This window comes from Camelus ferus, chromosome 31 (assembly GCF_009834535.1).
Source record: "Camelus ferus isolate YT-003-E chromosome 31, BCGSAC_Cfer_1.0, whole genome shotgun sequence".
Classification (NCBI taxonomy): Eukaryota; Metazoa; Chordata; class Mammalia; order Artiodactyla; family Camelidae; genus Camelus; species Camelus ferus.
This window is the reverse complement of record NC_045726.1, coordinates 10,305,347-10,377,435: the sequence shown is the minus strand read 5'-3', so window position 1 is coordinate 10,377,435 and position 72,089 is coordinate 10,305,347. Positions and strand designations below refer to the sequence as shown.

At 42.3% G+C, this 72,089-nt stretch overlaps 2 protein-coding genes across 5 annotated transcripts in view; one reads left to right on the top strand and one right to left on the bottom strand.

The window, feature by feature from the left end:
• Positions 1 to 36,181: 36,181 nt before the first annotated feature.
• Positions 36,182 to 70,355, bottom strand: CCDC25 (coiled-coil domain containing 25). 4 transcript variants are annotated; one of them, XR_004316483.1, is made up of 10 exons: positions 70,206 to 70,355; positions 65,394 to 65,441; positions 61,734 to 61,773; positions 58,337 to 58,388; positions 53,352 to 53,427; positions 49,560 to 49,663; positions 49,149 to 49,351; positions 42,485 to 42,629; positions 41,489 to 41,534; positions 36,182 to 37,723 (listed from the first exon to the last, which is right to left on the bottom strand). XR_004316483.1 is itself a non-coding variant. In XM_006194006.3 (9 exons), exons 1-9 carry the CDS (start codon positions 70,231 to 70,233, stop codon positions 37,694 to 37,696), a joined length of 627 nt encoding a protein of 208 aa, XP_006194068.1. In that variant the 5' UTR covers positions 70,234 to 70,354; the 3' UTR covers positions 37,603 to 37,693. The 4 variants fall into 4 exon arrangements, 3 of the variants coding, with proteins under 3 accessions (XP_006194068.1, XP_032327085.1, XP_032327086.1); XM_006194006.3 differs by lacking the exon at positions 42,485 to 42,629 and having other exon boundaries at positions 37,603 to 37,723; positions 70,206 to 70,354; XM_032471194.1 differs by lacking the exons at positions 42,485 to 42,629; positions 70,206 to 70,355 and adding an exon at positions 64,729 to 64,876 and having other exon boundaries at positions 37,628 to 37,723; positions 65,394 to 65,409.
• Positions 70,356 to 71,737: 1,382 nt separating this feature from the next.
• Positions 71,738 to 72,089, top strand: part of ESCO2 (establishment of sister chromatid cohesion N-acetyltransferase 2) — a 22,950-nt gene continuing 22,598 nt past the window's right edge. Inside the window, exon 1 of the mRNA XM_014567062.2 lies at positions 71,738 to 71,917. The gene's annotated coding sequence lies outside the window, so the exon portion shown is untranslated. The remainder of the gene's footprint in view (positions 71,918 to 72,089) is intronic.

Below are 72,089 nucleotides of genomic sequence, written 5' to 3'. Positions count from 1 at the left end.
CTCTTCTCCGAGCTGAGATACCAAGATCAGCTGAGCCAAGCCCCTTCCACATTCATCTGAGTTTCAGCTTCATGGGCCCCTTCGCCAAGTTTCTGAGTTTCAATAATCCGGTCTCAACCCCTTTGTTCCGCCAGCCCTGGGGGTGGTGGCTGCTTCCTGCAGTTGCTACCTCCGTGATACCTTAGGGTTTCTTTCTTGTTTTCCCTCTGATGGACAACTTTATACCAGTCAACGCTTCTCTGAATTAAATCCTCTCTATCTGAATAACTGATGTGCTTACTGCTCCTTTAAAAAAAAAAATTGGTGGGTAAGTAACTAGGTTGATTGATTGATTGATGGAGGTACTGGGACTTGAACCCAGGACCTTGTGCATGTTAAGCATGCATTCTTCCCCACTGACTACTGCTTCTGAGTGGACCCCAAATGACACAGCAACTCAGGAAACTTCCATACATTCAAAAATATGGGTTGATTGCCTCCTGAACTTTGGGGCTTCTAACTAAAAAATGATGAACAGAACTGGATTCTGGGACCAGTCACTGCACCTGTAATTAGTGATCTACATGTGTTTTGTACTCTAAAATCATTCCCATCTACCGGAGGGAATGTTTTGTTGTCCTCACGATGACTGATGGTCAGTGATAGGAAAAGGAAAGAGATAGAAAAAACACAAGATAAAGGGGAAGAACTGGTGAAGTCCTTGATCGTGGTCCCAAACCCACCAACCAATCAACCAAAAATGCTTTCAAAAAAAAAAAAATGGAGGGGAAGAAAAGGCAAAGGGAAGATTTACCATAGAAAACCGTTTCTCTCTCATCAATACATTTTATCTGTGAAGTATTTTACCTACTAATACTTCTTTCTAACCCACTGGGCAGTGGGCTAGGGGACAGGGGTAGGGAGAGAGCAAAGTTTCAGAGCTTCACAGACCAGGGAGAAGACAGCACCTTATGTGATTAGATGCTGTGAATATGGCAGGGGTGGGGGAGGGGCATTCCAGAAGGACATTAACTCAGTGTTTTATAGGCTTGCTTAGGACAAACCTGCCCTGAACTCCTGAATTTCAAGTATAAAAAATAGATTAGAGAGGGCCACAAGGGGGGCTTCAGGGCACTGGCAATATTCTGTGTCTTTACCTGGTGAAGGTTTCATGGGTACTGGCTTTATGATTGTTTTTAAGCTGTACGTTCTTTGTGTGTTTCTGAAAGTATGACAGTTTTTTTAAAGGGAGTAGGGTGGGACCTCTGTAGTTAAAGAGGCTTTCATGAGCAGATCTAAGGCACCTCCTTAGAACCTGGGATTCCATGGGAAATACTCTGAAAACGTTAGGACAAACCAGTCAATCAGAAAAGACCTGAGGTCAGAAGCAGCACCTAAGAGGAGTGTGTCTGGGCAGCTCAAAAGGTCTGAGAGAGAAATTTGGTAAACCAGCTCCGTCAGTGCCCTGGGGAGCCACTCTCTGGGTTTGGGGCTCTGCAGACCACCCCCTCCCAGTGCCAACCAAGGGGATGACTTATGGAGACAGTGGGGACAGCTATTGTTTCCTCAGAACCTGAAAAGCTGAGAGGAAAAGGGCTATAAGCCAGGCTGGGGGCCGAAACTCACTAGGAACGAGGAAGTAAAATGGGGCTGCCCGTAAAAAGCTTGATTATTCCGTGGCATTTCCAGGCTAATCCAAGCGACCCAAAGCAATGATGAAAACGCACTGAGCCGTGTCTCGTTTTATCTCATCATCTTCCCACACCATAGAGGAGGGATTCAAGTGGCTAGGGCAGGCTTCCCAAGGCCCCTGTCGGAGAACAAAAGTCCTCTTGGGTTTGGATGTGGGTATGTGGCCACTGTAGAGACACCTAATTGCTCTAGAATCTGGGGAACCCTGTGCCTTTAGGGGTGGCCTGCCAGGTTGTCTCAGGATTCCAGGACAGCACAGAACCTGGGGGATGGGAGCAGACCCAGCTGTGCTCTGTTAGCTCTGCTTGAGCTGAGCTGTACCCCTCAGAGGACTCCCTGGCCCACGCCTAAGACCAGCTGGGACCAGACAGCTGATTTATCATGAAGGACAGATCATTCTAGAGACCTAACATCTCCATCCTTTATCCAGAGAGCTGCCACTTTTCCCAGTATTAGGGCATCCCGAGAGACTGATCAGAAGTTGTCTGGTTGCTTTGGAATTGCCAGCACCTTGTTGTGCTTGACTTTCTTGGACAAAATATGTGAATTACTTGCCCTCATACCTCACAATGTTATTGGAAGAACAGAGACAAAGAGCACCTATAATGGCATCTCTGGGGGTTCCCCCCCATCAGTCAGAGAGTTTCACAAATGAGCAGCTGGCATGCGGTTACAGAAGGGAGATGAATAGTCCCCTGATTTCAAAACACACATATCCTTTGACCCTGCACCTCCATATATAATAGCAGAAGATTGGAAATTAATCTGAATTCTCATGAATAGGAAACTAGTTCAATTATGATACATCTAGAAGATGGAAAATTATGTGGCAGTTAAAAGAGTAATAAGGCAGTTTTCTGAGTACTGATAAGGAATAACTTCCAAAATATATTCAAAAAGTGAACATTTATAAAAAGAAAAGTGCAAAAGAGCATGTCCAGCATGTTGTCATTTGTGTGAAAAATACCAGTTTATACATAGCTATTTTTAAATGTCTGCAAATATCTTTGGAAGGATCCACAGAAGTCTGACCATAGGAGTTCCTCTGGAAAGGGGACTGGAGTGTGGGCGACAGAGGTAGGAGTGAGACCTATGTGTCTCTGTATATTCTTTGGCACTTTTTGGATTTTATCAATGTGTCAATCAATTGTTTTTATTTTCAAATATGAAAAAGTAAAGATGTCAGGCTGCCTTTCCAAAGCAAGGAGTATTTACATTTAATCCAGACTGGGGAGAGGTTAGCAAATCACCAGGACTCATGAGCTTACAGCTTTCTAGGAACCATATTTTTTTACTGATGTAGTGTTGATTCACAATGTTGTGCGAGTTCCTGGTGTACAGCATAGTGATTCAATTATGCATTTATACATATTCTTTTTTATATTCTTTTTCATTATAGGTCATTACAGGATATTGTATGTGTTATATGGTAGAAACTTATTGCTTATAGCAACCACATTTTTGACCCCAGCTCAGTCTCTCTCCTTTGGCCATGGTGGCAGAATCCCTGAGAGATTCTTCCTTTCCTTTCCTTTTTTTCTTTTTCAAACTGCCTGACCCCTTCCCTTCTTCTGGTGCTTATAATATCATGCTTCATTTGGATAAACTATCATAACGTGCTAATGTTTCTAAGTAGAACTCTTGTTTCATCCTGATTGTAAATGATGTTGGCACCCCCTCTGCTGAGACCAGGGGAGGCTGGTTGCACTCACCCAGTTCCTGTCTCTCCATGTGTGAGTGACTTCTGGGAAGGTGCTCAGTTCGCTTCATTAATCCTGCCCCCGTGGATTCCTGTAAGTTTCAGTGCAGAATGACCCTTTTGTCACCTAAGGGTTCTGTTCTCCTTCTGACTTCTTCCTCAGTCCCTTCTCTTCCTAGATCTTGGGCTCATTTTCTTGTGAGTCCTGTGACTCCCTTTCTGCAGTTATCAATCACTTAAATCTCTCATACCCTTGGCTAAGTTCTCCCACCAGTTTCATTCTTCTTTGCCGGATCACAAACCCTCACAGATCACTCAGGGTCCAGACAGGAGATTATAATAGAGGACCCCCAAGATCTGACAATTTCCATCAAGGTAATGCTGGACCATGGGTTTCTTCCGCACGGATCTTTTTCCCTTCATTCTACCCCTGAGCATCAAGGAACAACATCCCTTTGATTGCTTTTCTTAACAGACATCTTTCTAGGGAGAAAGTCCTATACAGTGAATAGAGTCTAGATTTGAGCCAGAGAGATAAATGTTGTTTCGAATCCTTGCTCTCTTGTTTCCCAGCAGTGTCTTGGGTAAGTGACTTTAACTTCATTGAGCCCCTGCTTTCCTTCTGAAAAAATAAATGTAAGACTCCTTACCCAGTAGAGTAGTAATGAGGATTACACAGCATTTGTATGTAAAGGGTATATTTTAGTGCCCTGACTCAGAGCCAATGCTTACTAAATAACAGCTCTTCAGCCTCACTTTGCCAACTTCATTCCACAGAAATTATGCCACACACATTCTCACTAACATATGCAGGAACATCCCCCAACAGGTGTGTGTAAATCACATATATGTGCATGCATTTATATGTATAAACACACACAGATCGATGTACACCAAGATACAAATTCATAAGACCCAAGAAAAAATTTTAATAGGAAATAGAGTGAGGAAAAGTATGTATAGGAGAAGAAAGGAATGAGCAGAAAATTGAGGAGATGAACAGCTCAGAGGGAGCAAGGTAAGGGGTGTGTGGGAATGAGAAGTAAATGGAGCTCTGAACACTAGCTTACCTCCAGGATAGCTGGGTCAGTGCAGGTCACTCATGATGTAATGTGTGAACTTGACCCATCCAGGGTCACAGGAAACTTGGAGAAAGTATACAAGCTGGCCACAAAAAAGAGAGATTTGTTCCTTTTTACTAACTGTGAGAAGGTAACCATGAGTCAAAGGAATTAAACACATCTGTTAGTCTATAGTTACCCATTGGTTCAATTTGCTTAAAATTTTCTATACAGTTACTGATTTTTTTTTTTTTGACCTACTTAATTTGTCAGTTACTGAGAGAGAGGTGTTCAAGTACCTAACTATGATTGTGAGTTTGTCTATTTCTTTTCTAAAAATTATTATTCTGATATCTTTGCCTCATGACTTTCCAAGTTCTGTTATTAAGTTTATAGATATGTAGCACTGTTGTGTCTTCCTGGTGAATTATCTCTTCAATTATTCTGACGCATCCTTCTTTATTTCTTATAATGTCTTGAAGTCTGTTTTGTCTGCTATTAATATAACCATGCCAGCTTTCTTATGCAAACTGTTGGTATGGTTCATCTTTTGCCATCATATTATTTTCAATTTATCTTTGTATATAAAGTACATCTTATGTAGACAGCATCTAGTTAGGTCTTTAAAAAAAAAATCTAGCCTGAAAATCTCTGACTTTTAATTAAAATGTTCGTCAGATGGGTAACTATAGAACACTATGCCAAATAACAGCATAATATCAAATAAATATTGCTTTCAAAGAAATATAGACCATTAAAATAGAACATATCTTGGGTCATAAATTGAATTTCAATACATTTAATAGATTAAAATCTTATGTAATATATTCTTTGATTACAATGGAATTAAACTGGAAATCAGTGAAAATGAAATATCCAGAAAATCCTCAAATACTTGAAAATTAACTATCAAGCTACTAACTAACACCTGGGTCAGGAAAGATATCACAAGGGATATTAGAAAATATTTTAAGTGAATGATAATAAAAATGCAATATATATAAATTTGTAGGATGGAACTAGTGTAGTTTTTAGGGAGAAATTTACAGCCTTAAATGTATACAGTAGACAAAAGAAATGTTAAAGTCAACCTTAAGAAGCTAAATATATAAAGCAAATTAAACCCAAAGCAAGTAGAAGGGGAAAAAATGAGAACAGTAAGAACAGAAATCAATAAAACAGAAGCCATGTAAAATATAGAGAAAGTTAACAAAGCCAAATATGGTTATTTGAAAAACTAATAAAGTTGATAAATCCCTAGAAAAATTAATAATGAACAAAAAAGAGAACACATAGATCCCAATATCACGAACGAAAAAGGGTATCACTATAAATCACACAGACATTGAAAGGACCACAAGGGAATATTATGGACAACTTTATGCCAACACATTTGATAACTTCGATGAAATGGACATATTCCTTGAATAACAACTTATAAAAACTAACTCAAGAAGAAATTAGAAAGTTGAATATCCCTATGTGTGTTAAGAAAGTTGAATTTTTAATGAAAGTTCTCACAAAGAGAACACCAGACTCTGACGGTTTTACAGGTGAATTCTAAAAAATATTTAAGGATGACATAATAGCATTCTTATACAAACTGTTTCAGAAAATAGAGGAGGAAGAAGATCTTCTCAACTCAGTTTATGAGGCTAGTGCTATGGACTGAATAATTACGTCCCTCCCAAATTCATATGTTGAAATTCTAACATTCGAGGTAATGGGATTAGGACGTGGGGCCTTTGGACGGTGACTAGGTCATGAGGGAAGAGCTTCCATGAATGGGATTAGTGCCTTTATAAAGAGACCCCAGAGACCTCCCTTCCATCATGTGAGGGCCCAGCCAAAAGAAGACTATCTATGAACCAGAAAGTGGATCTTTACCAGAGACTGATTCTGCTGGTGCCTTGATCTTGAACTTCCTAGACTTCAGAGCTGTGAGAAACACGTCTGTTGTTTAATAGCCACCCAGTGTCTAGGGTTCTGTTACAGCAACCTGAACCAAGCAAGACCGCCCGCATAAATCTGATAACAAAATCAGACAAGGATATTAAAGTAAAGAAAGTTACACACAAATAAACTTTGTGAAATTCTTAGCAAGTACAAAGAATACTATTGACAAATTCTTAACAAATAAAATTAATAATATTAACGAATGAAGTCCAACGACAGACAAAAAAGATAATGCACCGTGACCATGTGGGATTTATCTCAGGAATGCAAGACTGTTTTAATGTTTGAAAACCGATCAATGTAATTTACCACATTAACAGAATAAAAATGGAAAATTAAGTAACTGTTTCAGTAGATGCAAAAAAATAATTTGACAGCATTCAACATTCTTTCATGATTTAAAAGAAGTAACTCCCAGGAAATTATAAATAGAAATTTCTTCAACTTGATAAAGGGCATCTATTTAAAAAAAAAAAAAAAACTACAGCTAATGGTATTTTTAACGTAAAAGAGTAAATGCTTTTTCTAAACTCAGGAACAAGGCAAGGATTTCGTCTCTCACACTCTCTTCAACATTTTACTGGAGGTCCTCCTCAGTGAAGTAGAGCAAATAAAGAAATAACTATAGGAAACAAAAATGTACAGTTGTCTTTGTTCATAAACAGCATGATTATTTATGCAAAAACTCCTAAGGAATCACAAGAAAACAATTATTATTAACAATAGAATTTATCAACATCAAAATATAGAAGGCCAATATACAAAGAAAGCCACTGCATTTCTATACACTAGGAGCAAACTAATCGGAAAATTAAATCAAAAAAAAATCATCCAGTAACGATATAAAACCATAAAATACAAAGGAAGAAAATTACAAAAGATGTCTGTGACCTCCATGTTGAAAACTATAAAGCATTGCTGAGAAAAATTTATAGGATCTTTACTAATGGAAATATGTATTATGTTCTTGTTAAGAAAACTCAACATTATTTAAGATTCTCATTCTCCCTGTGTTCATCTGTAGATTCCACACATTCCCAGCAGACTTTTTCGGTAGAAATTGACAAACTGATGCTGAAATATACATATACAAATGCAAAAGACCTAAAAAGCCAATAGATTTTTAGTTTATGTGCTGCCGAAGCGAGCACTAACGCCAACAGATTTTTGAAGAAGCATGAAGTTGAAGGGCTTATACACCTTGATTCCAAACTTACTGTAAGAGTAACAGTAATCAGGACAGTGTGATAATAGTGTAAAGATAATTATATAGATCGAGTGAACCGAGTAGAGAATGCAGAAATAGATCTACTCATATGATATCAATTGATTTTCCTTAAAGGCACCAAAGAATTTCAATAAGGAGAGAAATGTCTTATCAACAAATGATTTTTCCCATATGGAAAAAAACCTTGCCATTACCTCACATCCTGTGCAGAAATTTATCTGACATGAACCACAGACTTAAATTTGAGAACTAAAGCTGTAAAACTTCTAGAAGGAAAATGAGACAAGTTTCATGACCTTGTGGTAAAGGTAAAGATTTTTCAGTATATGAAAGTCACAAGCCAACAAAGAAGCACCTTGATAAACCAGACTTTCTCAAAATCAAAACCTGTTGCTTTTCTAAATATACCTTTAAAAAAAAAATAAAAAGGCAAACCATGAACTGAGAGAAAATATTTGCAATACATATATCAGACAAAGGATTTGCCTTCAGGATATATAAAGTACTCCTATAATTCAATTATAAAAAGACATAGAGCCTGATTTTAAAGTGGGTAAAAGACCTGAAAAGATATTTTGCAAAAGAAGATATATAAATGACATGTAAGTACATGAAAAATATTTAACTTCTTTCATCATCAGAGAAATGCAAATTAAACTATAATGAGATATTGCTGGAATGGCTAAAAATTTTTAGACTTACAATGCCAAATGTTGGTCAGAATGGAGCAACTGGAACTCTGATATGATCGTAAGATTGCCTAACTTTGGAAAAAATTAGGAAACTTCGGAAAAGTTAGGCAATTTTCTACAAATATGAACATAGACCTAACAAATCATCCAGCAATTCTACTTCTGGATATTTACTCAAGAGACACAGAGACTTGTATGTAATATTCATAACAGCATTATTCATAATAGCAAAAACACTGGAAAAGACTCAGATGTCCACCAATAAGTAAATGGACCAACAAGTTGTGGTACATCCATTCTCTGGAGTGAAAGAAAGGAACCGACGACCGATACACATGGTATCTTGGGTGAATTGCGAAAACACGATGCTGAGCAAAGGAAGTCAGACTCTGAAGAGTGCAGATTGTATGATTCCATTTATTTGAAATTCTAGAACAGGTAAAACTAATCTGCAGTTACAGGAACTGGGTAAGTGGTTACCTGGGATGAGATGGTTAGGATGGGACTGACTGCAAAGGAGCACTAGGGAAGTATCTGGGGTGATGTAAATGGATATTATATATTTTTTAAATATATATGGAGAGATATTAATGTTAAAATTCATTGAACTCTAGACTGAAGTGTGTACATTAGAACTCTACATTGAAGTGTGGGTGATGTAAATATTCTGACTGGTTACATGGACATATATATCCATATCCATATATATGTATTTATTAAAGTTCATTGAACTCTGTCTAGATTGAAGTGTGGACATTGCATTGTATATAAATTATACCCCAATACACTTGATTAAACAAAGCAATCCACCCACGGCTGCCCACTGCTCACCGGTGTCACCATAGTGAATTTGCCCAGCTGTCCTACCAAGAGCTAGCCTCTGCCTGCCCTGAGTTCCATGCCTTTGTACATACACCCTCTATTAGGCCCCTGGTCACATCTGTCATTGTTTCCAGACCATGAGCTGCTTGAGGTCTGGGGCTGACATCACCGACCGTCCAGCTATTCAGAACTAAAACTGAGAGAATCCCAGGCAAACCAGGGCTACTGGTCACCTTACCGGTGACCCTGCGTTTAGCATCATACCAGGTGCATGGTGTAGGCTCAGAAACTGAGATATAGGGGTTAGGGGAGATCCCAAGCTTTGGTGCCATCATGCAACCTGAGGCCTGGAGAGGTGAAGCCAGATGCCAAGCTCATTTGTGTCCTGCCCATGGCTCCGGCGTCTCTGCCAAGCTGTGGGGTTTTCTGGAAGGCAGATAAACAAGCCCTATGTAAGTTTTGTGGGGCAGCGAGTTCTCCAGAGCTCCATCTCCAGGAAGCTCCTCTCCCTGCCCTGGTGAAGTCATCTGACCCCAAGGGGCCCACAGTTTCCTTTCTCCCCGCACCTCCCCACCCCACCCCCCAGGTCCCAGCACTGCCTGGGATGAGTGCTGACATTTCAGGGAGCAGTTTGCTCCAAAAGTGCCTTTATGTAAACAAAAACAGCCTTCAGGCCTTCCAGAGGCAGGCTTGTTTTCCCCCAAGTGCCTGGTAGGAAAATAACCAGTGGGCGGGAGGAGAGAGATGGGGCTGACCCTGCCTCCCCAGACCTCAGGCCTCTGTCCTCTGAGGCCCGTCCCTCAGGGCTTCCTTTGTCAGAACTCGGTTCTCAGGGGGAGAGGGAGGCCCGGGGACGTAAACAATGCCACTGTGTTTGGCAGCCGGAGCCTTGACCTAATTAGGCTCAGTGAGCCTGGAGAGAGGGAGCTGGCAAAGGCAGCCTTGAAAAACTGTTTTCCATCCTGCGTGTCTCTGCCAAGGCCGCCTCTGGGGGGAAGAGGCCTTATCGTCTCATTTCCCCAGAGTCATGCTGGTCTCTCTCTCTCGGCCTGGACAAACACTTTGACCTGCCATCCTCCCTCCCGTCCTTCCTTCCCACCTACCAACCGGCCCCCAAACCCAAAATGCTCCTCACGCCGCAGCTCCTCCCCCCTCCCCCAGGCCCTGCCAGGCCGGAGCCCAGGAGCCGGGCCCAGGAGTCCAGCTGGCACCCACATGAAAGTCCTTCCTGCGGAGAAGCCACATGCAACCAGCCGCCGCCCACACCCACAACCTGGGCCCGGGGGCCCCCAGCACAGGGCCATGGAAACTTGGCCACGATGCACCGGGGAACAGATAGCCCCCGAGCCACCCGAGAGAGGAGCCTCCTGTGGGCCCCTTGCCCCTGCGGAGGGGATGGCCAGGCCCAGGAACCCTTCACAGGCGCTGGTTCAGCACCTGCGGCTGGCAGGGGACACCCGGAAGGTGGGAAAGAGCGCTGGGAAGCGCTGTCTATTAGCGCAGCTGGAGGGAACCAGGAGCCCGCTGCCATTTCCAGCGCGCTGGCAGACGTGGTGAAAGCTGAGAAGTCGGGGTGAGGCCCAAGGGGCAGCCAGAAACCGGTCCTGATTCTCAGGATGGTGGCAGAAGGCAACGGGCCAGGGCTTTCTGGAGAGAAAACTCTGATCTCTCCACCTGGGTGTGGCCCCCGCTGGCAGGGCCAGGCCGGTTCCTGTGAGGCAGGTGCAGCCTGGGGACCCCGAGCCCCAGATGGGAGGCAGAGGGGCTGTGATTTGCTCAAGACAGAGTTTCAGCTGCAGACCCAGGACTCAGGACTTCTAAAGAGTCTGTGAGGAGATTCCGAAGGGGTCATTCTTCCAGCGAAGTCTGGGAGGACGCACACCACACGCCAACAGTCTCATGGGGGTGCTTTCATCCTTTGTTGTTGGTTGTTTTTGCTCACCTGTACTTCATGTTTTTTTAAAACAATGAGTGTTGATTACTTGTGTAAAACATTTAAAGGAAAAATCTTTTATTGAATGACAAACTACTCATACGGTGTTTAGCAAAATAAGGGGCTGGCACCTAATAAAGAAGGCACATTAGATGTTATCAGCTTAAGGTGAGAAGGAGATGAGACGAGGAAGCAGAGGAAAGGGAAAAGGGGGAAGAGGAACATGCAAAGTCAGGGAGGAATCAAAGCACAAAGACGAGGAGTGAAAGAAGGGCGGGGGGAAGTCGTGTGAGGGGTTCAAGCTGGCCTCACAGACACCTAGGGCTCAGTACTGACATCTCAAAGAGTGAGGCATTAGGGACAGCAGAAGAAAGGTTAGCCAGGCCCCCTCACTTTCTGGGTCAATGTTAGAGCCCCTGGGCTGGGCTGGGCTAGAGGGAAACTTCCTGAACTGGCTGTGGTTAGAGATGCTGAGAGAGTTCACTAAAGCCTTTATAGAGCCCTGCATGGGGACTGTTTCATATCTCCAGTCTCTGGGACTCTTCCTCACACATACACACACACACACACACACAGGTACAGTCACACACACAGACACACACACACACACAAAGAGACACACACGCATACGCACACACAGAGCCAAAAGACACCAGGCCAACTCCCTTCAGAAGCACCGTTCCTGCTTTGAAATGAGTGTCTCCTTGGCTGTCCCCTGAGGAGGATGAGTTGGAGGTGGCAGAGGGGTGTCTGCTGCCAGTACCTCATGGGGTCACCAAGCCATTTTTGGTGACATCATGTTTTCTGAGTGGATGTTTGCTTCAAAAGCTGAAAAATAATCTGAACTTTCCACCCTGACTTCTCCCCAGAGGGCGATGTCCTCTGAATTGGGCCAAAATGGAACTCAGACCTCTGCCCGTTAAAGGAGCGGTTAGCAGGAACACCTGTGAGCTGCCCGCCCCACACTCCTCCTCATCTCCCATGACAACCCTCACAGTCTGAGTGTCTTAGGGTGCGGGGGGCCCGGCAGAGAAAACGCATGGGAAGGGGGTTAGGAGGGTGAGGAGGAGCAGGTCCAAGGAGCCTGGAACAGAACAGACTGGGCATGACCCACCTGCCTCCCTCTGGATCTGCGGCCTCTTATCACAGAGGCTTGGCTGGAAGGAGCCATCTGCAGGAACTGGCTGACCCAGGGCAGGAGCCGCTGGAGAGCAACGCTGATGGTAAACCACCCAGGGTGCCCTGGGAATTTAATCTCCAGCAAAACCGAGGCCAACATCTCTGAGTCAGAGGCCAGGGCCTAGGAAAGCAAGTGCAACTTGAAAGACAAGGTGCCCAGCATCCAATAGGCTTTGAAAATGAAGAAAATGCAGATAATAGATGGGGAACCTGTCTACCTGCAGAATGCTAGCAGCCAGATACACCTTCGGCAGGAGACAAGATTTATTCTCAAGAGAAAGAGAACAGAAGAGGTTATGAACCTGGGGACTCCGGGCACCAAATAGTCGGGGTAAGATTCAGGGCTAAAAAGGAGGTATCGATGGAAAGTCTGACTATGGAGCAGGGAGACCCTTCTTTTTGCCTTACCAGCTGATGGGCATCTTTTCCAAAGGCAGATAAATAGGATTCTTTAGAGAAACTGAATAGTCCCCAAGGAGAAAACTTCCAGATACTAATCTTCAGAAGATTGGGGGAGCGCCTTCTAAAGAAATGGCAAAGTCCCATCCCAGTCACTTTAAGGTGATAAGCAACACAGAGCTTCCCATCAACTTTGGTAATTTCTCATTCTTAAATATGAGCAGACAACCAATCTCATACATTCAAAGAAATATAAGAGGCTATAAAACAAGAACAAGGTGCTATGAAAAAGGAACAATCATTTAACAAGAAAGAGTTCTTGGAAATTAATAGACAAAATATTCAATATAAGGGTTAAAAGGTAAGATTAAGACTATTCCCCAGAAAACAGAACATAAGAATAAGAAATAAGAGACAAAAGATAAGAAAATTAGGGGATCATTCCAGGAGGTTCAGTGACTGACTAACAGAGATTTCAGAAAGAGAGAGAGAAAATGGAAAAGAAGAAATGATCAAATAAGTAATATAAGAAATATTTCCAGAATTAAACAGTACATGTCACAATTAAAAGAACCTGCCAAATGTTCTTTCAGGCCCAGAACAAAGAATTTTAAACTCCTAAACCTAGGAGTTTGATTCTAAAATTCCAGGACACCAAGCATAAAGCAAAGAATTTAAAAGCTTTTAGAGACAGAACAAAGAAAAGATTACACACAAAGGAATAAGAATGGCATTAGTGTTCTCCTGAGCAAATGTACCTTAAAATTATGGCAGAATATTATTTTCAGTCTATGTTTCTGTACCCAGTTAATCAATCTGTCAGCCAAGTGTGAAAGCAGAAGAGAAATTTCTTCCAAACATGCCAAGTTTTGGAAAAACTAGTTCCTATCCACATTGTCTTAGGAAACGAAGGGAGAATAGGTATCAGCGAAACAAAAAAGTAAACTCAGATGGAAACAGTCACAGATTCCCAGAAATGGGGTTGCAACTCAGAGAAGTGGTGAAGTGAAGTCTCAGAGGATGCTCTAGAGGAGACTAGGGAATCGCCAGTCCAGACAGGAGAAGAATGAAGGGCTCTGAAAAGGAGCTGTCTAGAATTACATAGAGTTGATAACATAAATGATATTATAGATTAGATGATGGAGCTTCTAGAAAGAAATATGGAAAATTATGCAAGTTAAAAAGAACAGCGATTAATAACTCCAGGAAAAATGAGAAACTATACGGGAAAGAGAATGCAATCATAGTGTGCCACTTGACTTTTGTCATAAACAATAGTTATGAAGTCTTAATGATATAAACCCTAATCACTGATACAAAATAAAAAATAGTGATTCAACTATATTGAGAGGATGGAGAGACAACAGGTGGAGGTGATAATAAAAGAGCTAATACTTCATATATTATTATAACAGAAAAGTCAGTAAATACACTATGGCTAAAACTGATATATTGAGAAAAAAGCAGTGTAAGCATATAATGTTCCTATCATAGAGATACCTACCAAAAGAAGCGGGTGGAAGTGGTTGTCTGGGCGATGGGTAAGGGGACAGTTTTTTGAATATGGCAAGAGGTAAACTCTCAGTATTTTTCATTGCAGACTTTAGAAAATGCATACGGATATTCCTTTTATGCATTTTTAGCTTAAAAAATTAAATGTGAATAAAAGAACCAAGAAGAAATGTGTGTTCCCATTCCCCTACCCTGCCACCCACCTTAGAGGGTGGGGGGACCCCCAGCTGAGTAGATCTTGCATTTCAGAGTCAGGAAAAAGGGAAAAAGGCACGTTGCTGAAAGTACATCTGTAGTCTAGGACTGTCTTCTGGGCAGAGCGCACAGAGATGATGCTGGGAAAGTGCCCAGCACAGAGGGTTTCCTCAAGAAATGCAGTTTTCCTTTCTTCCTTCCTTGAATGAGCACCTCTCATATGTATGTATTATATATATAATATATACATATGTTTATTAAATAAACACAGTTCAGAAAAATGCAAAAAATTAAGCAGGTAGAGACTCCAAAAACCAAAGTCGGAAGATTTAGTGACCAGCTGGTTGAGAGCACAGTTTCTAACCTGTGTGATCATCAGACTCATCAGAGAAGATTTTACAAAAGCTTTCTGGCCCCTGCTCAAGACTGGTAACTGGGGCCCAGGGAGGAGGAATACGTGACCAGGAAGGAAGAAGCAGGACTAGGCCCAGGCCCCAGGCTCCTGCCCACAGGCCTCCACACACCTACGTGGGTTGCCATGCCACCCTGGTTTTCTCTCCAGTGCACCCTACTAGGTCCAGGAAGCTCCAACCATGTGCCTCTTCGGAGAGTGTTGTTGAGATTTGGCACTGGGGCAAGGCAGGGGGGCTCCGAGTCCCGTGGAGGCCAGCTCAGACTCACCTGGCCGCCCTCAGATACCCCTAGACCCGGAGGAGCAGTGGAAGCTCTTTTGCCAGATGGGCATCTGCTTGGCTTCCCAAAATGCCTTCCAAAATGTGCCCAAAGATGTGGGATGCTGGCCGAGGGCCACAGCTAGACAGTCCAGCTGGGTCATCAGCATGGCCAACGTAGTGCTGATGTCTGGTTCCAGCCAACTCTGACTCATCACCTGAGCAAGATCCCACCCCTGTCCCTCCTCCCGTCCCTCCCTCCAGATCTCTTTTGCAGCAGGTGGTCGATGGGCTGGTCCAGGCAGCTCCACCCTAGGACACAGATGCCAGGATCCCCAGGTCAACAAATTCAGGGGTATATGGTTGCAGAAAATCAAAAAGAGACTTCTCTTAGGCTTGAGTAATTCTTTCATACCTCTTTTTCCTATATTCTTAGAGCTTGGGGCCAAGAAAAATCTTCCTTAGTAGAAGGAATTGAAAATAAAAGCAATCTCACCTTACATTCACATATCATTTCTACACACAGGCTCTTTTGTATATATTTTCTCAGATATTTGAGCCTCACGGGCACCCTTTGCGTTTGTTGTTGGAGGCTCTGACCCTACACTGCTCACCCTTCAATCTCTCCTCTTGCTGTTGCTCACATATCACTGGATGGAGGGAGAGGATGGTTTTCTGTTCAACGAGATACTATTAACACAAGAGCATCTCCTGCTCCCCTTGGAGTGGTAGGAGGCAGGCTCGGGGAGGGACCAGAGCCAAAACAATCCAGGCATAAAATCAATAGGTACACTGGGTTTAGTGACATGTACAAATATTTATTATGAAAATGAAAGTATAGCAAAAAATAGAGAGCAATAAACCTCTACTCAGAACTGATTGCCCCTATTTTAAAAAAATCGACTCATGGCCGCACTTCTTTCTATCCCCACAAAAGGATTGTTTGGAAGCAAATCCATAATATCAAATACTCAGCATTTAAATTTCCTCTAAATGTTCATACAGCATTTGAGTGACATGTCTCTTAGGTCTCTTTGAAACTATTGGTTCCTGCCCCTTCTTTTCCCTTGTAAACTCTGTTGGAAAAATCTGGTCATTTCTCCTATGGAGTTTCCCACATTCTGGATTGTGCTGGTCTTATTTTTAAAACATGTTCTTCTGCTCCATGTATTTCCTATACATCAACAGTTAGATCTATAAATGCAAGGTGTGATTTTAAGCAAGGATACTTCGTAAGTGATGTTGTACCACTAGGAGGTACGTAACGACTCCTGGTCTCTCTGTCTGTGATGTTAGTGGACACTGACAAGCCTTTTCTAGGTCCATCAGCTCAGAAGGGCTTGGCAGAATGGTGGTTCTAATACTACATCTTCACTTATCGGCTGGAATTCTTTCAGAGAGAATTTTTTTCTCTGCAAATAATGATTACCCGAGGCGCAGTTCCTATAAGAAAGGCAGACTGAATTCTGGACTCCGTTTCTTTTTGGTTTTCCAGTTTTCAGAATGAGTTGGTTCCCCCACGATATCATCCAAAGATGATCTATGAGTTTTTTTTTTAATTATTATCTCTATTATTATCATGAATTCGTGGGTTTTAAAAATTCTGATGTGTTTTAGTCTATTGTGCTTATTATTCTCATTTGTGCTCAAACAGTCCCGTTTTTGGCCTCCTCAGGTTAGTTCCTGAATTCTTCTGCCCCAAACTCAGTGGTCTTCATTAGTTTCCTTGCTTTAAGGAATGATACAATGTTTTTGGCCTATCTTGTATAGTTCCAGGCTTGGATCTATAATCCAACACTCGCCAAGACACTGATTCCTTTGGTGGAAAATGGTGTTTAAAATTCATAATCTGGACCCAGGAGGCACTCATTGTTACTGGTAGACCACTGCTTCTGAGTGTCTTTAAGGGGTAGAATTAGAAAATATAGACAGATGCTATCTTTTTTTAGTTTTTTGAAAAAAGCGAAACTTACGAAAAAGTTGCACATTAAGTACAAAGAACTCCCTTCACTGCCCCTGGAAAAAAACTTTTTGAGAGTAAATTGCTGCCACGAATGTCCCAAACCCTCAAATACTTTTTGTTTGCATTTCCAACAAACATAAACATTTTCCTCCATAAGCACAGTACAACCATCACAATCAGGAAAAGCATGTTGATACTTTATTGCCGTGTAATATCCATACCACATTCCAGTTGTTTTGCTATGGTCACAATAATGACTTTTACAATAAAGAGATCCCATTTGGAATCCGGCATTGCATTTAGCTGTCATGTTTCTTTCGTCTCCTTCAGACTAGAACAGTTCCTCATCTTGCCTCAAAATTCATGCCCTTGGAATTTTTTTTATTGAAGTATACACAATGTGGTGTACAGCATAATAGTTCAGTCATACATATACATTTATATATTCATTTTCATTATAGGTTATTACAAGATAATTCAATATAGTTCCCTGTGCTATACAGTATAAACTTGTTGTATGCCTTTGGAATTTTTGAAAATTATAGGGCAGCCCTTTTGTGGAATGTCCCATGGTTTATGTTTGCCTAATGTTTCCTCATGATTAGATTCAGGTCGTACATCCAGGGCAAAAACATCCCAGAAGTGATGCTGGGTTCTGACTGCATCTTATTAAGTGACGCATGATTTTAATTTGTTGGGTTACAAATGATGTTCATTTTGTTCACTTGATTAAGGTGGTATCTGCTAGACTTCTTCATGGTGAAGTAATTCTTTCCCCCTTTGTAATTACTAAATATTTTGTGGAGAGGTAGTTTGAAACTATGTAAATACGCTACTCTTTGCCAAAATTTCCATTTATTCATTTACATATTTATATTAGTATGGACTCCAGATTTCTGATTTTATTCCATGGGTCCATTGTCATCATTGTTTACTTTGATGCTCGGCTTGTCCCAGACATGACTAGTAGACGCCCCTTCTGACCAGCTTCTGCATCTCTCTGACTTGTACCCATTATATTCCAGGATCATCTTGTTCTCTGCCTGTCCCAGCTGTGAAATAAGCCCTTTTCCTAATGAACTCAGTTCCTGTTAGTGTGGAATAATATTTAGAAACCAAGATCAGGATGCTAAATGGGCTATTGCTTTATGGGGTGTCTCATTCTCAGGACTTCTATCAGTGGACATGGCCAGGGGAGATTAAACATGTACACAAACACACACACACACCCCCTCTATGTCTGTTTGTGGGAAACCACGCATTCAGTTTCAATCCAGCACCACAGTGTCCATTCTGCTTTGTCTCTGTGTTTGTAACATCTTCCTCCAGTGCTTAGACAATCACTCCTATGATTCATTATATATTTGCTCATTTGGCCAATCCCCCATGGCCTCCCATAGTCCTGGTACTTCCTCTCCTATAAAGATCCCTCTCCCCACCCCAATGGGGCTCTGACGCCCACTCCAGGCTGCAGCCATTGACGTCCAGGCAGACATCCCTCCTCGTCCACCCACACACCAATACCCTGTGTCAGCCTGCTCCTCCTACACAGGCACTGTCCTTGTCCCAGTTGGCTCTGATCAGAGGCTGGCAGCCCACCCTTCCACAGGACACCCCTGGCACCCCGGGCTCCCCTGTCCCAACTCCCCAGCACGGACACCTCCTTACTCCTCAGCTCCACCTCATGGCTTTAAGGATGAACTGTTCAAGAGAAAAGAAGACAAATGAAAGGAAAGAGGAAAAGAACAAGAAAGAGGAAGAATAGCTACTTTTTTTTTTTTTAACCAAAGAGGAAAGACTTCTGGAGCATATACACTTCTAACACAAATTTAGAAGGAGTATACAATTTTTCTTAATTTCTTTGGTTTCATATTTTTATCTTTTTTCTCTTAAGCTAAAAATCTTGATTTTTAACAACATCAAGATGATTATTTACTTTACCTTACCATATACTTAAGTTTCAGAATAACAAAACCTATACTATTACAAACAATATGACTGGTGGAAAAAAGTTTAAGACCTTTTAAACTTCTTTTTATCATTGAGGTATTTCCCACCAAGGGTGTATTACAGTCAAATTACTGGTTTTAGTGCATTTAAAATAATTATTCTCAGCGTGGTTAAGACTCCAACGCAGAATACAGTTACGTTTGATTGTTTCATTTTGCTTTTGCATTTTAGGGATAATTCGAAGTAGAAGAGAGAGTTGAGTGTGGTAAGAAATTGTGGCAGAAAGAACTCTGAAGAAGGCTAGCTCAGGATGGCTGTAGCACAGACAGGAGAGGTCCAGAAAGTTAGGGGAGGGTCATGGAGAGAGGCTGAAAAGTCACAAAAGGCACATCTCTTCTGGGATTCGAATGCATGTGGAGGCTGTCCTTCATGTACCTTTGGGGAACCCAGAGTTTTTGTGTTTGGCCAACTAGCCTACCTATATATACTTGGCGGCCTTCATCCAAACTTGGGTTCAAAAGGCTAAGTGCCTTTACCTTGAAACCGGTTCTAGGAAAGATGCTGAGAATTGGGGGTAAGTGTGTCTAAAGATTCCATTCAAGTTTAGCCTAGCTGAGTGACTGCTTCTACACATGTTCCATTCTGGGATCTGAATGGATTTGGAAGGCGTCCTTCACCTACTGTGTTGGGAACATAGAGTTTCTGTGTTTGGGAGACAAGCCTACCTATATATAAGGGAAGGCATTCGCCCAAACTCGGTTTTACAGGGCAAAATGTATTTACCTTGACACCGGCTTTAAGAAGCCTGCTGAGAAACAAGGGTATGTGTGTTTTGATACTCCCTTCCCCTTTAGCCTAGCTGTATGACCGTTTCTGCTCATGCTCCATTCTGGGATCCGAAGGTGTCTGGAAACTCTTTCATCGTCCTTTATGGGAACACAGAGTTTTTGTTCTGGTGAGACAATACTACCTATTTATACTTGGAGTCCTTTGCCCACACTCAGTTTTGCAAGGCAAACTGCCTTTACCTTGAAACTGGCTCTTGGAAACATGCTGAGAAATGGGGGGAAGAATTTCCAGATACTCCCTTCCACTTTAGCCTAGCTGAATGACTGCTTCTATGCATGTTCCATTCTGAGATCCAAATGTGTGTGGAAGCTGTCCCTTTGAAGAGGAACTTGCCAATATCCACCAACATATATTTGACACTTTACTACTGTGTAACATTTATCATTTACTGTAGACTTACCATGTAAGTCTGTATCTTAATAGATTTGTCCCTACCACCCTTCTCCTATGAATCTATCCCATAGTCACACTGGCATAAATATGAAAAGATATTTGTTCACTGAATGCAATAGAGCACTATTAGTAACAGTAGAAGATTAGGGATAACACAAATGTTCAACAAGTTTTTGGGAGACTCATGAGGACATGGGGCCATGTTGGGTCCTGATAAACCAAAGTCTGAGGAAGCCTGAAACCATGAGGAAACAGTATTTCTGAGGGAGAAACAGAAAGAGAGAGGGGAGGGAGAGGAATCAATCTGACTAGAAACTCTGTGAGGCCAGGCAGGCATCCTTCTCAGTTTTAGTCACAGCAGCATCTCAAACACTTAAAATGTGTTTGGTGGGGAGGGTAGAGCTCAGTGGTAGAGTGCGTGCTTAGCACATGGGAGGTCCTGCGTTCAACCCCTAGTCCCTCCATTAGAAAGAAATAAACCAAATTACCTTCCCCCTCAAAAAACAAACAAACAAAAAAAGTTATTTGGTAATTTTTTTTTAACTTTAAAAATAAATTAAAAAATAAAATAAAATGGTAGCTGGCACACAGTAGGTGATCCAGAAGTATTTGCTGATACACAAATGAGTTAGCAAGGTGGGGAAGAAAGAGTAGGGCTGACAGGGAGACACAGGAACAGAAAACAGTGCAGGATGCAAAAAGGAGACCAAGAGACAGAGCAGGCTCTGCTCCCCAGCCAGCCCACCACATTCTGTGTCTGCTTGATTCAAAGTCTCCTGGGATCCAAGGTCTAACTCGGGAGTTGAGATAAGATCAGCCTTTTGGTAAATTCTACCCTGTATCTTCGAATTATCAGAATCAAAATACATGGTCAAACATCTAGCTTTTTTTTCCCTGCTGAATAGATGAGAAATAATTCCTCTGTGTAATTTAAATGTGTATTTCTTCTGAGTAAAGTTGATCATTCTGTATATGTTTACATGTTTAACAGCCGTTTGTAATTTTTCCGTTTCTGTCCCCTTAATGACCTTTCTGACTTCTTGATTAGAGGGAGCTCTGTATTGCCTCTGGGAACAAGATAAGCCTGTCTTATTAACTTTATGATGTCAACTGGTTTTTATGGTATAAAAGTTAATAGCAGACAGACATGATAAAGTGAATGATAAGTAAAAGAACTTTTCAACAAATTCCATTCTAGAGTTCTGCTCCCCCACCCCCATCCCCCACATACACTCTCCCCAAATGAGCCCAGACCTCAGAAACAACAGGAGACCTAATTACAGTTTTAGCACAACATCTGGCCAGAAACCTCAATTAGTCTCATCTGGTCCCTCACCCCACTCCCGCTGCCAATCTGTCACCTTCTCTCCATCTTCATCCGAGCAATTGTAACAATATCCTAGCTAGTTCCTTTGCTCCCAGTCTGGTCCTGCTCAGACCCAATCTCCCAAGTCTCTCATCATGGGGAAGCCTTTCTGATGATGACTCAACATCTAGAAGCCATAAAGGAAACGATTAATAAACTCAACAGTATAAAATGAGACATTTCTGCATGGAAAATATACTTTATGCAAAGTCTAAATGTAAGTAGAAGCTGAGGTAAATATTTGCAACTTACATCACAGACAGAAAACTCATCTCCCTGGTACCAGAGGTCCTACAAATCAAGAAGTCGGGAAGGATGTGAACAAGAGACAGAAAATCAAAAACAAATGGCCTATGAAAGGATGATTAACTTGACTGTTAATAAGAAAAATATTCTCAGAGGGGGCAATTTGGCAAATTTATCCAAATTACAATGCACTTCCCTCTTTAGGTCAGTAATGCCTCCCCTGACAATTTCTCCTATGGACTTGTCTGTACACGTACAAAATAACTCTAAACAATGTTATTTATTTCAACACTCCAACAGATTGGAATCAATCCAGGTCCCTATCTAAAAGGAACTGATTAAATGAACTGTGGTACATCTATAAAATAGAATACTATGCCTATGTTTTCTTTAAAAAAGGAATGAAAAGGGGGAGGGTATAGCTCAGCTGTAGAGCACATGCTTAGCATGCACGAGGTCCTGGGTTCAAGCCCAAGTACCTCTATTTAAAAAAATAAATTAATAAATAAACCTAATTACCTCTCCCCTAAGAAATAAAAATAAAAATAAATAAAAATTAAAAAGGAAAGCAGAATCTCTTTACGCATGAATAAGAAAGATCTCCCAAAGATATTAGTGAAAAATCAAAGTGCAAGGCCTGCGTACACATACGTGGCACACACTGGCTGGTTGCTTTCTAAGACGTTTCCCGTTTTTTCCTGGGCACAGCTAAGCAACAGTTCTCAGCTTCCGTTGCAATAGGACTGCCTAGTGATTGGGTTCTGGCCGACCGAATGGAAGCAAAAGTGATTAAATGTCACCTCCAGGCCTGGCCCATAAAACTGTCCCAAATGCCATCCTCCGTGTGTGGGATCCAACAGAGGATTCCAAGGCCTTAGAGGGTGGTAGAGCTACTAATTAGAAGGGACAGAGTCCCTGAAAGCCTATATGATCTTCCAACCAATACCGGATTGTTGTGAGCAAGAAATAGATCTTCTTTGAGATTTAAGGACTAGTTATAGCAGGTAGCTATGCTACTAGAGTAGTTAATTTTAATGTGTCAATTTGGTGCCCAGTTATTTGATCAAATACTAGTCTAGATGTTGCTATGAAGGTATCTTTTTAGGGGTGATTAACATATAAATTGGTAGACTTTGAATAAAGTAGGTTATCTTCCATAATTCAGGTGGGCTTCATCTAATCAGTTGAAGGCCTTTAGAGCAAAGGCTGAGGTCCCCCAAAGGACAGTTGCTTCCGGACTGCAATGTAAAAATGCTACCTGAGTTTCCAGGCTTCTGATTCAAGACTGCGATTTCAACTCTTGCCTAAATTCCCAGCCTGCCAGAATACCCTGGAAGTTTCAGACTTGCCAGCTTACAATTATATGAGCCGATTCCTTGAAAAAAGAAATATATATATGTAAATATTTACATGTGTGTATGTGTGTACTCACTGAGATGATCAGTAATGGTGAGTCACACAAAAATGGCATTAGAGCAGATGGCAGGGGAAACCCAGTGGCTGGCTACATGAATAAGACTGAGCAAATAAGTAAATAATTTGACAATAATGAGAGTCACATTTCTCACTAAAAGAGAAAGTAAGTGTAAATATGAAAAAGAGGAATGCAAGAATAAATCCTGTAGTATGGATTGAAACTGGAAGTATGAGGGTGAACTCATGGTTAGATAGATAGATAGATAGATAGATAGATGATAGTTAGATAGATAGATAGATAGATAGATAGATAGATAGATAGATAGATAAACAGACAGACAGATAGGCAATAAATAGATTTAAACAAATGGAGATCCAAAGGGGTACGTGTGCATCTCCACTGAGGCAGCCCAGCCCGGCAGAAATGAGCACATTTGGCCGTGACACTGTGGTACTTAAATAACACTCCCTCCTAAAAGGCACCAGGAGTCCACGGAGAAATCGTCCCAGGGCTGGGGCAGGTAAAGTACAAGATGAGCCTAAAACTTGTTTCTACACACCTGAAACATTGTAAATCAACTATACTTTGATTTAAAAAAAAAACATTTCAAAACACACAGATGACTATATGAAAGCAAAAATCTTATGCCTTTATCTTCTCTCCTCTTCTTTGAGGAGCTCTCTTTGAGGTGCTCTTATAACTAACTTGAGAAACACAGAAAAAAATAAACATAAAAGAAACCCCTATGCTCTTCTTTTGAAAGTGAAAGAAGAATCACTTTCCTTCCCTCTAAACCACCTAAGTTCAGACATCCAACAGTCTCAGGACATAAAGAGAAGATCATTATGTTTGGAATGTTATACCTTAGAAAGCATTTTAACGCAAAGAGAAGCTACTTCACCCGCAAAAGGAAATGTAAGTTGTTCCATTCTGGGAGATTTTTAGGATGCAGAGGTTCTGAAGAAGGAACAGCACGGAGCTTCCCCACACAGGAAAAGACGGGAGGGGTAGTGACGACAGTTCTCAGAACAGAGATGAGGCCAGGCTGGGTGAGGCTGAGCAAACCCCTTTTCTTCTGAGGGTCTCAGTTTCCTCATCTGTTTAGTGTGCATAACAGCAAAGGGGTCTTAAGGATTAAACAGCACTGCATCTGGCACTTAGGAAGAGCTTAGTAAATTCCTGCTGTTCATTCCCCTGTGCTTTGTATGCTTTTGCAGTTGGAGAAGCAAATGCAGTCATTGGCAAACGAATTGTCTCCATTCCCAACTGACTTTAAATAGCCAGCTCTCCTCACTTATTTAGGATCTCTGCCACCAAAACGTCTGGGAGGGGTAAGAGAGAAAAGACATAGTCCTTACTCTCCCAGAACAGGTCATTGCTAAGGATTTACTTTGAGAAGTGCTAACACAGAGGTAATTACAGAGAACCACGCAACAGAGAGAGAAGGTGACTCAGCCTGAAGATGGCTTCCTCCAGACATTCCAGATAAGTCTTCAAGGATAAGCAGGACAAAGGAAGGGAGGAGACAGGGCTCATCCTCAGGAGAGAACCACGGCTGGGAGGTTATGGAGATTACAGGAGACGCGAGGTGCTCGCTAGGCTGAGCGTCAGCTCGGTGAGGAAGAGACACTTAACCCTCTCTGGCAATTGAAAATCAGGAAGTGCGAAGCGGTCCTGATGCTGGAGGCCCAGTCCCTAGCGTTGCCAGGGGCGAGGAAGAGCCCGGTGAGGCTGATGGCTGGGCGGCAGCAGCAGGGAGAGCTGCGCATGCGCCCTCAGGCCCAGAGGCGCCCTTGTGGGAGCTTAAATTCAGGTCTTGCCAGCACCGTCTTCGGGGTTTGTGTGTGGAGGGAATAGGCAGGCTGGGCAGGACCCCTTTCTCTCCCCCAACACCCCAGAGCTAGTCAGGGCCTCCCCTGTCCCAGATCCCTCCAGCAATGCCAAAGGTCGTCATCCCCTTCCTCTGGGAAGAGGAGGGGTTTCTCCCTCAAGCAACCATTTTCAACCTCTCCAGTCAGGTTGTCGTGGGTCCTCCCTAAGCCATGGTTGGGAATCTTCTCTGTTCTCCAGGTTTGGGGCCTGGTGGGCCTGAGGCAGGTCAGTCACGTATGGATGTGTGTATGGAGTGGGAGTGGGGGGTGAGGGTAGGCCTTCCTATCTGTGCCTACGACTAGGGAGATCCCAGTTTGGGGCAGCCTGAAGCTGATACTGTCTGCCAGGAGACCCTCTTTAGGAAGAGGAACATAACGTTACAAATGCAAAATTAAATACAGACCTTGGAAGGGGTCTGTGCAAGTGAGGTGACCTACAACTTAAGCATCACTGGTTTCATGGTAAGTCTCTGCAAAGACACGACTGTGTTTGGGGGTCTGGGGTGGGGGCCAGATGCAGAAAGAGTGTTGGTCTTGGAGTCAGGACTCTGGTTCTAGTCCCATCTCTACCCTGGATGATCAAATCAGGGCACACCTCTGTTCTGACTGAACTCTTACGTTCCTTTCCAACTTGCTTCATTCATTCATTCATTCACTCACTTATTCATGCATTCATTCATCATTTCATGAACAAGGTCATTTAAAAATCCAAGCCCCCATTCCCTTTTTTGGAAGCCCTAGCCCATTTCACACTAAATGCATTTAATTAAACATAAATATATAAATAAATATATATTTGTATTTGCTGTAAAATTTGGAAGTTATTTTTAAACTTCCCTTTTGGAAACTTCATTTATTCAACAAATATTTATTGCATGCCTCTTAGACAGGCATTGTTCTGGGTATTGGGGTGCAGAGTTAACAAAAACCCCTGCCCTTGTAGAGCCTGTGGGATGGAGCCCAACATACAGATTCAAAAAATAGATAGTATGGCAGGTGGTGGTAAGTGCTGTGGAGAAAAATTAAGCAAGAGATTGAAAAAAATAAAGCAAAAGGTAAAGTGAAAAATAAAGCAAGGATGGGGATAGGGCTGGTTTATTGCCCATAAAGTCCCTGAGGTTGGGGGTTAGTTCTGGCCTTGGGCAATGATTGATGAAAGGCAGTTGGGATTATTGGTGGCCTCCAGTGAGATAAGTCAGCAAGCCTCGGGGTCTTGCCAGGAACACTCAGGACTCTGGAGCTCAACCTTAACTCAGGGATGATTCAGATGTTGTTTGGCTTTGATTAACTCAAATAGTTTACAGATGAGTGCAATTTCCCAGCAATCAATGTGCATTGGTAATTTAGGAGCTTGAAATGAAGTGAAATGTTTATATGAACTGTAAGCATAAGGATGGCAGACTACTGTTCCATCTGTAGACGTTAGTTAGACATGTATTCATGTACTGGTTTCTATTTCAGTTTGGAAGCCCATCTACGCTTTTAAAAGGCTCACACATTTTTGTCTCCCCTGGAAAAGCTCGCCGGGGTTGTGCCAAATGGGTGTCATGCCCGGGCAGTGAACTCCGCCCCCCACCCCATCCCCATTGTGTGTAGGTGCTCTGTGGACGTGACACTGAATAAAGACCCAGGCAGGTCCTGTGTGCAGTGCACTCACTCCTGTTCAAGTCTATCCTGGGCCTCTGCATCTCTAGAAGAGAGATCGTATTCACCCCACAGAGTGGTTTGAGGCTTCAACAAGATCACTCCTGGCCCTCACATAGACCTCCCAACTCTTGATGCCTTTATTCGTATTAGCCACAGAGCTCTCCTGGGAAAACGATCCACCAGCTCCCCTGCTACATCCCGGGACTCTCCAACCAGCCTCAGCCCCATTCCTGAAAGGCAGACTCCCAGAGCTGCTGTCATGGAGCCCCGGCCATTCAGGTTTACCATTGTGAATTTTCATTCACTCTTAAAGTGTTTCTCTCCTCCTGAGCCACAGTGGCTCTCCCCTGTTCTAGGGGGGCACCTCTCACTGCCATCACTCTCTGTGGCCACGTAGGGACTCTGCCATGTTCCCTGTTGGAGCTTCCAGACCATGAACCCATCCCTGATCCCCGCTCCTCCTTTGAAGTTCACACCATCTGGCTCTGGTACTTTTCTCTTCAACTCCAGTGACTCTGGCTCCTAAAGTGGATCTAGTGCCCTGACCATCCGTGATGCTCAGCTGCCTGGGGACACCCCACCTGAGCCTGCTTCCGCCCTCCTGCCATCACTCTGGTCTCTGTTTCCAGCAGCACACACCACCACCTTCCCTCGGCCATGTCATCACCCTACTCTCTGCATCCATCTGCCCAGCCTCACTCTGAGTGGCTTCCTTTTCCCACCATAACCATCACCACTCACCTCTGCTCAGACTCACAGTCACATAACCTGTCCCATTTCCCCTGTCCACACCCCCTTTCAGGCCATCTGATTTCCTTCCCCTGGGGCATGGAGCCCCTCAGCTCCTTTGATGCTGCCCTCGCCAATGGTCTCAACTCATCTCAGGTTAGCCCTCAGCCCTGAACCATCCTGTCTTCTTTCTCCTCTCCTGTTCCTCTGCTGGGAGTTGGCTGGTGGAGAAAATTATCATGCCATGCTAAGTGGACCGACTACAAAACCAGTCTAACTCTGCCACTTCCCTTTGGCAGTCTGATTCCTTTCATGCAATTCCTTTTCATTGCTCCAGGGACGATCTCAACCTCGCCCTTTCACCCTCAAATTCTTTGTACTACTCCTGCTGCCAATTTCTTAAAATTCCTTCACCTACCACTTTCTGGAAGCCAGTCATTAAGAGCTTTGCCCTCTTCCTTTCTCCGCAGTAAAAATGCCTTCCTTGTTTCAGGGGGCTAATTGCCTCTTATTGTCTATAAGCCTAAACTTCCTGGTCCAGATCAGGGACACTGAGGTATTGAAAACTTGTGAAGGGAGGTCGCTCAAGTGTTGTGTGAAAACTCTGAGAAATCATGGACAGCAACAGATCAGAAAACAGTTCTGATTTTTCAAAGGTCAAAGGAGATTTCCCCCCACTGTAGACTTGGTGAGCTTGCTCTCAATCTCAGACAAAAATCCTAGAAACCAAAAGGCTGCTTTACGTTATTTAGAAAACAGTAGAGCAATTTATTAGGACCCAATACAGGTTCTCTAAGCCTCATCTTGACAAGGTTGCTGGACTGGTAGATCAGGAAAATGGCATAAATAGAGTTTATCTGGATTTTAAGCAAGGGTTTTTTTTTAAATTATTAAAATATAGGTTGATTTACAATGCTGTGTAAGTTTCAAGTGTACAGTAGGTGATTCATTATACATATATATCCTTCTTCAGATTCTTTCCCATTATAGGTTATTACAGGACACTGAACATAGTTCCCTGTGCTACACAGTAGGTCCTTGTTGTTTACATATTTATATGTACAGTAGCAAGTTGTTTTTTGATAATCATGTGAGCCAGTAGGGAGATACAGTCTGAATTAAAATAAAATTAGGAGGATTAGTTACTGGGTGTGCCCAAAGAGTGCTAAATAACCAATCTCAGTCAGGAAGGATGTTCCTAGAAGATTGTTGGAGGTACCACCCTGAGACTTACCCATTCACCATTTTCCCAGTTTTTTTTGATGATCATATAGAAGGAATGCTTACAAATGTGTAGATAAAATTTATAAAGGAAGTTATGTTAGAGGAAATAATTAACGACATCTAATAAGATATCTTTAAATGGAAAATTAAATAAACACATAATATTGAGTGAAAGAAGCAAGTCTGGAATAAAGTTACAATATTTCATTTATACCAAGTTCAAAATAGGCAGAACCTAACTGGGTATTGTTTTGGGAAAGGCAGGTAGGGGATAAAAGCCATGAAGAAAAGTTAAGGGAATGATTATCACAGAAGCCAGGAGAGCTGGGAGGGAAGGAAGGCGTATGATTAGGGACAGGCACTAAGGGTCTGGACGGGGAGGCAGGGAGGTACTGTTCTAATTTCTCAGCTTGGGCGATGGAACACAGTATTCATATTATTATCCTTGAAAATGAATGTATCTTTCCATGCATTCTTTTGGGTGTTTGTTACATTTTACAGTTAAAAAAATTGAAGAATAAATCTAAAGTCCTCTGGTCCATAAAACTCCCCCAAATTTCCAATGGTCTTTTTTTTTCCCCCCATACTAGTTAAAAGAGCTTTTGTTCCTAGAATTGCAGTGACAGCTAAATCCTTATTGCCTCTTTGTTTCTCAGCCTGCCTCCCCTCATGGCTTAAAACCTCTCTATACCTCTGCCTTTCCCCTAGGAGGTAGGGGGACTTGACCCAGGTGATGAGAGGAGCCACTGCCTGTCCTCAGATGCCTGCTTTTCCTGCTACTGGGAGTTCAGGAGCCATTGCAGGTGGCAGTTGACAGCTGTCTTCAAACCTTTCAAGGCTGTTCCATGGAACTTGCCCAGTGTACCCTCAGAAGACAAAATGACGGGTAGAAGTCACTGTGAGGCTGACTCTAGCTCAATCCAGTAACTTTCTGATAGCCAGATGGCTTTAGAAAGTAATGAGTCCCCGTCTGGGTGCAGTCACACTGAGACTGGAGGAGTTCTGTGTCAGGTGGTTGGAAAGGGCACAGAAGAGTCTGACTGGTCTAAATGACCTTTCCGGTCCCTTCCAACCTCCATGGGCTCCTATTCTATGAAATTCCATGATTTTGTGAAATCCATGCACTACGCCTGTGAACGAAAGCTAGAGGCTGATTCTGAAACAGAAGAGATTTGTTTTAAGATATAAACTATTATGTTTTGACAACCATTTTCTTTTTAAATCAATAGCTGGCATTGGTTTAGAAGGTTCAGCCACCTTCCAACGTGCATTTCGAAGATTTCAGTTGCAAAGAGCTTTGAGACCCCACCGCCATCAACAGAAGCATCACTTTTCCAGATGTGCTTCAAGATTCTTGGTGCTGGAGGGGTCCCTGAGGTCCTGTGTTCAACCTCCACCCAACTGCAAGAACACAACACGGACCCACAGGGCAGCCGGAACTACAGACCCGGGCTATTCTCTCCTGCCACCTGCTGGCCCTTCCCTTCATCTCCTGTTTCTTCAGGACATTAGAGGTGTCCACTGAGAATAAAACACTTCCAGGAGGCCCCTGCCACCCAGAATTCCTAGGGGGAGGGACCCTTTCTATAAGGGGAAAAGCTTGGATGACCTCAGTGGTTCTTACTAAATCCAGGAAAACATAAATTCATGGACAATGAGGACTGGAAGAGACCTTAAGACTCTTCTAACCGAGTCCTCAAACTGATAGCCCTCGGGCAACAGACAGCCCACAGACAGGCCTGTTCTGATCCAGCAGTGTTGAATAATTTTGAGCTACCATGTGCAAATTTGGAAACTTGACTTGGAAATCAAATGGGTACTGTAACTTGCTACTGGATATTCATGAAGTCTCCAAGCTGCGAGCAGTAAGTAGTTGAGTACATCACATTCTAGTGCAAGACACACCAGTCACCAGATTACAGTAGTGCTTATCACAAAGGGCCCCTCCCCACAGCCCCTGTTGAGGAGGGCCAAGTGGTAACTCTCCTTAAACCCACCTTTCTAGCCTCTGCTCCTCCTCTAGGGGAGCCAGCTGCTGGGGATGAGGGGGGAGGTGCAGGGTGGGGGGGGGCATGGGGGAGAGTTGGAAGAGGCAGAGTGAAGAATCAGACCCGAATCAGAAGGTGGGTTGAAGTTAGGGAATCCTACCTGTGATTCCAGTTTGGATTTAAATGAGACAGAAATTTTTAATACGTAAAAGGAAACCGTAATTTTAAAATGAACTGTTCCTATCTTGGGAAGTGATTGGAAAGTCACGGAATCTGATCTAGTCATCTAAGATGTCATCAAAGGGAAGGGAAATCAGACCATCACTGAAGAAGGTGGAAGAAAAAAAGCAGTTTCTTTCTTCCTGTCTTATCAAGTGAGCCTCTCCAATGAATCAGTGTTTCACTGGCTTCTCTTAGAGAACTTGATTTCCCCTTGGCAGTTCTTAGCTGGAGCCAAGAACTACTCACACATAGTGTGCACTCACCTGCCCACCTTGCCTCACTGGTCCTCATTTCCATCACTGCCTCATGCCTGATAACACTGGAATTTATAGTCCTTTTTCCAGTGGGCAAAAGGAGGCCCGGGCGGGCAAGTGATGTCGTAAGTCACATAGAAAAGTAGCTAAGTTACATCCTGAAAACCACTCTCCTAAAGGTAAAATCTAGGGTGGAAGTGGTGTGAGGCTCCCTCTCCTTCATTATACTGGGCATAGCCTCACTCACTGCATCTTTTCTCTCACCCTTTGACACGGGAAGAAGAGGGCATTGATAGCTAGGGTAGCAAGCTGGGGTGGGGGGAGAATCAGAGGGGAGTCAGGGCACTGACATCCTGAGTTGCCTGAGGTCAGTCCTGTTCCCACTCTCTGCCCCCCTAACCCCAGCACAAACTGAGATGAAAGAGGCTTTCTTCCTTTCCTTTGTTCGGTCTCCCCTTGAGCCCAGATCGATTTTAACTGGAACGCAGTTTATTGAAAGAACTCGTCCCATAACTGAGTGTCCAGGCAGAGGTCACTTTGTGTGTGGGGGACACCAAGACACTGCTAATCCTCGTGTTCCTCTCCACTTCTGAACTCCTGACCTTCCCATAAGCCCCAGCCAGGCGTGACCCTGGGAAGTGGCTGGGCATTTGCTCTTGGATTAAACGCCCCAGGAGGCAAAGGCACAGAGAAGCCCCGCTCCCCTCCCTCCTTCGCTGAGCCGCTGGGACAGCCAGAACAAGAAGCAGGCAGAACCCCTGAGCTCAGCTGAGTCCAAGTCTGGACATTCTGCCTTTAATAAAAGCTGGTTAATACCAGCTGCCTCCAAGAAGGGGAACCGGGAACATTTACCCCTCTATACCCTTTGTTTTTCTTTTAAGTAGACTTTATGTTTAGAGCAGTTTTAGGTTCACTGCCAAACTGAGCAGAAGGTACAGAGAGTTCCCATGCACACACTACCCCCACGCATGCACACAGCCGCCCCCGCTGTCACCATCCCCCATCAGAGGGTACAGGTAATGAGCCCACACTGACATGTCATTGTAGCCCGGAGTCCACAGTTTACAGCTGGGTTCATTCACACTAGGGTTCACTAGGTGTTGGGCAGTCTGTGGATTTGGACAAACGTATAATGACGTGTATCCACCATTACAGTATCAGTCAGAGTCATTTCACTGCCCTAAAAATCTATACCCTTTATACTTTTAAAATTCTGAACCATGTGTACCTATTAAACATATAAATGAAAACATTCTTCCCAACACGGAATCCCAGGAGATCCAGCGGAGTTCACAGCTGCTGGGAGGGAGGACTCGGCTTGCTGAAGTGAGGGAAGATGTGTGTTTCCTTTACCCTCTTTAATCCGATATATGAGCGGGTGTCTGGGCAGACGTGAGGGAGAAAGAAGTCCAGGTAATCGATGTATTGTCCTGTCCACCAAGGTTTTAACGACAACAAAGCCCTAAACCATGACTGATCTTAAACGTGGTGGCGTAAGGCTTTCCCCTGACAGCAGGAGAGGGACCACGCAGGGCCTGGCCAGGGGGTGGAGGCAGGCAGACGGACTGCTCTCTCCCATCTTGTTGTTGAAAGAGGAAACATTTTCCGACCATGGGCACCAGCAAAGCTTTGTGACTAAATTTAAGCCTTGTCTCTTTCATTCTTTTCCAAAGACTCTTCTTAGAGCAATTCTAGTTTTGAAATAAGTTATGTAAGTCCAAGCGGGTGCCGAGTACATTAACCAAAAAACAAAAATTTCAGAGTTTTGAAGGGATGTAATATAATGATCGAGGGGCTTCACAGCTGAAGATTGTTCTGGCAAGGCTGAGCTGGATTAAAGGCCACTGCCTCTAATCACATTTTCTCTTTACCTTTTTCAGTCTGTAATTTTAACCTGTTGACCCCGAATTTGACTTAAGTGCTAAAAAGGTTCAAGGCTAACAGACTAGCCCTCAGCACCTGAAAGGCCACATTCTCATAAGCATATCCCAGAAATCATAAGCAAATCTTGACCTTCTCTCTACAAGGCAAACTGCTGAGGCAGAAACCAAAATACCAGCAGGAACGCAGGCGGCTCAGGCCTCATCTGGGCAGGAAGTAAAACGTCAGGTCATTAGTCTTGTATTTTTAATGCAGTGGTTACAGGATGGGATTGGTGTGGGAATTAAAAAACCATTCTGACTTTGGAGAATTTCTTCTTTCCTTTAGTATGAAACACTGACACCCACTCACCAGGGTTGGGAACTAGCAAAAGCTACATAGGGTGTCTAGGGTGAGCATTCATTTCCCCTGGCCTCCATTCTTCGGCTGTCAACAAAGGCGGGAAATGCCAAGTCAGTGCCACTGGCTCATGCCAACGCAGAGATCTGTTTCTTATTTCATTTGGCAGAGGACAGAACTGCAGTCACAACCACTAAGGTGGAGAGCTTGGAGCTCCTCCAATAACTGATACCATGAAGTCAGCAAGATGAAAACGAAGCCATTGATGTGGGACAGAAAAACAGAGGTGGGTATGTTTTAATAAGCCACGGTTAGTACATGAATTCAGGTAGGTTTTTGTATATTCAGTGTACTCCTGAATTCAGCAAGTATATACAGGGCTCTATATATTTTTCTATATGAAAATTCTGGTTTCAACCTACGTTCTCTAGATAGGTTAATTTATCCAAAAATTTAACCCCCAGAATTCTAGTAGCTAAGGCAGTTAAAACCAAAAGGGCGAGGGTTATTGCCCTGGCTAGTGAGAAACAGAACCCAATGTCCTCTAATAAACATTTAGGAAGTCAAATATGCTTATTATAGCTAGGAGAGAAGCCTGAATGTTTGTGTGGCTCCTTCTACGCCAACACTTCCTGCAAACACACTGGCTGACATTTAGAGTGCTACCACAGAAGGGGCGACTCCAACCAGAATGCTGGTCCAGAGCTGCGACTACATCAGTGGTACCCTTCAGCCAGTCTGCACCTCATCCCAGCCAGGATCTCAGGCAGACCCCTAGGAATTCTGGGGGGCGGGGAATTGAACTGTAGACAAAATCCCAGGGCTCAAATAGCCTTCGGGCCCCAAGTTCTTCCATCCTCTTCCTGGAATTCTTGGGCAATCTTCCCTTTGCTCTAATTTCTCTTTTCTCCCCGGTAAGGAGCAAAACTGGTTGAAGGGCGTCATCTCGGGCGGCCGAGAACCTCCTCCTTCCAATACACGTCCTGTCAGGGGGACTGAGTTGTGGAGGAGAAACGCACAAGGGAAACCCCACACACACACTTGATTCTTCTCAGACGATGAGTGTTAATTCTATTTCACATCTCACTCACCCAGAACACGAGGAGCATGTGGGCGGCATCGCCCATCTCATCTGTGAAATGATTTAATGCGCATGAGTCTCTTGCCCGTGCTGGGCCCACGTGGGCCCGGTGGAGAGGAGCGCTCACCAAGCCCACCTTGAACGTGAGCCTGCTCGGGCTCCAGCCGCGCTGTCCTCATTGCCATTCCTGGCTGCCACATACTTGTGGGAGTTAGATGGGTCGAGATTGACATTTAGCTTGGAATTAAAGTTTCTAATTTTACACTTCTGAGTACAGCTGGATTGTCTCAGTCTGCTTTAAAATCCAAAGGTTGCCCACTCACTGTGCTATGACCATTTTGAGTATGGGATTTATTATTCACAACGCTGTATTTCAAATCAAACAAAGAAAAGCAGGCTTCAATACCACAGCCCAGGAAAGACTGGGAAAGTGTTCCATTTCTCCATCCTGCTCAGTTTTTCCCATAGCCTGTTCCAGCCCGGAAGACAAGAGCTTCCCCTCTTGAAGGATTTGTGGGAGGAAGATAGATGCAAATGTGGGAGGAAGAGCTCTGGTCTTAAAGTGGAGGCGAGACCTGAACGCTCCCTCTCTAATCTTGCCATATGTATGGCTCACACCTTCCTTCCCAAGTGGGGGAAACCACTGGCACTGAACAGGTTAAAAGGTTCACCAAAATCTGTGCTTCAGAAAATGTTAAAAACAGCACAATGAACAAAAGATACTGAAAGGGCTCAGCTACAGCAGTATTGCCTACTTTGCTAAGGTCAAAGCCTTCCATATTTTGGTAAACTTCCCAAAGTCTGTTCCAGCACAAGCACTGTGACAAACTTCCCGTGCCCACAGATCATGACCCTAGATCAATAGAGGTGAATAAGAAATGAATTCTAATGCTGCAGGGGTACTACAGAGCACAATTTGGGAAGAAAATGAAATGATAATGTGAACCTCACCTGCCTGCAGATCTGGGCGGGGAAATTGGAGGCAGAGTGGGGAAGAGAAACCCTCAGGATGCATGAAGATCTGATCAAGGGCACAGCTCATAAAAATGCCGGCAATTTGGAATTTTCCTATAGAAAGTTTAGGAAACACTCCAACAGCAGGAAATGAGATGACTTCAGTGCCAACAGTTTGACCTGTCGGTATTGAACCAGTGTCCTCAAAAGAAAAGGAGACTGCTTCCTCTGGGACCACGGGAGCTGGGGGAAAACCTCCCCAATGCAGGCAGAGGTAGGGGGAGATCAACACAGAGCAGATGGAAAGGTTCGAGAGCCAGGAATTCCGAAGAGAAGCCCTGACATCTCAGACCAGTGTAAGCTGAGAGTTATGAAATCTTTACAATGTGGCCCCCAGGATCGCACACTTCAGTAAAAATAGATGTATTCTTCAAAGGCTCTACCTGTATATGATGTAACCTCCAGAAGCTGAGGTGACACAAACAATGCTAGAGGCAAAATCTCCCCATCTGAGATGTTTGCAGCAGAGCAGTGGAGAAGGGCCTACAGTCACCAGGCAGGAGGACCATCTTACTGAAGGAGCACAGCTGCTAATTTACAGAAGAGTGTGTCTGAGAAAGGTCATCCACTCTGACCCCGTGTGCATCTGGAGGTGGGGGGACACATTTATCAGTCAGGGAGGAAGCTTACCCTCTGGAACCTGCCTAGGACAATGAGGTTTCCCAGCCTGAGCACCCTCAAAACCAGCTCGGGGATGGAGAAAACAAACAAATTCTAAGGATTCATAAATCATTGTCCTCCCAGATAAAAAATCATTCTTTATTATTCCATTCTCAAACCACAAAACTCCAGGCTGAATATCATTAGACATATACACAGGAAATCACTAATTTCTGGAGTGGTCTCCCATAACCCCTCTCAAAATTTGGCCGAGTTATGTCTCAGGAAATTTTCCAGTTCAACCCCATACACCAACTTGGGATAAGCAGAGACACTGAAGTCTTGTGGTTGTACCCACCGTTCCAAAGTGCTACAGGAAGAGTATCTACTGGAGGAGGTCACTTCTGCTGGGTTAGAATACAGTTAAGAACGCTCCGTGCAGAGCTCTGGGTGTGGTTAAAATGTGAACCCGTGAGCCTCCTCCCGACCTGCAGGCTTTGTTCTTTCCCTGCCATTGTTTTGTTTTGTCTCTTTCCACAGGGTTTGGCTTACAGGCTATAATAAAAATATATCTTCTATTCAGAATCACACTGGAGAGCAGGTGGTTCAGATGAGTAGGACTGTTACATATTAAGTTACTGAGGCTACAGTGGAGAAATCTGAACTCTGGGGTTACAACTCAAAATAAATATTATTTCAAGGTAAATAAACCAATTACTGGGCTGGCTAGTGAAATGCTTAATTCTTTCTAAAATCTTAATTGCAAAGGAGACTTGTGCTTTATGATATATCCCAAGACAAAAATCTGGTAACCTCTGTCTTCAAAATGATTCAGAGTGTCCCTTTGTTTCTCCCCTCAGTGCTGAGAGATGACTCCAGAGCCCGGAAGTTGTTATACACACGGCATGGGTTACTCGGTGCTCAGGTAAAAAATGCCATGAGGCCCAACCTTGACTAACACTGCTGTTCTTTTCAGTATGATGGTACCTAGGCGGAGGCCCTCAATGGAAAAGGAAAGATGTAGACTGTGGAAGCGAGGACAAGCTGAGGGCAACTACACAAACAGACTCAGATGGCCCAATGGAACATGACTATTGAAGCCAGCAGCCTTGAAAATATCACTATTACCTTCAAAACCCACACGTTTTTATTCTTCTAATCAGGAAACTGGAGGTGAGGGGAACATTCGCTTATAATGTTCACCAATACATTCATCTTAACAGAAAAGAAGCTATTTTAAGAATATGAAAAGCTTTTCAAGACATATGTTTTCAGGGACAGATCACAGGAACAGAAATACTTTTCAGAGTCGGTTTGTTCTAAAGTCTATTCCAAGAATAAGGGCAGCCAACTTTCACAAGGTACCAAGATATGTTCTGGCAAAAAGATTTTCACCTTCCCAAAATTATATGCTGTCTTCAAGTCCAACTATATTATATGTGTGTGTATATACATATATTTACCTGATCCTTTTCTGATGGCGAAAAAGGGAACAATTTTTTTAAAATTCCAAAGTTGATAACATTTGTAGAATATTGTGAAGGTAGAATTTTGGTTGGATTTTTTTTTATAATTCAGAACATAGATGAAATCACAACTTCTGCAACTGTCCCTAAATCTTTAAAAGGTCCTTTTCTCCATTCACATGAATTCATCTGAATCATTGCCATCCTGCAGGAAACAAAAAAGTGAAACCGTAAGAGCCTTCAAAATAACTCAATTCAAAAAATTCACAGTTAGTCTTAAGTAACAAGAGTCTCCTTATGCCTAAGTGCAGAACTCAGAGTAAGAAGTAAATTAATTAAAGTCACTCATTTCTTGTCTATCTTAAATTGTTAGTTGTTTAGAATAGCTAGATTCGCAGCTAGCGCTATTGTCTAGAGTGTCGTTACACGGCCTGGATTACGCAGCAGTATGTGACCAGTGATTCCCAAATTATGAAGTAAGGCCCAGTGGCCTAGCAGTGGATATAACAAGTGCGACTAAAAGGAAACGTGATCGCTCCTTCAACAGATACATCATAATATGAAACCAAACAAACACTGCCTCAGCATTTTAATGCCAACAAAGCTGCAAATATGCAAAAATATTTTTGACCTAAATTCCATTATTTTCAGCCTCACGGTTGTCACGTATCTGTCAATTCACAAGATGGTTTCTCTCTCTCTCTCTTTTTTTTAATAAAAAAAGGCATCAGGAGGCCACAGGCTAGTTGCCGAGTTAGCCGGCTTGCCAAGTTTTTGATTAAAAACCTTACATGATGGTGGTACATAGTGTAAAGGGACTGATTTTATTGTGCGGCTTATAAACAAGCCCTGAGGACCAAGTACAAAAGTAGAGCCCCAAATTCCTTTCTGAGCTATGCACACCCTAAGAAAACTGCTCTGGACACCCAGTCACTAACAGTGTAAGTTCTGGTACATTCACTTGAAAATGTCGTACCTTGAACGTGACACTGTTTCAGCTTCTCTCTCCCATCGCTCTGCACCTGCCTTGCTAGGGAAAGGGCGAGGACTGAGGCTCACAGGTATCGTACATGCTCTTCTCCTTAACAGCGCGTATTAAAGATGGGTTGGCAAATAGGAGACACAGGTAGAAAACCATGGCTTCTGTGAGCTCTGGTTTTCTCCCCAGTTTCATTCTGCAGGCTCTGCTGCACTTCTCCCCAGTTAGCACAACGAACTGAGGCCACAGTAAAGATGCCTTCGATGACTGTACAAAAAGCAGACTCATGTCTGTATTCTACCCAAGCACCAGAGCTCTGACTGCCCTAGAATTCTGAACTGAAATAATAGCATGAGAGACGTGAAAAGAGTCATCCTGTATCTCTGAAGGTCGGCTTTAGATGCCAAACACTGAGGATGTCTGTGTCCCCAAAACTCAGTAAGATTACGTGAGTTGGTGACAATCAAAGTGTGTTATTCCCTATAAAGCTCTGAGTTAGGCCTGCAGAGTTCCCACGTGTCCAGGGACCTGTGATTTGGGATTACAGGAACTTTTAAGTATATAACTGAGATCTAAGACTTGATTTGGATAATTTTTGTATTTTAGATTCCCTTTAAGAGTCAATACATTTTTCAGTGCAGCAAAAGGGGTTTCTTGTCATTCACTTATAAAATGATAAGCAAGTCAAATGTCAAAAGTAATTGTTATGGTTCCTGATACCAACTTGAGAAAGATTAGAAAGAAATGGTAGACTGAAGAGAATTATTCCAAATAGGAGAGCAAGCAAAAACTCAAAATTAAAGCCAACCTCAGAGTGGAAGATTAATATTTTTCCTGATGAACTTGTCTAAGAGAAATTAAAAAGCAAACCGTATCTTACATAAACACCAGCCTTTGAAAACCAACTGATTACGCTGCCAAATTGGATCCAAAAAGGTCTGCGTCCCCTTTACAGAAGATGGTTACAAGGAGGGTGAGCCCACTCTTTTGAAGTATGGGGAAAACTCTACAGCCATCCGACCCTGATGGCGCCCGATCTCATCTGAAGTATGGGGGAAAGCTGTATGAGTCCTTCCACTGAGAGAGAGAGAGAATGCAACACCCAGTACAAAGCTTCCTCAGAAACTTGAACCTGATTGTAACCCGGGGCTCAGGAACAGGGGGAGCAGCAACGAGGGAGAGGAAAGGCAGAGGGTTAATAATCCTTTGGTCTACAAATCTGATTTCCTAATCCTGGAACTTCTAACATCTGTCACTCATCAGGTGGTGTTTGTATACATACGTACATTCATATATATATGCACGTATGTGTGTTTATTTATTAATTCCAGGACAACATCCACACTCTGAAAACCCATAATGAAAATGCCTATGGTCATAACATGGTATCGGAGCCAGATTTCTGCTGGAAAGTAGCCTCTGAATAATAGAAAACTTCAACAGCAACAACAAACGCAGCAAAGACATTAGATCTGGTTACATTAAAGATTTCTGCTTAACCGTTAAACTGTTTTCTAAGAATACAGTTTCCAGAAGGGATTAAATACAGCTCATTTTTAATACTAATACTTTGTGGATAAATAGCAACTAAGGACAATATGGATGAGAAATAATAATGACCGTTTATATTCATAAAATGCCTAAGTCAGGGAAGAATTTTCACACACATGACTTTGTTTAAATTCTACGGCAGCCCCAAGAGGTAGTGTGTTTGCCTTTTACCGCTGATGAATACTCCCATGGAGAGCTTAAACAACGTTATTAGGCTTATCCAATTAGTACGTGACAGTTTAAGTCTCTAAACTTCAAATTCAAGGCTCTATTTAATTACATAATGTTCCTCTGGAATTTTTCAGGAACAAATTATAAAGATACATCTCTGACTCATAAAGGAGCCTCATAAATTTAGTTTTTCAAAGAGACAGCAATAAGGACATTGTTCTCATTCATTTTTAGAGGAACATATGTGTCCCTTGTTTTATGCGAACAGGGTGTAAAATGCTATTAACGATTCCAGTTCATGCACTGAATATGGGGTTTGACTAGGTGACCTTTAAGGGACCTTAAATTCTGTTATTTCCAAGCCATCTAAAGCAGCGCTATTTAATAGTATTTTTTGCCATGATGGAAATGTTCTATTTCTGCACTGCCCAGTATCTGACCCACTAGCCACATGTGGTGAGTGTGACTGAGAAACTGAATCTTGAAATTAAATACAATTAAATGTAATTTAAATAGCCACATGCAATTAGTGCCCAGTGCACTGGACAACACAGATCTAAAGCATAATAAACTATACCATGAACATTCAATATAACAAATATATCCACACAGTTTCAATTTTCTGCAAAGACTGCTTAATAATAGCTAAATTGTGCTGTCTCCAGACACTTCAAAATAAATTCTGAGAAAGACAGCACTCGTGCACAATCAGTCCCTGCCATAGTTCCAGTGAAACAGTGAAATGCTGACGCGGAGACCCCTCTGCACTGTGATGTGGGTCCCCATCTCCCTTTATCTTAGGTCCTGAGGAACAAGAAGGCGACCAATGTGTTGCTTAGACCACAGATGAAACCTTTCGTTTTATTTAACTGAAGCTGATAAATTTGTCCTCATTCAACTGCAATATAGAATCTGCAGTCACATGAATACAGAACATCAATAAACCAAGGCACTTTGCATGCCTGCACCTGGAAAGGAGGGAAGGAGGGATGGGAAGTCCTATAAACACTAACAGCCCGCGCCGCACAGCAGACAAGGTGCGACAATCTCTTTCCACAAGGTGACATACTTAGACACAAAAATATGAGAAAGTCCACAGGGAAGTGGTGGTGGTCTAGGGGACAATGTCTAAAAGAACCCACGTGAGCCACCACACCACGCTGAGCCACCTGCAACACATGACCCAATGCTGGCCAGAAACGCAATGATTAAAAACTCTTCAGTGGATTATTTCAAGGCACAGCATGAGAGTGAGGAACTTGAACGTACCTGATTTGAAGACATGTTCTCAACTTTCATTAGTGACGAATAGCTCCTAGAAGAAAAGGCACATGTAAAGGGAGGTTATCAAGCTGGTGAGTCGCCCACGAACATTTACCAGGTATCCAGCACTGCTGAGGGTCTTCCAGAGAAACTATAATCCCAGCTGCACTCAAGGAGACTGCAATGTGGCGGTAAATGAGATGTGCACCACACTCAACAGTTTACAAATGTGCTGGCTCATACTCATTTCATGTCACCTCCACAGTAACTCTGAGGTAGGAGGCATTATTCAGATGAGGAATTATCCAAAGCCAAGGGCAGTCATGATTCAGAGCTGAATTACACGGCCCAGACTGCAGATGCTACAGGAACTCAACAGAGGGAACGAACGCATCAGTGTGGGAAGGGCTGCTGGGACAGTCCTCTCAGACGAGGTGGAACTGAAACCAAGCCGGGCAAGTGGGGAGGATGAGCAAGGAGGGAGGATGAGCAAGGAGGGCTCCGAGAACGGTATGAGCAAAGGCAAAGACATGGTCTCTGAAATGACACTTCCCACCAACTCAACTCAAGTCTGAAAGCAAAGTGGTGGGAAACTGGGCCAGATGTGTGGGGCTCAGTTATGTCGTCCTAATTGTGTGAGTTGGGGCAATGCGGTCACCAAGAAGCCACAATACCCGATGGAGCAGAGACACAGAGACTCAACAGGTACTTATTAAACATCCATCTTGTATAAGACCCTGTGCCAAGCCTGGGGAGAGGACGGGATGGGAAGGAATCAGAAAAGGGGAACAAGACAAAGCCTGACTCCCAGAGAGCTCACAGGGAAGGAAAGAAAACCTACTCAGCAGTGGCTACACAGAAGGTTCTATTAAAAATACATAGACACACAGGAAAGTGAGACCATATAATACCAGCATTTAAAAAAGAGTAATCCGTAGCAGACAGAAGAGAGGGAGAACAGCGATTATGGCAAGGAGGAGAGTTACTGACAACAGCACTTACATTTACCAAGCATGCTTTACCCGTCAGGAGCTGTATCAGGTGCTTCCTAAGTTACTGCTCATCCCCACAGCCACCTCACAAGGCAGGGGTGGTATCACGCCCACTGTGCACACCAGACTTAAGGACGCTGGCCAGGGTCTCACACCTAACAAGTGGAAAGAGAGGTTTCCAACAGGTCTGACTCCCAAGCTCACCTCAAGCCATCTGCTCCGGTCCACCCCAATATCCCACCCAGGGTGTTAACGGCTGAGCTGGTTAAGAAGGGATTAAGTCTGAAAGGAATCAACAATGACACCAAGGCTTCTAGCCTGGGTGACCTGCAGGAAATAATGTTACAACTGAGAGAAATGGGAAGATGTTGCAAAGAAGATGTACTTGGTTTAGGACATGCTGTATTTGAAGTGACGTAGAGATGCCCAAGTCAATATGAATTGTAGAAACTGAATACTGACAGCTAGAGGGTAGGAGACTTGTTACAAAGACAAGGAACTGGGAGACACCCAGAGAGAAGTATTAATGAAGCATGTATGAGTCAGTGGTATTGAGAAGAAATAAACAGATAAGATCAATGAGCTGCAGGAGCAGAAAGAGAAAGACATGTTGATAAAAAAGTGGTTAGAGCAGAGAATCTCACTTCCGACTGCATTTTAAAATCACCTGTGAATATTAAAATGTATTCAGATGCCCAGCTGTGGGCAACTACAGGCCAGGTTCAGGAACTCATTTATTCAACTGCCTGCCTGTTTTGGGGGATGCGTCAAAGGAATTTTCAGATTCCTGTCCAGACCCAACTCATGCAGTTCCCCCAACCAAAAATGGTTTGCTTCTTTCCCAGCATTCCAAAGCTCAAAGAATCGCATCACTAAACACCATTCCATTTCACCCACAGGAACCCTAGCAGCCATTCTTTGCCTTGCCCCTCCTCTCAATCCAGTCTGTTTTTAAATCCTACAATTTCATCCACGAAATTACTTCTCATTGGCCCATTTCTCTCCGCCTCCATACCACCACCGCAGCCCAGGCTACTGCCATCTGTCCTGTGGACACTCTAGGTCTAGCCACACCCACCTGGCACCCTTTCCAATCATGTGAGCAGAGTGACCCTTCCAGCACACACACCTTCTAACACTACCCCAGACTTCTCGACGACCTCACAACTCTTAGCAAGAAGACAAACATGACCAATGAGGCCCTGCTGGCCTGGCACCCCAATCCCTGTGCTCCCCTGGCCCCGCTGCTCCAGCATCTGGGTCGGTTCTAGTCCAGTGCTGCCTCCCACACAGGGCAGTCTCTGCACACAGTTCCCCCTGCCGAGGGCAGTTTTTCCACCCCACCCTCTTCAACTAGCAAAATAGTTTTGATCTTAGCTCAAGAATCACTACATCAGGAAAGCTAATCTTAGTGCCTTGTTCATCCCTAATGTACTGACTGATCACTCACTGCAGAAGCGAAGCACTGGGTCCCAGACAAGGAGATACAGGAACGTGTACGTGCCTCTTTGAAGGAGCTGATCGTTAAACAGAGAGCTACAGCACACAGAGCATTATTTATGGAAGGCAGTAGCAGCGTGCGCGAGAGAAACAAAAGGAAAGATGGTTAAAGCAGTGACCACATGGTCCTTGTAAGCAGTGGTCTCACCATTACCTCCTCTACGTGTTGCTGCTAAACTCTTCCTACAACTTTTCTTCTTCCTAACATCCCAGGAAACCTACAATGGCTCCTTGTCACTTACAACATGAAATTTTGGACTAAACAAAACCTTTTAAGTCACTCTCAGTATACCTAACTTTTCATTCTTTCATTTGCCTCTGAATAACCTTTATGACTCTGGCTTTGCCAACCTGTTCATTCTTTGCAAGGGACAGCAGAAGCATGGACTTCAGAAGTGGACTTGAGTTTGAGGTCCTGCTTTGCCGCTTATCAGCTATAAGCTTTCACACATTAATCTCCTTTGTTGAAGTAATCTCCGCCCCAAATCAAGTTCACGTCAATGTTCAGACTGACGACACGTTTCCCTGTGACCTGCCATTTTACCTGGGTCTTGTACTTTTCTGACTTCAGTCACCTGAACCTGGGTTCCAGTTCTGATCTCTGAGACTCCCAACTTCTAAATTTCCCTATCAGGTAACCACAGGTCCTACCCTTTGTCTTTTCTGATCTGTTACTCATCCTTTATTCACTACTTTCCCCTGACTATTGCTTATTTCTTCTGGTTTCAGTGTTCACATGGTGAGCTTGATTTTGATGTTAACAGATGATTGTTATAACATCACAAAAGCCAAGTAAGTGAATACAAGGCTAAAACAGCAGGTAAGCAGATGATATAAGAGATGAAACTGACTAGGACACACTGAGGAGCCACGGACGCTCTTCCCCAGCCTGCGTCAATAAACGATGGTGTCCACTGGGACACTCACAGGGAGCTGCCCAAAAGACTCTCCAAAAACCAAAGGGAGACTGAGCAGAAGCTGTTCTGCTTCTCTGCTTTCCAGAAAGGTCACGCCTAAGACTCTAACTACTTTCAAAAACCTACGTTGAGTCTCTCCCACCATTTTCTCTCACTCTATGTATGGCTACAGCGTAGCAGGCAGGGAAAGAAAATGCCGTGTGAAGCCCCCTCCCTACACCTAACCCCACTAGATCCTAGGCTCCCAGGGCAAGTGTGAGCTAAAAAACTGTCCAAAAGAGCTAACGAACAAGATGGGTAAGTGAGAGTTGATGTGTGAAGTCTAAGGAAGGGGAACTTTTCATAATAGTTTTAATGAATAAAACGGCTAATAGAAGATGTTAATATACTGCTACCATTTAGCCTTCACACTTTAACCTCCTCCCGACAAGCAAAGTATTTCTTAAAATCTACCTAAATGGATGACCTTCATATAGGCCCATTTACCCTGTCAGATCGTCAGGGTTTCTGCACACTGAGGACAAGGAGAAAAGCGCTCGCTGGCAAGAACAAGGCAGGCTGCCTCCTGGGGCTGCCGCTCTTCCCGCCTGAGAAGGAGGGCGGTGTTGTGGGCTCTGCTCTGTTCTGGGCTGAAGGCTGACGGGCATGATCCTGACTAAAGCGCAAAGAACCTGGGCTGTACAACGGCAGTCCCATCTATTTCTTCTCCTGGTACAAACTAGAAATGAAATCGCTTACTGCCATTCTTGTTCAAAAAGTTGAGAAAAGAAAGGAGCCTACAGTCTAAATAAAGGCTGGAGAGCTGGAAAGAAGTCGGCCACCTTGTGGACATGAGGCTGCTAAGGATTTCTTCACTGAAATCCTCTGGAAGCACTGGGGATCCTGTCCAGGATAAAAACATCTTCTCAGTGTGTCTGTAGAATCCCCGGGACATTCCAAAGTCAGTTTCTTTAGCAATCACAGCAACTAAAGGGAACATTCCTTACGAGACGGTCCAAATAAAAGAATCAACTGTTGGTGAGACTCAGTGGTATCTTCCTTGTCAGAAAGTCAAGTGAAAGACCGTAGAATGAGGAGATTCTGTAGGCATGGTGTCTGATCTCTTGGAAGAGTCAAAGACAGCATGTAAAGTGATGCTAGCACTACAAATGTATAAAGATAGATCATGAAGCAAGTCAGAAGCTTAGCACTTGTGGCTGGAATTTCACAAAAGCTGCAGGATACAGCAGACAAACAGCAGCTCCAGATACACCAAAGCGAGTCCTGGGTGTGTCGGTGCATCGGCCCCTCGCGCGACGGCCCTGCTCCACGTGCCGCTTCCTTTTGCGGCACGTGAAAGAAAGCTGCTTTTGTGCCATACATTTCACAGAAATCAACACATTGTTTTTGGTTTTCTCAGACCCATGATAATTAGCTAAAAATAAAGCAGTAGGGATAAAGTTGTGTAGAAAAACATGGACTAGAAAAGTGATTTTTCTCATTTCACTTACATTTTCCTTTTAACAGAGATGTACCAGCGATACACGATCAAAATTTATGTCTGAAGAGACAGATGGAAAAAACACAAGTGGCTAATGACAGCTTAGAAAATGGGATTGATCGGATAAACTTTTAAGCAAAAATTATATTCAGTAATAGTAATTTTTCCCCCTCAGCTTAGATGAGTATTTTGTATATTGCTGACATCATGAAAGACAGTCCAGAAGATATGAAAACTGTGTTTTGGTGGATGGGTTCATTTGTTTAAATGCTTGTAGCTTTTTAAACTAGTAAAGTCAAATATACAACTCCCCCTAAATTTTACTAGCACAGAGCTTAATTTGAAACAAAGTATAATGTATCTTACGATAAATTTTGACATCTGTGTATTTCTTGATTGATTGAAAGGAATAAATACTACTTTAACACTGAATAGACTGGACAGAGGGCAGAAGAGAGTAGTAACAGTGTGTGTGAGCTTGAGAATCAGACCGAGACTGGCTACATGCCTGGGGGCGAGGTACTTAACTGCTCCCCAGTCCCAGTTTCCTCTGCTACAAAAAGCAGATGATAAAAATATTTGCCTCATATGGCTATTGTTAGGATTAAATGAGATGATGCAGCAAAGCACAAAACAGTGTTGGGCAGATGACGAGTGTCCAAAAATGTTACCTAAACTTTCTTATCAAATTTTGTAAGTAAATTAAGTGCTATTAAATCCCTAATAGATAATACTGTTTCTAAACAAAATTATATTAGATTTGCAGAAGACACAAAGTCATGTTTTCAATTTTTCCCCAACTCCACACAAAAAGCAAAAAGAAAAAACAACTCTAAATCCTGCATCACTCAAAATTCCATATTTTCAAAATTGATAGTGTTGGTAATTTTTCTTTCACTCACAACACAAGGCAGACTCACAATTCTAGGTCAGGTTGAACACTAAAATCTATGCATTAGTCTGCCTCATGCTGGCAGGTGATAACCTGGGATGGCAGTCCTGGAGTTCTCCATTTCAATAACGTAACACATATGAAGCCACTCACACCGTGTTTAGCAGAACCCCCAACAGGAACACGGGCATGTGGATAATGAATAAACACCCATGCTTGATTGTCTACCTCCATTCTGGCCCAACAGTCTTTCTAAATAACCCAGGGTATTCCAATTAAACTAGGTCAGGACCGGGTAAGACAGCTCATTTTGAGCCTATGCTCTTCCCAAAGGAATCAGTAACTTTTTTTTTTTCTTTTTGGTGTACTTATCACAAATGATATCTATGAAAATAGTGGGGGGAAAAAATCTAGGAATTCTGTGACTAGAAGTGGCAGGATTAATTTCCTTCTTTCTCAAAGAAAAATGACCGGCCCCTTCAGGTACAGCACTACGTATTAGTACAGATCCAGTATGGCAGACAGACTAATCATCTAACCCAGATGTGTCTGCAGCCTCGTCTCCAGAACCTGCGAATATGCTGCCTCACATGGCAAAAGGGACGGCTCTTCAGCTGTCATTAAGTTAAGGGTCTTAGATGGGAAAGACTAGCACGCATTATCTGGGTGGGCTCTACGCCATCCCACTGGTCCTCAGAAGCAGAGAAGGCTGTGGTCAGAGAGGGGCTGTGACTACGGAAGGGTCAGAGAGATGCACTGTTGCTGGCTCTGAAGATGGAGGAGGGAGTCAGACGTCCAGAAATGGGGGTGGCCTCTAGGAGCTGGAAAGTAAACAGACTCTCCCCAGAGCTCCAGAAAGGAACACAGCCCCACCTTGATTTTAGCCCAATGAAAATCATTTTGAACTTCTAACATACAGAACTGTTAGATAATAAAGCTGTGTTATTTTAAGCCACTATATTTGTGGTAATTTGTTACAGTAGCAATAGAAAACTAATATAATCAATATTTCCACAGTCTTATACACTAGACTTTCAGGATCCATGTTGTTTTAACTACTATTTATTCTTTTAAAATGCAGTGTTTTGGAGAGCAGGTCTCCCTACATTACTTTAAACTTTCAAAATCTAGAAAAAAGGTTTTAAAAACAGCTTTTAAGAGTTACTAGCACTGGCCTTTAGAGCTAAGACTATTTCCTTCAAAGAGCACAGATGGTTAACGTTAAACATTCATATCTTTTCTTTTCCTGAAGATGGTTACAAACCAAACTCTAAAGATAACCTGTAATGGTTTGTCTAAGAATAAAATTAGCTATTTTATTTCGTAGACTCACATAACCTGCTCCTACCAAAGGGCAATTCATCTGACCAACACAGGAGCATAAATGCCTTTTTCTAACTCATTTAAGGCTCTGAGCTTATCATATGTCCTCCCTCCACTAGGACACAGCTGCCCCTCAGGATCCAGGGGGTGGGGGTGAGGGGGCTCCAGGACACCCCTTAGATACCAAAATCCACAGATGCTCAAGCCCCTTATATAAACTGGTGCAGTATTTGCACAAAACCTACATCCATCCTCCCATGTACTTTAAATCATCTGTAGATTACTCATAACACCTAGTACACCGTAAATGCTACGTAAATAGTCGTAAACATAAATGCTACGTAAATAATTGCCAGCACAAGGCAAGTTCAAGTGTTGCTTTTTGGAAGTTTCTGGAATTTTTTCTCACCCCTGAACATTTTCAATCCGTGTTTGACTGAATCTGTGGATGCAGAACCCGTGGATACGGAGGGCCAACTGTTTCATTCTTAAGGGTTAATCCCTGATGAAAACCAGCAGCGAGGACTCCCAGGGCAGCATCGAGGCCGCAGCTCCCACATACCTAAGTTCGTCCATCTCCCTCTTCTTTTTCATCTCTTCCTTTTCCCTCCTTTTCATTTCCTGAATCTGGGCTTTCTTCTCGTTCCTCTCTTCGCGGTCTCTGCACTCTTTCTCTGCCTCCAGGTCTGGGAAGCGCTCCATTTTGGTCTTTTCTAAGCGGTTCAGGATCTCATTCACTTTCTTCTCCACTGTCACAATTTTCACCTTTGAGGGAGACAGAGGGGGAAAATACTGCATCTTTATTTTATGTACTTCCCCCCAGGACAGGGCAGATGCTTTCCAGGGGCTTAGGAACCCAGCTCGACTCCCTTTAGGAAACACGCATCATGCTGAGCCCTCCACAGCACAGGTGTCAGGAAAGACAGATGTCCCACTCAGGGCGCTGCCACCGCCGGGGACGCACGACACTTACATCCTTCTGCCTGTGGAAGCCTATCTGTCCCACATCCATGTCAGCCGTTTTCTTCAGGTTAGACCACGGTGTGTACACCACATTAACGTTGTTCATCTTGCAGCCTGCCGAGAAAGACCGGCTTCAGCATGCAGGAAGAGTGACACTGAGCAACGTGTCCCCTCAACCGTGATTAAGTAAGCTACCATATCTGACAAAGGAAAAGGCCAGCCACCGGGTGTTTCAAACCGCAAGATAGTCTTAAAAAACTACCCAGCGAGGCAAATGGTAAAGCTGACAAACAAGTCAAGCCCAAGTGTTATGATGGAAGCAGGGCTCTACAGATTAGCTTCAGGGACTTTTGAGACTAAAGTTGAACGAAAAATTCACTACACGTGTTTTTAAAGAGAAACGGACCAAACAGGTTTCCTCAAATTCTCAAAGGAGTCCTTGATCTAATAAAGCTTAAGCAGCAAGATAAAGCAAAAAGCATTGGTCTGAAATTCAAGAGACCTGCATTCTATCCTGGCGCCACCGCCAAACAGCTGTGTCGCTTTGGAAGAGTCCCCATGGCTCTTGGAATCTCATCTGAAACACGAGGAAATTGGACTAGTTTAGTAGATTTTTTGTTTTTTATTTCTTTTAGCAGAAGAATCTCTCGTATCAATCAAAGCAGGGATGCTCCAGAAGAAAGAGGGGCAGGTACCCCTGTTCACTCCTCCTCCTCTCCCCTGACCAACCCTACTTCACGTTTCCCCTCTGTCTGACAGCTTCCCAGGTAGCTCCAAGAATTACAGTTTAATCACTGGTCCTCTAAGGCCCTTCCAAATTAGATGGCAATATATTTCAATGTTTGTTAAATCACCTGATACATTGAGGAAATCTAGTGAACATCACCTTACCTAAGCGATCAAAGCTAACATCACCAAAAAGGAGGCAAACTGGCACCATGTGCCTCCTAACTGTCATGTACAAGACTTCACTTACGTAGTATTCCCGCCAGAAAATGGGCAGCGTGACCCTACTGAACAGGAAGCATCAGACCAACCCAAAGTGGTCTCCACTCTGAAAGCACCAATATCTTGAAAGACAGAGAGGTGTCCAGATTAAAGGAGACTAGAGAGACATGACGAGTAAATATAACACATGATCCTGGATCAGAAAAGAACTGCTATAAAGGGACAGCAGTGGGGCAACTGACAAAACTTACACATGGACTCTATATCAGATAACAGTATTCTATCCATTTCCTGAATTTGATCCTTGTAATGCAGTTACTTAAGACAATGTCCTTCTTAGGACATGCTGAAACAGTCATGATGTCTACAATTTTCTTTCAAACGGTTCAGCTAAAAAAACCACTGAGTATATTACAGAGAGAAAATAAACAAATCTAGAAAAAAATGTTGAATCTAAGTGAAAGGCATACAAGAGCTGTGTTTTTCTAGCAACTTTTCTGTAGGTTTAAAATTTTTTTTCAGAATTAAGTTTAAAAAAAAATCTCCATTGTGGGAGATACAAAGATGGATCGGATAATGGATCCTGCCTTCCAAGACTAAGGAGAGCAGATAAGTACATTAATAACTTCAACTAAAAGCAGAAGTCATCAAATGATTCTGGAAGAGATACAGGTAGAGAGCTAAGGTAGTCAGAGAGGGCAGCGGTCATGCAGAGCTGAGGGAAGAGAAAGGAGCCACGGGAGAGATTAAGTTCCTTAATTCTTAATTCTTTAAGCTCAGCTTCTTCATCTATAAAATGAAAATAATACCTAACACAATAGGGTTGATAAATGAATCACCTGTCATGTTTTTGGCAGTGCCAGGCATGTAACGAACATTCAGTGTTAGCCATTATTACTAGTACTACAATTACTGTGTGGACCTTGAACCTCAGCATGGATCTAGACATGTGATGCCTGAGCAGCAGACAAAACTGAGGGCACAGGGAACAACATAAGCAAAGGCATAAGGTAGGAAGACAGCAAAGTTTGCTGTGACTGGACTCTGAAATATATGAAGGGAAACAAAGCCTAGTCAGATCAGAGAAGCTTACACGCCCGCTTAGGAAGTTTGGACCAAACTGTATAGACAAGCTGAGGGGTGTCACAGAAAGTGTCTAAGCTTTTAGAAAGTTTAATCTGGCAAGAGATTATAAAATGAATACAGAAGAGACAGACTCGATTCTATGATGATAAATAGCACTGAAGGTGCTCAACCAGGGAGGAAAATATTTTAATGACACTGGACGCAAACGGAGGGCACTCGGCAAACCTCATAGCAAAGACAATCTTCTGCTCCTCAGCATCCCCTGCTACTGACCCCTGGGAGTGAGAGCCTTGGGCTTCGCTCCTCATTCTGCTAAGTGAGCTACACCTGTGGGGCTAAGAGGAGAGAGTGATTCAGTGTCATGACTCTTTCGTCCTCTTTTGTTTTCTCGAGAACTAGTACACTAGAAAGAGATTAAGAAGAGGGAGGCTGGGCCAAGAATAACGAGTCCAAAGCTCTCTTAATAAAGTCACATCTGCAAGCCAGGGGCATAGGAAGGGGACAAAAACACGTGAAAGCGGTTTCAACACACAAAGAAAGAGAATAATGATGGTTTCAATTTTTATTACTTTCATTTCAATAACCAGAGATCTTAACTGGAAACCTTAGAAACTCTTTCTACTCATAAAAATGGAATGTCCTAAAAACAACTGCAATTTAATGATTTATGGAGTTGAAAGTGAGTGGCTCTACGAGACACGATTTCCACTTTCTCAGGCTAGGTACCTGACTCAGTAAAGCTGCCCAGGTGAGATTCAGGAAATGCAGTCTAAGTGATGGGGAAGGGGTATACACTGCCCAGCTCTTATCCTGTGATTACCGACCCCTGGTACCTGCTGTCGGCTATGTGTCTGCCCCATGCTTATCTTCTATGCAGACCGTATTTTTTCCCAATCCTCTGGATCATCCCTCAACTTCATATCATACCGAACTTACCTCCACTCTATCCAGGAGTATGTCCTACAACTAAAATCCAATCTACTAGCTCAATCATCCTTAGCAGAACACCACCTCCCGGCTGCCCTTTGTAACTCCCACCTCTACTCCATCAATCGTCCTTCTTGACCTGTACTGACTATTGAGGGATTAAACCCTGTACAGTGGAAACAAACAAGCACCAAGCGCAGTACTACAGGTCCTACCTAAAACATGTAGGCCGACTGTCTCAAAGCCCTTTGCACGTTAGAGTCGCCTAGAGAGCACTGTAAAAATACTGACTCTCACACATCACCCCAGACCAACTCGGTAAGATTCTCTGGGAGATAAAAAGATCAACGGACTTGATACCTTCAGTTTACAGAGAGAAAAAAGTACGTAAGGAGAGAAGGAAAGAAGGAAAAAGTAGGAAAGAGTGATTTGGAGACTTGGGTTCTAGGCTCTAGTAACAAATAATGGAAATAAAGACATCAAACATTACAAAGAAAGCCATGAGACACATCTCTTGCTTAGCTATTAGCATAATCTAACTTCCAAAAGTGTTTCTGTAAATTACCTTAAGTGTAGGCAGTCTAGACAACTTTCTATTCAAGGTAAGGAAAACAGGGTAGAAAGAGTTGAGACAAGGCCATGAACATTAGTGGGGAGGGAGATTGGTTTTTAGTTCTTTGACAGGTAGCACAACTGCCATCTGAAAGAACAAACCAGGGGAAAGGCATATTACACGTTATGCCTTTGACTCCAGCCAAAGTCAGCCATCTCTTCTCTAAGATATAATTTCAGACACAGAGAAAGTGGTGCTACTTCTGAAAACTCCTCCAGCAAAACTGACCTTGAATGCTATTGGCCTTCACAAGATGGGCACAGTCCATCAGTACTTCCTTGGGAATGTCTTCTATTTTCTCCCCCTGAAACACAAAAATAAACCCAATAGCTGACAACCTTGCTACTGATCAATACTGGAGCACTGTTAATAGGGCTCTGCTATCTGACTAGGCACAATTTTATTAGAAGCAGGGGTTCTTCAGCTGCATTTCAGAATATTGAAAAACGAAGTCCATTATGGAAATGTTTATTTAAACTAAGAGAAGGCAGCAATACTGATACTTAATAAGTGGGGGGAAAAAAAACAGGGTATGAAAGAAAACCGCCAAAATATTAACTGTATTTATGTCTGAATAATTTTTCTTTCTTTCTTCTCATTCTAACTTCTAGAAACCTTGTAGGGAAATGGTGCTTATTTTTCACAATAGGAAGTCTTCTTAGCTGAGGTCCCCATAAACTCCCTCTCAAGAGACATTTTATAGTTTTGGGTCTCCATCATCTGGTTAAGTCCTCAGCATTAATCAGGAACCAAGCTCCTGATGTGTTAGATACAACCTTCCACCATAATGGAGAAAAAAACGTTGATTCACTCTCTTTACAGATAACATATCAAAATCAAAGCTGAGTAAGCAGTCATTCCAAAAGAACAAAAATATATCAGAGGCAAGAGCTGGTGGATACCAACACAGCTCTGGCTCCTGTTAGGTATGAGATTACAGAAGCACTTCTACGTGGAATGAAACACTTTATCTACCTAAATATTCGAGGTAAATTAAGTTTATTCACTCTGTTTCTAATTTTTTTCTTAAAATGTTTTAAAACAGGAGTCTCTCAAATACCTAAATTTTGACCCAAAAAATTAGTGATGTAAGTTTGTCACTACTTTAATGACAAACCTTATCCTGGGCAATTCCCTGACCGCTTAAATAGAGGATTCCGAATATACCATCTTGATAACACAATGTCATCATTATGAGTATCAGCCATTACACTAGGCTATGATAAAGTGACAGTGGATGCCTTCAGGGGCTTCTGAACACACAGAAGCTGACTGATCCTATAATAAGCAAATCAATGAGTAATTAAAAAACAAAACAACAGCTACCACTTTTTGAATACACACTTTTGAATGTTAGGTACACAGAGTGAAGAGCCATAGGGAATGGACAGTATTATGCTCGTGTTACCAATGAAGATGACGAAGCTCAGCGAACTGGGCCAAGGTCTCCCAGATCTAGTAAGTGTCAGAGCTGAGAGACGAACCTCGGACTACAGCACAACTGGCCGCAGAGAACGGTGCTTACGGAGATCTTGTTTCTTAGTCCTTGATATCAGGCTCTGCCCAGTACCCCTTCCCACCCTCTGTAGCTACTGCTACTCCTGAAGCCCCTCCTCTTCGTTTTCCTACTTCTAATGTGATATGAGCAGACCAGAACAAACAAAACCATCCAGCTCAGCAGCATGCAAAGTCCGAGTAAACAAACTCTGCAGGGAGAATCCAAGGTACCCTCAACATGTAAAGGCCAGAATTTTGACTGTGGGCTTTGTGTCATCTATGTGAATGAGATAAGAAACCTCTCAATAAGTGAGGCTTTCCTATAGGTTTTCAAAAATCAAAGGAGCCTAGGAAAAAACACTTGCTGAATATCCATGGTCTTCAAGGTTTGGGGTGAATTCAATTCAACAAAAAAAGAATGAACACACATAGCACTTAGCATATGCCAGGCGTTATTCTAAATGCTTCAGTTATGGTAGCTCATTTAATCTTCACAACAACCCAGTAAGATATGGACGACTAGCTCCCTTTTCCAGATGATGAAACGGGCACAGTTAAATATTTCACTCAAAGCCACACAGCTAGTAAGGAGCAGAGGCAGGATTCAAAGCCAGCAGTCTGGCTCCAGAATCTGGGTTCTGAATCACTTAGTCTTACTGCATCTCTAATGCTTACTTGGTACCTGCTAAGCACAAAGAGCTATGCCGTTTACTGCTGGAGATCAACTAGGTAAAAGTTCCTGAAGGAGCACACATTTTCATCAAGCACATTATGTGCTTCCAAAAGAAAATGAAATCAAACTTCTGTTCAAACAAGCAATAACTGGTGATAACTTGAGACTACCACCAGTATTTCCATTTCTGACACAGCAGAACTCAAAGGAAAAAATTTATTCTGAACCAAAAGGAAAGTTGGTAACTAACACCATACTTAATCTTCTTTAAACTTAAAGTCGTTCCAAAATGGCAAAGAATTGCCTGGGAAAACTCAGAATTTTTTTCCAGCACTGAGTTCACAATCTTCCTCTTTTCCTTTACAATACAGTTCTCAAAAATGTAAATAGAATAAGTAACATGGGGCACAATGTTTAACCTTGCTAGTAAATTTAAAAGTAAGTAACAATTAAGTAAATTTAAAAGTAAATAAAAAATAATTAAAAATTAAAAAGAAAGTAAATATTCTAAGTATAATGAAGTAGCACCTTGTGTTTATTAAAATGGTCAAAAGGGTGCTATTCTTCTTAAGTTATAAAATCCCAAAAAAGTTTTGGAAAATCTATGTATATCTATCAGATAGAATTTTAAGCCAGCACAATATTTTCAAAGGGCAATCTGGCATAAAAGGAGTTACCTTTTTATTTCCCAAAATGTTTTTATCTTTTGACCCAGTAATTTCATTTCTGAGAATTATTCTAAAAAAATTCAAAAGAAAAACATAAAGTAGTTCATAAAAATATTTCTTGTTGGGGATTAATAATGGTGAAACTGTAAGCAATTTATAATCCGACAAGGGGGCTCTCAAATTAACTGTGGCATATTATCAGCTCAAAGCAGCCAGTCAAAACAATCAATGTGCAAATGATACAGTAAGATGAAAAACTTTATAAACTGTAGCTTTAAAAGTAACACAATCAACCAAGGGAATGCCAAGGTGGAATGCAGACCAAGACAAAATAATCTAAGTGCATGACATAATATCACTGAAAGGGCCTGGGGGGAAAAGGCACTTACAAGTAACTTTGAAAAACAGTGTTTCAAATGGAAACTGTAAGGCAAAACCCTAAAATAATTGCACATAAACACTGTACTTTAGCTGATAAAGTTGTTTCCTATGGGGATACAGATTAACAAATCTGAAACTACTTCCACATACACTGGATTCAAATAAGTAAACAATGGTGGATGGTGGGAAGCCAGGCTTCCCACTGTCTGAGGAGGAAGTAATAGATAAGCAAGGAAGGAAGGTGAGAAAGGCCCCTGTGGTAACGGAGTCTTCAGAGACATCAGTAGGTAGCTTCATGTAGACATAGAAACCCTTATTCACATGAATTGCTAACACACCTTATGTACATACGCATATTTTCCAGCTCTGTCAGGTGAGAGGGCCTAGAAGCAATGACACTCTAGTAGCGATGAGCACATTCAGAGTCCAGATCTTGATTTCTAAATACCATTTCCCAATAAAAAGAACCAAGGTTCCTTGGAGAGATGGGGCAGGGAAAACACAAGATAAGCCTGCAGCGTCTTGCAGTGTCAGAAAGTGACACATGCTCAAAACCAAAATGACAGGAGTATGTCAGAGGAACACAGGAGCCGAGGTGAGAGAGTCAAAGCAGGGACAAGTTTAGTAACAAAATAACATAGTACTGGATTCTAACCCAAAGTATTAAAAAAAAAAAAAAAAAGGAGTCTGTACTGATATAAGCAAATGACTGAATTAAATACATGGGGGAGAAGAGATAACTCTTCCCTACAGAAGAATTTCAAACAATATATGCAGACACCCCCCATTCCAGGATGTGTAGCTTAATTCCATCCTCTCCCCCTTGAGTATGAACTGGACTTAGTGACCTGCTTCCAAATAATACAGTGTGGAAGTGGGGAAAAAAGCAACTCTCTAGTGGAAAAACCTGGCAAACACTACCCTGGCCAGGAGATCAAGGTTAACGCCATCGTGGTAAGTCCTGTTAATGCACGTACCCCTGACATGATGGGATAAGAGCACCTCACCTCTGTGCTGTTTCTCCCCCAAACCCGTAACCCATCTAGTCATGAGAAAAACATCAGATAAACCCCCATTGAGTGACATCCTATAAAAACCTGACCAGTACTTCTCATACCGTCAAGGTCATGACAAACAGGGAAACAGTGAGAAACTGTCACAGACCAGAGACTAGGCAGACATGACAACTAAAATGCAATGTGCGACCTTGGACCAGATCCTGGAACAGAAAAAGGACATTAATGGAAAAATCAGAGAAATCAAAATAGAGTCCAGAGGTTAGTTAACAGTGATGCACCAATGTTGGTTTCTTAGTTCTGACAAATCTACCATGGCAATGTGAGACGTTAACAACAGTGCAAACTGGACGGGGGGGGATACAGGAACTCACACTATCTCTGCAGCTTTTCTGTAAATCTTAAATCATTCCAAAATAAACATTTAAAAAAAGCAATACACGTTATAATTATCTATACCTTATGATTCAACTATATAAAATATATGAATGTAGAGACAGGTTGGAAAAATAGTGGTTTTATGTTACTAGGGAACATTAAATCTTCTTCCTTTACTAAGATAATGCTGTTTTAAATTTCCCAGAGAAGCCCCTGACAACTAGGAGCATCTGCCCTTGGTGAGACAGGAGAGTCACATGAGTCTGAGAAAAAGGAACCACAACATGATCTCCCCAGGAGAAGACTGAAATGTCAACTGAAATGAGAGGGAGAGAAAGCAGAGGCGACACATAGCACACTTCAGCTGGCAGGATAAGACAGTGCTTCTGGCAGGAAGTATGTACTGTGTCCCCTTCCAAGCCTCAAAAATCACCAAAATTTCTGGCTGATTTTCTGGGTTGGGGGAAGACACCTCTTCATTTGCTAATTTTTAGACTTTTGTACATACTTAATACTTTAAAGCAGCTTACTTACAAAAAAAGGATAGAGGACAAGATATGATGAAGAAAAAGTCATGAATCCATGTTTAAATCCAGTTACCTTATGTAATCGAAGGTATACATGAGCCGAAGAGAGTTTGTCCACATGAAACCTACGAAGAATGAAAACCACTTTTAGCAAGACGTACACGATAACCAGCTCCTCAGGCCACGTGCATTAAAGCATTCCAATCCGAAATGTGGACTCGGTGCCTACCACGCACTAAGCCCAACGCGGAGCATAAGACACAGTCACCGCAGCCACAGGGCTCGCTATCAAACGGGAGCGGTGAGAGAAACGTGGGAAGTGCCGCGGCTGCGTGAGACTCAGTGCCAAGATGAGCACGAGAGACAGTACGTGTTAAGTGCCCTGGGAAGGGTGAGTTCTCAAATGAGGAAGAGCCATCGGTGACCAAAGGCTTCACTGATGAGCTGAGATTTGGTGGGTCCCAGGCTGAAGCACAGGACTTAGAGCAAATACTAGGAAAGGAACTTTAGGTGAGAAGAGAAGGGAATGAGAGAAGTCATCGAGACTCCAGTGTCGTAAGCCTGGGAGACTCGCTGGATCACTGACAGAAACCCCTTACAGCTGCAGAGGGTGCCAGCTTAGAAAAATGATGGCAGGTTTGGTTCGGGACAACACGAATTTCCAGCGAAGGCAAAACAATCCAAAGAGAATGTCAATCAGAGTTGGGAGAGTCAAGTGAAGACTGAAGACAGTAAGCAGACCACAGCACAAATCAACAATTTATCCAGACTTACGTCCAACAGTGGCACTAATATACTTCTCCTGGGAGAGCAGGGTGATTGCCGGTTACAACACTGTCCTAAATTCAGAATGCCCTCCCACCCCAATGTCCCTTATTTATCTTACATTAAGGCTCTATCAGTCACCAATTAAAATTAATGATTTCACCAAGTCCAACATTTTGGGATATTAAGTTTTTCATATTTACAATTCACCAAATGAAGCTGACTTCTCTTTCCAACACCCAGAGATGCCTCCAGAATGCTAACAGACAATGGTCACACACCACCAGCACCTTGTGACTCTGTTAACTTTAGTCATCTCTTCCTTAGTCCTTACCTTTCCAGACTGAGGAGTGTTCAGTAAAACCCTAAGGAGGCATCATGACATCCTATTATATATTTCTCTAGACATTTTCTTAGCATTACTGGATTTTTTACAACTGAAAATGGCTACATCCTCACACCTCGTCCAAGAGGTAGGCAGTGTGATTCTATATAAAGATTAAGATTATTCTGTTTCCAATGTCCTCTTTAAGGTTAAGCATCTTGCTAGTCACTTTGGATGTAGAAAAATGTTAGTTTTGGCATCTATGATGACTCTCGGTTTTATTCTTAACCATTACTGATAGCCAGAAATGAATATAGCATCTTAATTTGATTAATTTTTTCCTATTGGTTAATTTAGTCATTTGCATTCTCCTGTAAGTGTTTCTAACTGATGATCATCTTCGCTTGCCATTTTCCACCTTTTTTTTTTTGAAATCTAGAAATTGTATCTCATCACCCTCTTTCAGCATCTTAGGAAAATATACCCCATTAGTAAGCAAGCCCAACTAGAAAATTTCTCCCATTCCAATTTGTTTTAAGACAGTTCTCTATTTACAACAACTCTTTCCTGTGTATCCATAATAGCTCAACTGTATTCTGATTTTTCTTAAAAGTCTCTGATGTGGAATTTTGTGAAAAGAAATACACAAATAGCTCAATATCTATCTACTGGGTTCATACACACGTAGTCAAAGTACTAAAACACACACAGGAATATCACTGCTGATCTTCTCACAGGAACCACTAGAGAGGGCAGGGGGAACACATGGACTTATGGGGCTTTGACTGAAATGTAAAACAAACAAACAAACAAAAAAGCCAGCTCTGTAAATAAACTATCTTGAGCAAGTTTCCTTAAAAACCTTTTAGAACCTCCGCAAATGCTGCCTCAGAGGTTAAATTCGGCCAATTAGTTCCCTAGTTCCTTCTCTTGTTACCTTCCTCTCCCTGCTTAATCACTATCACCCTTTACTGAAGGCAGAGACCAGAAACGTCAATAAATGAGCATACATGACCTAAGTGTGCGGAGGTGCAGGGAACCCAAAGCTGGTGGTTTAACTGCTTCAGGTAGGGTCTCTGGAAATACTACTTATCAGGGAGTTTGGAGGCAGTAAATGCACACTCTTGCTATTTCCCTTTTTTTTTTTTTTAAGATGAATTTAGTTCTGTTCTCATTTAACCCTAGAAAAATCCTTTGCTTAAAAGCACCTCAGGAGGCTTTCTGGTGTAAACTCAGATGCTGACATTCACAGAGGTTAAGTTCCAGAGTCGACGTCAGAGTGGCTCAGGCTGAAAATCTGCCCTGGAATGTGGATCAAGTGATCCACACGTCCGACCAGGAACGTTTCCAGGATTGACAGTTTATGAACCGGAACAGGTCTTGAAATTGCGGGCTATTCCAGCTCACATCAAACCTAGAATAGCTTCTGAAAGTAAAGGTCAGTCACTTCTGACAACAGGTATTAAATCTCAAGACCATTAAAGTGTCAAAGTCGGCGTCCAGGCACCTGCACACACCAAGTTGGTAAACAGCATTCTGAGACACGGTAAACCTCAATGCAATGGAAAACCCAAGGCATAACACATGAAGTGTAGGTTGGAAATTGGAACTTTCTCTTCCACTTACTTAATTTTCTTTTTTTCAAACGTCAGATAAAAGGCTGTGGTAAATTGACTTTCATGGTGCATCTGAACAGGTAACCTCTTCTGTGCAGGTGTTTCTGCCCCTGACAGCAGGTAACTACAGGAACAATCATTCTTAGCTCCTGTGGCACATCTGGAGATCTCTGAGCTTCGACTGGGTTTGGTGAGCAGCAAAATAAAATTATTTTGGAAGGACGCTAAGAAAGCATGTATTGTTATTTTTAAAATTTCCATGAGTTATTTTAGAAAGAGGGAGTAGGGGCTAGACCAAGCAAGGGTTAAAGTCTTTGTCGGGAAGACAAAGGGAATTCAGTCTGTATTTTTTTTAAAGCTGGACCTGGTTGGACGCTCCATCTGTTCCATCTACGTGGAAGCTTGGGTCTATTTTCTCCACTGCTTCTGGTGAAGCCCTCATGCACCCGCTCGAGAGGGGCGGTCTGAGTGTGTAAGTGCCGGGGTTTCAGGAACTTACTGTGAGGAGACACACAGGAGGTAAAAGGCAGCCTATGCTCCCGAGGCCTTTGCGGTCAGGCCCCAGATTTAACCCTAAGACCTCATGCTCAGTTTCCGCGGTAATTATAAATGAAGGGGGCTGACAGTCAGCTATTTACCACTGAACATTCATAAACAAAACACAAAGCATGAGTTCTAGTTTTAATCATAGGAGTCAGGTGGTTGGCCAAGTCTAGGAAAGTAAATAATGATCCAGAGAAAGCAGAACCAAAATTGTTACTTACCAAATATCCTCAGGCCAGCCATACTTTATCAGATCTTCATCTGCAGAGAGAGAGAAAACAAAGGAAAAAAGAAAAATGAAGGTCTTAAGAGATACAAACCACTACGTTTAAAATTAATAAGCCACAAGGATATATTGTACAGCACAGAGAAACACAGCCATTATTTTGTAATAACTTTAAATGGAGCACAGTCTAAAAAGTACTGAATTACTATGTTGAACACCCAAAGCTAATAATACTTTAAATCAACTATACTTTGATAAAATTTTAAAAAAAATTTTTAAAAAGGTTAAATGAAATATGCCAGAGTTTATCATACATTGGAAAGGGGAAAAATACTAATCCTTTCCACAAAACTTTTTCTTTCCCTTAATGGAGAAAAAGGTTTTGATGCTTGAAAACACAGGGGAAAAAATGTAAAAAATAGTTTTACAATTGGATAATTATAATTTTAATAATACTCGTAGTCTAAAATTCAAAGATATTTCTATTTGAAGATAAAACTAACACTCACAAATCAGAGCAGCTAAGAAGATGCATTAGAAAATTGATTCACTGTAATAATACTAGGCATTAAAATGGTTTTGCTAGAACTTTAAAGCCAGTGGATTGTATTTTACTTCTTTAAAAAAAAAACTTCTCAATTATAAAATTGTAGAAAATTAGGTTATACAAACACCAGAAGTATACAAAAGAAAGTGAAATCCACCTAAAATTGTTACATATGAAAACAAGAATAAAATAGAAAAAAAACAGGCAAACGTTAAAGTAACTGTCCCTAGGGGTGGAACATGGGTATTGGAAAGGATGAGGTAGGGAACTGTTTTTCACTACAAGCTTTTTGTTATTATTTGAATTTTTAGGCTATATATTTGTTAGATGAAAATAAAGTAAAAATTTAAAAAGTTCTTTGGAAACAATGACTACTTGATTCTACCACATGGATAAACTTTTCTATTGTTCACATTTGGATTGCTTTAATTAATGCTTCAGTAAATATTTTTTAGACAAATATGTCCACATTCCTAATTATTTAAGGTATATTTCAAAAAGGTGAAGTATTCATTCAAAATGTACACATATTTAAAGGCTAATAACACATATCACTATAGAAAGGCTATCTCAATGTATACCTCTAATAGCCATATTAAATTAGTAACTAATTGTGTTTAATACAGAAGCATTTTTAAAGGATTAAACACAAAGTTAAAATGTGTAAGGTAAACACAATGATTCATATATGACGATTTAAAATGGGCTCAAGAAAATATAATCTACCTAACCTGAATGAGGTATTTATTTTCCAGACAAGGAAAAGGGTACCAGAGTGTCCTCTTGGGTGAGGGTGCTCAAAGCAACTGCAGACACCCCGAGTTTTCCAAAGGGTTTCCTACTAGCTTCAGTGAGAAGCTGAGTAAACAGCCAACAGGTCATCAGAAAAAGGGAAATATAAAAACCTCTTTTCCTCATTCAGGCAATGTTTGGCTCCCTGATGACACCTGCTGGCTAATAAAAGGAACACACCTGAAAGCTTTTTTGTGAAAGTAAATCATCCAACTTAAAATTCACTTATGTTCCATCCAGCTTTTAGTCTGAAGTCATCAAGGCTGTTAGAAATGAATGTGATGTGCCAGGAGCACTAGAGAACAGGGTACCTTAAAAATGTAATACTGTTCTTACAAAGCAGACTAGGAGAGTTGAAGAGTCCAAGAGTTCCTGGGGAAAAGTGTTCTATACACAGATTTTTTTCTACACATATTTTAATGACAGCAAAACACCACTCCAGTGGGCTCCAGACAGAATCGAAATTTAAATCTGTAGACATAAACTAGATCTGTACCTGCAGATATAAATTCCTACAACAGTGGTTTAAGGGATTCCATGATCTAGCCCATCCTCACCCAGTTTTCCACAAAGCCTTCTCCACTCTCCTAACCACATGTACTCTCTCTCACCACTACATCTACAGCATTTGTTATTAATATTACTTTTTTTGCCCATAATTTTTTTATACTTTATTTTTTAGAGCAGTTTTGGTTCACAGCAAAATTGGCCCCTATTTGTTTTCGTGTTCCTCCACCCGAATGAATACTGTGAAAGCACAGAATCAGTCTTCCTCTTCGGACACTCACAGAGGCTGGCACGCGGGCTCACACAGACAAGCCCCAGCAAATAGCAAACTAAACCGGAAGGAAAAGGAGACACAGTGGGAATGTCACTGGCACAGCTGTCTTAGTCAGGACCACTGGCAGCCCAACCGTGTGAACCAGCACCAAGGCAGCCCTTCACTGTAAAAATACACAGAGCCCCCTCCCCAGAGCTGCACAGGGCCAAACTCACACCGTCTCTGCCTTCGATGATTCTCAGGGACCTACGTCTTGGACTTACAGCCTTCGTGTGGTAGAGGGGAAAGCAGATTTGGTCGGGTTTGGATCCATACCTACTGTAGATACCGATGGCTCCTGTAACTGTGCCTTAATTGTTCAGTGTAACACAGAGAAAGCATCCCCTCCTCAGCTAGTTCATCAGGAGGATGCTATGAGAAAAATCACCCATGACAACTTATGGGTGACTAGAAGAAATACCAAACTCAAGTATTAATATGCTTCAGACTGCGTCTCCATCTAGTCACACCCAGAGTCAATGTCATAAATCATTATATGGAAAAACTGTTTAAAAATGAGTTATTTTATGGTGTTTCTGTTTTTTTCTCTCGGCTAGGATGTAACAATCTTGCTTATACTGATTCTGCTTTATGGCTACCAGTTTCACAGCAAGGTTCTAAACTGTTATATGGATCTGATTTATAACTGCATAATTATACAACTATTATATAGATCACATCATACTTATCATGTTTTATACATTTTATGTATTATATATTATATGTACATATATGCTAACTATATATATACTTAGTATATGTAACTATATACATATGACATGTTTTTATATGACTGTATACATAGGTACATATAAGTTATACATAACTTACCACTGTTTTTGACATCTTTTAACTTGGGGCCTTATTTATTTTGTTAATAGCAAATGTCTCACACTGAAGAATGCTCCACTTGCCTCTTTTAGAGAATCAAGTTTAAACTGTCAGTTACAAACTGCACCTAGAACAAACACTGACGGTTCTAGAATAGGAAAAAACAAAGTAACACCTGGGGGTTAAAGAAAGGTGACTGCAGTGAATGAGGCAGCTCTCAGACTACTGAAGGCAGAGCCACCCAGCCATGGAGTGTTCCCAGGGCAGGAAGGAGGCAGCTTTGGGGACCTCCAGAGATAGATATAAATACAAATATTATAATATAATAAGATAATAAAATGTACAGAAAATGATCTTTCCAAAGTCCAAGGCACAGATTATTTTTATTTGATGAAAACTAGCACAGGTTAACCTCTGACTCACATCACCCTAAATCAAATGATACCACAAAACTCTTTGTAAGTTTCTAATCAGCAACAGGTGGTCCAATTAGTTCAAATACTTAACAGAACTAAATTCTAGGAAAGTTAATCAACTGGAATTCCTTATAACTGGTTAGTTAGTAGGAGTTAATTGAAAATTCATGTCCAACAAACCATGGGGAGAAAAGGCAATTAACACTTACCCGCTGGAAATTTCAAAATCAAATGCTTTTGAAAACTTACTTTCATATTTATCTTTTCCCATGTAAATAGTGTAGGCAGCTGAGTTAACTAGGACAAAACAAAAATGAGACATAGTTAGGTAACTTCATCACCAATGAAACTGTTTCACGGGAAAAACAAATGACAAATGCTTAGATTAGGGGTTGGCAAAACATGGCCCACAGGTCAAATCCAGCACTGCTTTTTGGACAGCCCTGGAGCTAAGAATGATTTTTATACATTCAAAAGATTGAAAGAAGCAAAAAGAAGAAGCTAGAGAGACTGTATGTGGCTTACAAAGTTTAAAATGTTTATTATCTGGTCCAAACAGAAAAAGTTTCCCAATTCTTATTAAAAATGGCTACTTTCCTACTTTCTCAAGGATACAGTTCAGTGCAATTCCAGTTCAGTCCTATACTTCTGCCTTCTACAAAATAGCTTAAAAAAGACTATACTTCAATAATATATATATATGTATAAATAGCTTTAAAAAAAAACAAGCCAAAACCTTCACCTCAACCATTTAAAAATAGGTTCCTATACTTAGGCAAGTTTTATTTTTCATAATTTTATTTAGCCAATATTCGTTATGCTCCAGGTGTGCTGCATATTATAATAAGCTCCCTGCCACATTCAGGGTAAACACAGCTCTCAAACTTCTAATCAGTAATTCTGAGCCCTATTACACATTAGTATCACCTAATTATGCCCCAGCTCCTCCTAAGACTAACCAAATCCAAATCTCTGAGGACTGGCGTTTTTTTTAAAAGATCTCTTTTAGTGATTTTAATGTGAAGTCAGCCACATTAGTTAGGAACCACCACCCTAAATCAAACCAAATATTCTGGGTATGACTCACCTTAGGGAAGACATTTGCTTTACTGAGCTAGTGTGTTTCAACGTGGGCCTCCTCCATCTGGAGCCAAACAGATAGGTTTCCTAAGTTGAAACTCTAATTGGGTACTGGGTTTCCAAGCTGATCTACCAAAACCTGTCAGACCCCACTTGGATCTCGACTCCTGAATTAACAGTTCCTGGGCCTCTGTCTACAAAGCCCAGCAGACGGGTGCAAGGCTGGGCTGGGCAGTCTGCGGCTGTCGCTCCAGAGCATGGACTTACTGTGTGAGTGGAGCTCCGAAGGCCAGGAAGCAGCACTGTTTCATGTACAGACCCTTAAATTCGGGACTGCCTGTACTTTCAGTAATGAGACGCTCCTTAAATGATCAGCCACACTTGTCTCTCTTGGGGACGGAAAAGTCTCAATACCTTCAGCTAGCAGTTATGATGACACAGTCCATAATTACTTGGAAGTGGCCGAGAGAGAGGACTTGAAAGCAGAGGATGTTTGCGTTGACAAGTTGACAGAAATACTTGCCTATAATTGAGCATCTTATTAGCTTGATAAGCCCTTTGCATAGCATATAACAAATGCCAGGAGTGCAGGAATACAACCAAAAAAGTTTCAAACTCTCTCTGCATACTTAGGCCATTATTATATTTGTATGCCCTTTTGATCCTATAATGTCACCACTACAAGTATATATCCTATTAATTAATACACCATCAGGCAATGGTTTTTTTTAGAACCTAAACACTCATGAATTAAGACTGGCTAAACACACTATAGAACATCAATAAACAAAATACCATGAACCCATTAAAAAGGGTAGGTGAAGAAATTAAGCAGCAGAACAGTATTTTTGTGTACCTATATACAGTAAGGTTCAATTTGTAAAAAATAAGTAATTGTGTATAAACACATTTATATATGTAATTTAAATATTTGCACCTGTTTTCTTTAAAGTGTGGGTGGATATACATTTAACTGTTAACAATAGTTATCTTGTCTACTTGCTTACAAAATGTATAGATGATGTTTGTAATCAGAACAAAGGTAATTTTTTAAATGATTAAAATAAAGCTGTTTCTGCAGGCCGAGCTATCTAAATTACCACCAAGAGGATGACAGATGATGGTGTGGATGGCTGATCTATAAAATGAGGTGATTAAGAACAAAACTGCTACAAGCCCAAGCTGAGGGGCGTTCTATAAAATAATTCAACTGACAATGTCAGGAGAGACAAAGACTGAGCAACTGCTCCAGATAAGAAGACGCCAAAGGGTAATGAATGACAACAGAATGCAACAGTGATTTGTAATTTTCCTTTGTTCTAAATTCATTATTAGGACACCGATGAAATGGAATAAAAGCTGCTGATTAGATAACAGTATCGCTGCAATGACAATTTCTTAACTTTGATAATGAAGAGTATCTTTTTGCAAGAGAATATCCTTGATTTTAGGAAAAACACCCTGAAGTATTTAAAGGTAAAATTCAACTTACTAACAATGTTTCAGGGGAAAAAAAAATCTTTGTGTGAGTGTGCAGAGAGAGAGGGAGGTAGAGAAAGACAAAGGGGTGAAAGGAGATGGGTTTGTATGGTAAAATGTTAGAATCTGCGGAGTCTGAGAGGAGGTTATAAAGGCAATCATTTTCTATTCTTATAACTTTTCTGAAACGCTGAAATTATGTCAAAATGGAAAATTAAAAATAAAAAGGAGCATGATTGCTAAGAAGTTTGAATTAAGCTCCTATCCACGTTAAAAGGATAAAGGAAAAGTAAATTGAATTATTCTGGTACTTTTGTTATTCTCACCCAAATAATAAAAGGTTGATTAGCATGGGAATTCGTCATCTCGATGCAGGTGTAACCACCAACCCACCTTCAGAGGCGCTGTGATGATTTCATAATTTACATAACAATCTATCTTAAGACAGATACTATTAAAAGGTCCTAAAAGTACAAGTGAACTTAATGAGCCATGTGCTGATATATTGTGGGCCTGTAAATCAGATGGTCTTGAATTTCACACTAGAAATACAGCAAGGCTAATGTCTCATTATTCCATTGTGAGAGCATGAAACAAGAATTGAATAGATTTTAGCCAGAGATCCTAATTTGAAAAGGAAAGGCAACTGAGATTTCTATTGAGATTTTCTTTCCATTAAAAAAAAAAAAAAGATTTTAGGCAGTAAACCATTAGCTGGTTGAAAAGCTTGGCTATCTATATGAGGTCATTTCCTGAAGAGTCTTTATGTTCAAGTTGTTTGCTATATTGGAACATGTAAAGTTTTACCACCATCTTAGTGGAAAAGTTGTAATTTTTTCCATTAACTTTTCAGTTTTAAAAGCTGCACAAGTGCAGATTTAATTAGATTTAGAGGCCAAATATTTTTTCGACAGGAAGCAATTCTGATATTATATAATGGAAGCCAATGAGAAAAATATGATCCACAAATCCGCTGAAGCACTCTGTTCTATTAAGGGCACCTGTCTGTGTATGACTGGTGCTCAAAGAATTTAGAATTGCTTTAAGGAGAATAAAGCAGCCAGCATAAAAAACATTTAGTACCTATATGCCCTGCCTGTATTTTTTATTCCATTGTTGGACTTGTATAGATAACTACGCTCTTGGGGACTCTCATGAGTGGAGATACTACAAAGAGATGCTCAAGCTATCTTATGACAGAGGGAGCAGGGAAGAGAGGGGATGAAAATGCTATTAGGGGCCTATAATGATTTTTCAGGCTAGTCTGAACTTTGTTTCTAGTAATTTTAATAATGTGGGTAAGACAAACTAAACCTACAGAGGCAGAAGAATAGCTTATGACACACTGTGGAAGCCTAAACTATTAAGAAAAATAAGAGGATGTGACAATGATGGACTAGGAAGGATGGGAGTCTATGAGTTACAACTTCCCTAGGTTTCGATGTTCTCATGTCTAAAGAGAAAGTACCACCCTATTCAAACTCACACAAACATCATAGAGCTAGTTTCACTTAAATCTGGCCTTTAACAAGTAGGAAGAGAGTAGCAACAGAACAGTGTACTAGAAGTAAAAAAAAAAAAAAAATTATTTATTCAACAAGTATTTATTGAGTAACTATTATGAGCCAGGCACTATGCTAGAGAAACAAGATAAGGGGCTTACACTCTAGCTCAAGCATAAAGCATTTAATACCATGATAACTGCAATGTCAAAGGTATACACGGGTGTTAAGGGGGTCCCAAAAGAGGTATATCTAAGCAATCTCAGGGTAGGAACAAGGCAGGAAAAGTATTTGGAAAAGATAGGCGAGAGCTGTCCTAAGACAAAGTAGCTAACTGTGTGTTGATTCTAGGCAAATGGGAACAACATAAGCAGAGAAATGAAGACAAAGCATTTCCTGGGAACTAAACACATCCTTTCCTTGCCTGTCAAAGACAAATCAGAAACATTATGCCACTTTTCAAGATCCGGGACATCAACTTTGTCCAATGAGTGGCTGTATTGCCATTCCGGGGTCTTCTTACTGCTTTTTGTAGCATCCAGGCCCTACAACCCTTTTCTAGAAGGGTAATGCGCTATTCCTGTAAGGCAGAGTTGTTGGCAGGGGTCTCTTTCTCAAAGTGGGCAATTACCAGGGCACAGCCAGACTAAAGGTTATGGGGGTGGATGGGAGAGGGAAGAGTTGGGATGGGGGTGTGGAAAAGTCCACAAACTCTGCCCAATTCCAGATAGCGACAGGAGGTCTTTCCGATTGAAGGACAAGAATAACTCCCCGAAGCAAAGACAGTAGGAGGAGATGCTCCCTCTACGCCCCCCAGGCCCTGACCAGGAGGCACACGGGGAGGATGGGGCCGGACACGGCGAGGGGACCGTGAGGGCGGAGGAAGAGTCACCCAATGCCGAGGAGGCACTTAAGGACCAGGCTCCGTGGCGGTCTAGGGGTCCCAACTTCGGAGCCCCGTGGTCGAGCAGAAACCCGAGAAGTGGCGGCGCCCACTCACCGCTGCTGCTGGTGAAGTAGAACACCATGATCTCGGCAGCGGCGCGGCCACTCCAGGGCCGAGAAACAGCACTTAACTCTGGAAGCTCTGGATACCGGAAGCGCGGAGGCCGTCTGTGCCCCGGAACTCCTCCGAGAACTTCCGGCGGACGTCGGGTGACGTCATAATGCCTGCGGCCGGCACCGCCTTCAATCCTAGTGAGGAGGAAGTGTGGGCGCGCTCCGGGCTTTAGCTTACTTGGGAGTTGAGGAAAAGGTTGGAGCCAGGACCATTGGTGGTTGGAAAGCAATGCAGGGAAACTCCGTCTTCTTAAGAGAAAAATGCCCCTGGCTGACTGTATTTTCAGACCCTCCACCCAGTTGGCGGTCAAGTCTTGAGGCTTCTTTGTTGGTTTTATCTGTTCCGTCTCACCCGCGTATGGACTCCGGAAAGAGCAGAAAACTTTTGCCCAGCTGGGTGGTCACTGAGCCAATCACGGTACTTGACCGTTAGTAGAAGCTCATTAAGTTTTCAATAAACCCAGATTCCTCCAGGATTCTCATTCTTGCTCCACCGCTTGTTGGGCACATTCGGTGCCACACTTACCTTAACTGCAAAACGAAGATGAATAAAGCAGCTAATTAACAGGTTATTTTAAAGGGTCTAATAAATTCATAGGCACAAAGGATTTAGAACATAGTGAGCAGTCAATTACAGTGAGTTGTTGGCGGTATGCTTCTTTGGATTTGGACTCAGACTGCTCTGCCTTTAAATCTGAGTTCTGCCACCTATGAAATTGGGCAAATTCCAAACCTCTGAACCTCAGTAAAGTGGAAATAATCTTCAAGGAAAAGTCCCACAGCACTTAGCTTTGACCTGATTATTTTTGCAACTTCACTCTGACTTACTTCATTCTATGAAGTTAAGCACATCATTTAACCGAATTTATTTAGAAGTAAAAAGTGTGCCAGAGACTGTACCAGAAGCTGGTACACAAAGCTCAGCACAGTAGCTGATGACCAATGAGTGCTTTAGGAACCTCCCGGCTTTTCAAAGCAAGAACCCAGCTGTCCTATAAATAGTAATTGTTTCAGGCTCTCAGTTTTGTTCTCTGTAAAATGGTGTAAATGTATATTTCATAGACTGTAGTGGGAGTAAATGAAACAGAACACATAAAACATGTGAGAATGCCTGGCATGTAGATATTACTGTCATGATTTAATTTTAAAATTTAACTTAAAATGAGCTAGAAACCTAACATTACTAGTTTTTTAAAAAGTTAAACTAACAATAAAGCTTCAAATGTGAAAAATAACTGCCTCGAGAATCTTGAAGAGTCGGCTTTTAGAAAAACATCTTACACCACGTGACCCTAGAATGTGCCTCGAGTTCAAGAGCGCGCCTTTATTCTGCCGAAAACTACGGTTCCCAGAATACACTTAAATTGAGGCTTTGGGAATGGAGCCCGGCGCTGCCGCAAAGGATTGTGGAAGACATAGTTTCGGTGAGAAGAGAGTGTTTCGCTTTCCAAGGGCGGGAGAAGCTTGGAGACCGCCTCCCGGGTGGGCGGGGCAAGCGCCAGCGCCCGGCCAATCACCGAGCCAGCCCCAGGGAGCGCTGGGAAGCGGCGAATTGGAACGCAGCGGCTTCTGCCCGGACTGGCGCGCGAGAATTTGAACACAGTGGAGGACCCCTGGCTTGGCTGAGGAGAGGTCGCTGGCTCCGAGGCGCAGGTGACTGCCGCGGAGGGCCGAGGCGGGGAGGTGGAAGAGCCGGGAGACCGGGAGGTTCTGTGGGACGTGGGGGTGAATGTCAAGGAGAAAAGAGCTTTTGCTCGGGGCTTGGCGCGTTCGCGGCGGGAGACCCAAGCCAGCGAGCGGGTCTCCGCGCTTCCAGGTCACTGGG

Excerpts from the sequence above, each read along its gene's own strand:
- CCDC25 (XM_006194006.3), bottom strand. The coding sequence starts at position 70,233 with ATGGTGTTCTACTTCACCAGCAGCAGCG. Across the intron at positions 61,774-65,393 it reads GGGAAAAGATAAATATGAAA|ATGAAGATCTGATAAAGTAT; the intron begins GTAAGTTTTCAA and ends CTCTCTCTGCAG. Across the intron at positions 58,389-61,733 it reads GGCTGGCCTGAGGATATTTG|GTTTCATGTGGACAAACTCT; the intron begins GTAAGTAACAAT and ends CATTCTTCGTAG.